General features: G+C 39.5%; 1 protein-coding gene and 1 pseudogene across 1 annotated transcript; one reads left to right on the plus strand and one right to left on the minus strand.

Moving 5' to 3' along the window:
• Nucleotides 1–29463: 29463 nt before the first annotated feature.
• Nucleotides 29464–42570, plus strand: LOC113150426 (annotated as a pseudogene).
• An 8201-nt stretch (nucleotides 42571–50771) lies between these two features.
• On the minus strand, nucleotides 50772–53709 carry LOC113150427 (Golgi-associated plant pathogenesis-related protein 1-like; the record flags this gene model as incomplete). Its single annotated transcript, XM_026342951.1, has 5 exons — nucleotides 50772–50860; nucleotides 51643–51792; nucleotides 52746–52829; nucleotides 53058–53264; nucleotides 53634–53709. Coding segments are annotated over 5 exons (522 nt in total), but the record flags the coding sequence as incomplete, so codon positions are not given.
• Nucleotides 53710–61122: the final 7413 nt, after the last annotated feature.

The raw sequence follows: 61122 nt of genomic DNA on the forward strand, positions 1-61122 counted from the left end.
TTTTCGGCACTGGCACGATGGTCGTTGACTTGAGGCTGGTAGGAACAACGGCGCTGCTCAGGGAGATGTTGAAGATGTCAGTGAAGACATCCACCAGCTGTTCTGCACATTCCCTGGGCACCCTGCTCAAATTATTTTACATCTTTTCTAGCAAAGTGAATAACATTTCCAAGCAAGTCATATTGTGCCATGAGAAGTACACATATTTAGAATAGCTAAATTATGTTTATGCAGGGATGTCTAAATTTCTTAGAGAGAAAAATACATTCATTTTATTCTTTTTTAACTAAAATGTATGTAGTGTATACAGTATAAACTATACTACATTTAACATTATATAAATATACCTCCTCTAGAAGAGGTAGTCTTCTAGGTGGAGGTAGGTGGAAATAAACAGTAATTAACTGCTAAATGTTTGGCCAGTATTTTACTGTTACAGTACACAATACAGTATACAGCTTTTAGCTGTCTTTACAAAAACCGTACCAAACTGTAAGTTTTAGCTACATTAAAGCACTGATAATTTTACAGTAAAATAATGGCAACTGTGCTGCCAGTTCTTCAGTTCAGTACTGTTTTTAACAGGAATGGTGTCTGCCTCCAGAACCTGAACTGGGAGCTGGTTCCACAGGAGAGGAGCTTGATAGCTAAAGACTCTGCCTCCCATTCTACATTTGGAAACTCTAGGAACCACAAGTAAACCTGCAGTCTGAGAACGTAGAGTTCTGCTTGGAAGATATGGAACTATGAGGTGTTTATGATAAGATGGAGCCTGATTATGAAGGCATTTATAAGTGAGGAGAAGAATTTTAAATTCAATTCTGAATTTTACAGGGAGCCAATGGAGGGAAGCTAACGTAGGAGAAATATGATCTCTCTTGCTAATTCCAGTCAGAACTCCAGATTTCCAGAATTTTGGATGAACTGGAGGCTTTTTAATGAGTTATTGGGACATCCTATTAATAGTGAATTATAATAGTCAAGTCTGGAAGTAACAAATGCATGGACTAGTTTTTCAGCATACAATAACTCCTCTTTTAATGTGAATCCCAACTATGAACTGGACTCACTGTTCCCATAATTTTATATGTCATGCATATACAAGAAAATGCATGTCATCTTTACCTCACTGAAATCTGTTAGCTTTACAAAGAGTAGTGTCATTGAAAAAATGACAGTTAACTAACAGTTAACTGTACAGTTAATTAACTGTAATGACAGTAACCCATTGCTCGAACTGTTGATTAGTCTTATTTCCTTGGAAAGAAAGTCCAATAGTCATAGAGGGTGTCACAACTGTCTGCAGAGTGAACTGCAAGTTAGTGAGAGTGTAACAAACATAACCCTGCTTTCAAGTTGGAGTACTGTTTGTCCAGTCTGAGATATGGGCATGGGGAGACTGCTATCTGGGACATATCAAGATAGAGTTAAAATGAAATCAAAGCGGTACCAACTAGAGATAGTCAGGCTCATCTCTACGCGGTGAGAGACAGCAGGCTGGATTTCTGTGCTAGTCATAGCTTGACCATAACAAATATCACGTTCAAGCATAGATTGGTAGATCGATAATCAACTGATTATATAATTTGCTTGCTCAAATGGGATTGTTGGGTTTGCTCTATAATTTTTTGTATAAATATTTTCTGTAAGGTCTTAAACCTTACACTGTAAAGTGCCTTCAGATACCTTCTGTTGTAAATTGGCGCTATACAAATAAACTGAATTGAAATTGAATCATTTGACCTCCAACCGTACGTCTTGGACACTCTGGTGAATAGAGGGACTGAGCTTTCAACTGGTCACCACCTGGTGGTGAGCCGGAGCTGGTGGTGGGGGAGAAAGCTGGACAGACTTGGCAGACCCAAACATATTATTAGGGGTAGAGGGATCTTCAACTCCCACCTCCGTGAGAGCTGCAACCAGATCCTGAGGGATGTTGGGGACATTGTCTGAATGGAAAATGTTCTCCGCCTGCATTGTTGATGCGGCTGCTTGGAGTTGTAGACGAAAGGTCTCTGGTGCCTGTTGTGGTGGACAGGAAGTAAGGGAAGGAGTCTTACTGGAACTGGTTGGCCTGTCGGACTCCTGAGGCAGCTGATGGGTATTGGCCGGCCAAATCCGAGTGAGAGTGAGATATTTGGTAAGCTCTTCGGTGGCAAGGCACCAGGGGAGAGAGGGGGAAGAGATTTGCCCTGAGTACTTTCAGTCTCTGGATACTGTGGGGTTGTCATTGCTGATACACCTTTGCAGCATTGTGTAGCGATCGGAGATTATATATATATATATATATATATATATATATATATATATATATATATATATATATATTTATATATATATATATATATATATATATATATATATATTTATATGTCCTTCAACTCCTCAGAACAAAAGTTCAAGACTGGACCTAATGATAGATTTACATTCAGTTAGATGAGTGGAAACATCCATTTCAACTACCATTCCAAGTTGACAAAGCAGAAATATCCAATCAGCAGTTGATTATATCTCTCCTTTAAAGCTTGATGATTAGCACCTGTATCACACTATATAACACAAGTATTTTTAGAGACTCATTCCTGTCACCAGCCAATTTTAATATTTCTGTTTACTCTGACTTTGCTTACTGAAGTTTACCTCAAATAGTAAGATTCATACTTAAGGAATGATAATAATAATAAACAGACTGGGTGTGTCTATGTATGTCTCTAATTACTTAGTGCACCTGAGGGTGAAGCAATCAAAACCACTTGGTTGATAATGAAATGATGCATAGTTCTGATCTAAGAGTTGCTTGTTATCTAGCTGTTTATGCCTGGCTGACGTTTGCCTTGCTGGCTAGTATTAGTAAGGTAAATGGGGGAAAGGAAATAGTGAGAAATTCGGGAGGAAAAGTGGGGAAGGAGAAAAAGTGGGAAGAACCAATGAGTGACAGACATGGAAGAAGAAAAAGTAAATAAAAAGTAGATAAAATAGCAAACATCTGTCAGCATAGGGTTAAATGGCTTCAGGTAATGGTGTATTCATGTAGGGCTTAAGTACTCCTTCTTTGCACTGTGCAAACACAGTGGAAAGAAAATCATTCATTTTCAGACTGAACACAGGAATACATTTGATTCTGAACATAACTTGTGTTGTGATAAATTTAAATCTACTAAATTCTGTAAAGTCCCCAGTGTGTTATGCAATTTTGAATAGCATAGATACTTGCTTTTCGGTATGACAGGCACATTTTGGATTCAGGGACTTTTTTTAACCTCCAAAGCCTCTGTAGGAGCAGTTATCCCCCTTTGTATGCAAAGAAGAATCAGTTTGCAATTACATTGCAGGCTGTTTCATTTAATTGGAGATATTGCCAGTTTCGGCCATGTGCCATACCATTAGTGGCTCACATGTATATATATATATATATTTGCACCTCAATTTTCAGCAGTCGGTCCTGCCCGAGTTCACCCTTGTTGCACAGTATATCAGAGAGATTTTATAATGGGTAAAGCAGTAACAATTATGCACTAGTTTTTCTTAAACATTTCAGCTTGTGTTTCAGCATAGCCTATTGATTTGGGAATTTCAGAACACTGCCTTCTGTGATAATAATTAGTTTTGTGGTGAAAAATTTGGTAAATTGACCTGGGTAATATGATCGCATCAGTTTCCAACCAATTTAGACACAGATGGTTATGTTCTAAAGTACAAATACACACAGCCACACCTCAAACATACACATCTGAAGCTAAATTCAGCTAGCCTTACCATTTACCATCCAGATCACTGAGAAAATGAAAGAGTAATAATGTCTTTCTTTGGTTGTGATGGCCACTCTCGCTGCCACACAGCTGACTTTATATTCTTTAAATTATGTTGGCGGTAACCACCTCATTAAGTTTATACGTTAAGGAAGTAGAGAAAGAAAACAGCCGTAGTTCTAAGTTCTAATATACTCAGTTTATTTTGAATGGTTGCCAGTACATTAGTTTCTATCTGTATCTTTTGTACAGTCATACTTATGTTTGTTTAATAATTCTTGTTATATATCTTTGAGTTACCAAGGCTAAGGCTGCCACTGCTAGTTGCTGTTGCTGCTGGACAGTCATCTTCTTAACTCTTGAACCATTATTACTATTAGTTATTACTTGTCACTTTAAAAAGTTTTTTAAAACTATGAAACTGTGCAAGGAACTGTTCAATACAACTGCATACTACAAGTGGTTTGATTCCCGGCTGCCATGTCACATGCCAAAGTGTCCTTGGGCTGATACTGAAACCCAAGTTGCCCCTGGTGAGTCAGATCAGCTGCATAGCAGCTCTGCCATCAGTGTGTGAGTGCGTGTGTGTGCGAATGAATGAATGAGATGCAGTGTAAAGCACTATGAGTACCAGTTAGGTAGAAAAGTGCTATTAAAATGCAGACCATTTAGCTGGACCATGGTGCAACTGTGTGTATGTCTTATTCTATTCTATTGATTTTAATTTTTAATTTTTTACTTGTTGCAACAGGCCAATCTGTTCATACTCATACAGGCCAAAGGGAGCTGCTCGCTAAATCAGAAGTCCACACAGAAGGCAGATAAGGTTCAGTTTATAGGCTTTTAGGGACAGGGTGGTACCTCTCTTGGCTAGGGTGTGTTTCTGATGTTTTGTGCACCTCTGTAGTAGGCTTGTCATTTCCCTCTGATGATGGGGTCACTACACCTCCCTCTAATGACAAAGCAGGATGTCATTTATCAGTAGCACTTTCAAGTGTAATTCCTGCTTGCTTTACAGCACCCTCCACAACATCTAGCATCACACTCTTCAGAACCAGCTGCTGTTCTCCTCGTATATGTGCTGTATCCACCTCAGACAGTTGGGCCAGCGCTTGGCACTAAGGGACCTCTACTGGGTATGGGCTGGGATTGAAGATTTTGACAAGTACTCACTGTCAGAGAGTTGCTCAGTAACTACATAGCAGAATTGATTAGCAGCCCCTCTCTGTCCACAGAAAAGAGGATGAGAACCTGTGGGTACCGTGTGTGCAGCTGACATATGATGCTGAGCAAATGGTCGCACACAGCAGTAGTGGCTGAGCGAAGGATGTAAACAGTCAACACCAACACGTGAAAACTCACACGAGCTGTAATCAGGCTGAGCGCTAACTGCTAGTAGTTCGATTTCCCTGTTACAGAGTTGTTCTTTAACAGTGATGTGCAAGTTCACACTTTTCACATTTCAAGTGTCTTCTTCTTCTTCTCTTTCGGCTTTTCCCATCAGGGGTCGCCACAGCGAATCATCCTTTTCCACCTTACTCTATCATGAACATCTTCTACCCTAACACTAGCTAACCTCATGTCCTCTGTTATAACATCCATATATCTCCTCTTTGGTCGTCCTCTTGTCCTCCTGCCTGGCAGCTCCATCTCCAACATCCTTCTACCAATATACTCACTATCCCTCCTCTGAACATGTCCAAACCACCTCAGTCTGGCCTCTCTGACTTTGTTGCTAACACATGCAACGTGAGCCGTCCCTCTGATGTGCTCGTTCATATTCTGTCTAACCTGGTCACTCCTAAGGAGAACCTCAACATCTTCATCTCTGCTACCTCCATCTCAGCCTCTTGTCTCTTTCTCACTGCTACCGTCTCTAACCCATAGAGCAGAGCTGGTCTCACCACTGTCTTGTAGACCTTTCCTTTGAGTCTTGCTGACACTCTTCTGTCACACAACACTCCTGACACTTTCCTCCACCCGCTCCAACCTGCCTGCACTCGCCTCTTCACCTCTTTTCCACACTCCCCATCACACTGAACTGTTGAACCCAAGTACTTAAACTCCTGTACCTTCTTCACCTCCGCCCCCTGTAACCTAACGCTTCTACCTTGATCCCTCTCGTTCAGACACATGTATTCTGTCTTACTACGACTTACTTTCATGCCTCTTCTTTCCAGAGCAAACCTCCACCTTTCCAGCTGTTCCTCCACCTGCTCTCTACTCTCACTGCAAATCACAATATCATCCGCAAACATCATTGTCCAGGGAGATTCCTGTCTGACCTCATCTGTCAGCCTGTCCATCAGCATAGCAAACAAGAAGGGACTCAAAGCTGATCCTTGGTGTAGTCCCACCCACACCTTGAACTCCTCTGTCTGACCTACAGCACATCTCACCACCGTCATACTTCTCTCATACATGTCCTGAACTACTCTGACGTACTTCTCTGCCACTCCCGACGACCTCATACAGTACCACAGCTCCTCCCTCGGCACCCTGTCATACGTCTTCTCTAAATCTACAAAGACACAATGCAGCTCCTTCTGACCATCTCTGTACTTTTCCATCAACATTCTCAAAGCAAAAATGGCATCAGTGGTGCTCTTACGGGGCATGAAACCATACTGCTGCTCACAAATCTCCACCTTCTTCCTAAGCCTGGCTTCCACTACTCTTTCCCACAGCTTCATTGTGTGGCTCATCAACTTAATTCCTCTATAGTTGCTGCAGTTCTGCGTGTCACCCTTGTTCTTAAAGATCGGAACCAGAACACTTCTCCTCCATTCCTCAGGCATCTTCTCACTCTCTAGAATCCTATTGAACAAACTGGTTAGAAACTCCACTGCTGTCTCTCCTAAGCACTTCCACACCTCCACAGGTACGTCATCAGGACCAACAGCCTTTCCACTCTTCATCCTTTTCAGAGCCTTCCTAACCTCATCCTTTCCAATCTCTGCTATTTCCTGCTCCACAACATCCACATCTCCCTGCCTTCTTTCCCTGTCATTTTCCTCGTTCATCAGCTCCTCAAAATACTCCTTCCATCTTTTCTGCACACTCTCCTGGGTTGTTAGCACCTTTCCATCTCTGTCCTTAATCACCCTTACCTGTTGCACATCCTTCCCATCTCTATCTCTCTGTCTGGCTAGCCTGTACAAGTCCTTCTCTCCTTCCTTTGTGTCTAACCTGTCATACAGCTCATCGTAAGCTTTCTGTTTGGCCTTTGCCACCTCCCTCTTCACTCTACGCTGCGCTTCCTTGTACTCCTGTCTACTTTCCTCAGTCCTTTCTACATCCCACTTTCTTCTAGCCAACCTCTTCCTCTGGACACATTCCTGTACTTCCTCATTCCACCACCAAGTGTCTTTACCTTCTTTCCTCTTTCCAGATGACACACCTAGCACCTTCCTACCTGTTTCCCTGATAACCTCTGCTGTAGTTTCCCAGTCATCTGGAAGCTCATCCTGACCACCCAGAACCTGTCTCAACTTCTGCCTGAATTCCTCACAAGTTTCTTCATTCTTTACCTTCCACCACTTGGTCTTCTTCTCTGTCTTCCCTCTCTTCTTCTTCCTAACCTCCAGAGTCATCTTACACACCACCATGCGGTGCTGTCTGGCTACACTCTCTCCTACCACCACTTTGCAGTCACTAACCTCTCTCAAATGACCTCGTCTACATAGGATGTAGTCCACCTGCGTACTCCTTCCTCCACTTCTGTATGTCACTCTATGTTCCTCTCGCTTCTGGAAGTAGGTGTTGACTACAGCCATTTCCATCCTCTTAGTAAAGTCCACCACCATCTGTCCTTCCAGATTCCTTTCCTTCACACCAAACCTGCCCATGACCTCCTCATCACCTCTGTTGCCCTCACCAACATGCCCATTGAAGTCTGCTCCAACAACAACTCTCTCTCCTCTGGGGATACTCTCTATGACCTCATCAAACTCACTCCAGAATCTCTCCTTCTCTTCTAACTCACAGCCAACCTGTGGAGCATACCCACTGACTACATTCATCATCACCCCTTCAATTTCTAGCTATATGCTCATCACCCTGTCTGAGACTCTTTTCACCTCTAGAACACTGTTTACAAACTCCCCCTTCAGGATCACTCCTACCCCGTTTCTCTTCCTATCCACACCATGGTAGAACAGTTTGTATCCTCCTCCGATACTACGTGCCTTGCTGCCCTTCCACCTTGTCTCCTGCACACACAGAACATCTACCTTCCTTCTCTCCATCATGTCTGCCAGCTCTCTGCCTTTCCCTGTCATTGTGCCAACGTTAAGAGTCCCTATTCTCAAACCTATGCTCCTGCCTTTTCCCTTCTCTCTCTGACCACGAACCCTTCTGCCTCCCCTCTTTCTTCGACCAACAGTAGTCAAATTTCCACCGGCACCCTGTAGGTTAACAGCACCGGTGGCGGTCGTTGTGAACCCGGGCCTCGACCGATCCGGTATGAAAGTGTCATTGATGATTCGCATGGTTATTTTGGCAATTTTTACGCCGGATGCCCTTCCTGACGCAACCCTCTCTATTTATCCGGGCTTGGGACCGGCACAGAAGTAACTGGCTTGCAACCCCTGTGGCTAGATTTTTTCACATTTCAAGTGTACCTTTAACAATCAGATTCAAAAGTCAAGATTCAGTCATTTTTGGGGCTTTAATAATTAACAGTGGGTAAAAATTTTTTTCAAAACTAATATCCAGCTATGGGCATGTAAAAATGACAAAGATTACAATGAAAACAAAATAAAATAAAAAAAAGTAAATTTTTTTGTCTTAACTAGTGCAATTTTGTCACACATGATTAACATTCTGTAACTGAGAACTCTAACTGCTAACTGACAGCATCTGAATTTTCAGATTGATGATTAGCCTCCATAAAAAAGGATGAGTTTGGTCAACTGTCTGCAAGTAATGTTGTTACATTATGCCTTTTCACAGTCCTCCTCTTGCAGAGGGACAATTTTTTACTAGTACATGTATATGGTTCATTTCAAGACATGTCAAACATGGCTTTCAAATTGCGGAAAAAGATCTTTCTTAACACAATCTGCAAGATCCTCAGTTACAATAGTTTGGGTGATTTCAGTGTTTTGATCCTCCTTTGAATGCACAGACACCATATATGGTTGGCTTCTTTTTTGTTGTACTGTACCTTTAACCCACAGAGCATATGTTCTGCCTGCTTCAAGATGGTCTCAGAACAGACTTTGGTTTTAGGCTTTGTAACCTTGTCTCTGCTGTTGCATCAAAGGCAGCATCTACTACATGCACAAACTGCACAGTTGCAGCACAGCCCTTGAACTCTTCCAAATATAAGCCTTGCTCATAGAACTCCATGACATCTGCAACACTGCTTTTGAAGACATGTGCTTCCAGGTGGACTTTCATATTCTACACTGTAGATGAGCCATCTTCAACTTAATGCCAAGTTGCAGACCTTCTCACTTGTGAAGTTTATTGAGAGCCTCAAAATACTTGCTGAATTTTCCACAAAAGTATTGTGAAGTTTTAGCATGCAACATACATCAAGCATCACATATACTTTCTGTGTGGGGTCATCAGGATGCAACAAGTATGACTTTATGTCAGTGATATTTAGGTCAGCACCATGTTCTTTTATCATGGCCAGATTGCTGTTCGGTGCATCACTTCCCAACCTCATTAATCCTACTAACATTCATTACATCTCTGATGACATTGGCCTCCTCTAATCCATTCATTGGAAGTTTACAGGAATTATTGATGGCTACAACCCTGAGAACCAAGGCCTGGGTGGCCAGTGTGTTGTCAATACCACCGGTGCCTATATGCACACAAACACTGAATTGGTTTCCTGCAAACTCTGTCATCTTAAGAATGAACATTTTATGCATCATATGAGCACACATGTTTCTTTTCATTGCTTTTTAGTATAGTGGAAGAGGTTATTCCAGGATCTGCTAAGATGCTGCTGCACCAAACGCCAATAGTGTGACTGTGCCTTTATGAAAAGCTTGACATATTTTATTGCCATGTCAGATGATCATATTGGAATCAGTGAAGATGTCAATGCTGTAATTGGCAGGAGATGTCAAACCAGCCTCCCTTTTTTCAGCTGGTGAATCTTTGTCCCCTGACACTACACTTCACTACTCATTTATAACCACAAGATAAATGTAGAGTAATTTACCTCTCTGTCATTACTCACCAAAATTATAACCTACATGTCAAAGAGGACATCACTAGATGACTTGGAAAGGAGAAAATTGTGGGCAGTCACTATTTTCTAAATAGTGACTGCCCATAGACATAAACACAACCAATACATTTTAATGTTGCAGTGTGTCCGTATTTGTAAATAGGCAGACAATAGTGAAATATAGCCATAATAATTTTATTAGTGTCATGATCCTGGGTCTGGTACCTCCTCCTCAGTTCCTTAAGTTAATTGTTCCCAGCTTCAGGCAGTCACCATGATCACTCTCACCTGTTTCATTGTTCCTGGTTCTCATTAAAACCCTCCCTTGTCTCCTTCATCTTTGCCAGATTGTCTGACTCCATTCATACTCTACAGTTTTCTGTTACATTAGCTTTTATCATTGCCTTGCCGTGTTTGAATCAATTATTTGCCTTAAACTTCCTGCTCGTATTATTGACCCCTTCTCACCCTGACTCTACCTTGATCTTGGATTATCTCGGACACCCCACACTGCCGGTTGTCGAATTCAAACTGGACCTTGACTTCCCCCTTTTCCCGAAACTTGGAATAGTGTATGTGAGATAGTTTATGCTTGCAGTTTCTGCAGTGTTTTTGTCATAGTTTGTTATAATTTTTTCCCCTTATGCAAACATCTTTAGCAGAGGACTCTTTTTGTTCTTAATCTATTTTATACTTTTTGTCGCCTTTTCCCGTCACATGGGAGACGCCCACTCCTCTTCCTGCCTAGAGGGTATTTTTGCCGTTCTCCCGAACCAAGTAAGTCAAGAACATCCAGGCAATCCATATCTGCTCCTGGTCCTATCACTCACCAGTTTTCTCTTTCATAGATCCTCTTTGCTTACATGCCCAGACTCGGCTGCAGCATCCATTTTTTATTTATTTATTTACTGTACAATTTTTACTTTTGTCGCTGGTGTTAAGCATTTTAACTGGGTCCTACACGTATCGATGATTGTTGTTGATGTAAGTTTACATCATATAAAATAATTCAAATTTGACCACTTTTACATGGTGGTAAACGGGGACTCTGTGTTTCATTAAAGTGAATGTTATGTAGTGCTAACTAGCCCCTTTTTTTTAAATACTTATAATTTTATGTTTGAAGTTTACATAATAGCATATAAGTATAGTATAGATTATCTTTCCAGTCACATATCATTTAACATATAATTTAAAATGCATTAAATAATTTTAACAATTAGTGATTGTGCTGTAAAAGCCTATTTTCAGTATATGCTCTATTACTTGATGTAGGTCATATGGAATTCACTTATTTTATTTACTTTTCAATAACAGTTAAAACACAAAGTTTACAATTATATAATCACCCTCACTATAGAGGAATGAGAGAAATCAGAAGTAAAAGTAGTTAGAGCACCATATGATTTAGAAAAAAGTATTAAATTTAATGTTATCAAGCAACATCATTTACAAAATAAATAAAAATTTGATCTCTTGGCACCAATAGCACCAATATACTTTATCTAGCTCCTCCTCCCAGCCAAATGGTTTTGGACCAACGACACCATTCCCACTAAACTCTCCAGAGGGTCAGACTGCACTGCCGAACGTCTGTCTCTCGTCTTCTTTCCTGGGTTGTGTGACCTAAAGAAAAATAAATGTTAGTTTACTGACTATGTATTACGGGCCTGAATGTCTTTTTAATTCATTCTTCTGTGGCTGGGATGGGAACCAGCATGTAGAGTACAGAAAGTGGTTGCCAAGCTGATGTCTTCAGCTTAGCAACTGCTGCCAAGCTGCTGCCCTCTGTCTCTTCTGGCCAGAGCTTGGGCTTCCATCTTGGAGGCAAAGTCATCCAACTCCTTGATGACATTTGACATCAGCATCGACGTACTAATTAGTCAAACAGTGACTGATGGTGTGATCTGATGCTGATGTACCTTAAACTTGGGTTTCACTTTTAATGTCTTTGATTTGATTTGACATTGATTGTTTTATCTGTTCATTTAATTTGTCATTAACTGTCCTCTTGTGGCCACGTCCAGGTTGGCTACAGTCCTGTGGACCTTAAAAAGTAATATGTGCAACAAGTCACTGGAACGTCAAGCTGCTTGCAATTGGTCTACAGCCTTTACCTTTTAACACGTTTGTCACAGACACCTGTGATGCTAAACAGGACACTTTAGTTTAACATGTCCCTATGGTCAAATTATTTAACATCTTTTCTAGGGGTGGCATCATTTTTGTCCAATTTAGAAGACAGAAGACAATTTGAAACCAACTATTCATTTTTCATTCACCCAAAAGTATTGGAAAATCTGATTGACAGCATTGTTGCTGTTGTATGAATCTGGCCTTAGATCAAAAAAAGATTAAACCTACAGGCAGTAAAATAATTGGGCTTCAGGGCCATGCAGATGACAGAGTGAGAGGGGGATTTCTTGGAACCAGACATGAAGCAGACTGGTACAAAGCCTGAGGAAGACAATTTTCATGGGTTATCCTTAGAAAAGGAGAGCAAGTTGTCTGCCATCAGCTGTCCAACAAAAGATGCAGAAGTCCTGAATGGTCTTGTGGTTACCTGTTACGAACTAATGAACGAGACAATAGAAATCCCACTGCACTGACGCAGGTAAAATACATACCACACACTAATTATGAAAACAAAGTACCATACCATTTAAAGTACCAGTTCGCAGGAAGTCCTGAGAATCAACAACATAATCATTTATAAATGAAAACAGAGCTATTCCACAACTTTCTTTGTTCCTAAATGATAAAATGTTAAAAGTTAATGTAAAAAAAAAAAAAAGTCTTGCATGAATGGATTACCCCGAAACGGTTCTTCCCAGAGCCCTTAAATGTTTTTCTCCTTGACGTAGATATTTTGCTTGCCTTGTACCTCACTTTGTCTGCCAAAAGACTTGCTTTCTTGGAATAAAAGGTTTTTTGGTGTAGTGGATTGATGGCTGTTTTCAACCACTGGGGGACATGTTCAGGAAGGGGTTTGGAATTCTTCAGGGAAAGCTCACTTGGACCCCTGAAGGTCATGTAGCATTTAAGAGCATTAACCATTGCTGCAGCAGGCTGTAGCTTTAACTCTCACAGACTATGAGAAACCTACTATGTTGTCTTTCTGACTGAATAAGATTGTCCTCTAGGTTTCTCCTATATTTTGCCGCTTCATCTTACCCTCTACCTTTACAAGTCTTCCAGAGCCGGCTGCCTAGAAGCATCCCCACAGCATGATTCTGCCACCACCGTGTTTCACAGTGGGGATGGTGTGTTTGTGGAGATGTGCAGTGTTTGCTGTGTGCCAAACATAGCGTCTTGTTTCATCCTAGCCTTCTGCCTTTTTGTTGTTTGAGGAGATTTACAATACTTGAGAAAACATCAATCAGCATCACCCTTCTCTCCTCATCTATACTTATACAGTGGCAAGAAAAAGTATGTACACTTTTTGGAAGTTGTAGTTTTCTGCATTAATTTGTCATCTTCATCTAAGTCAAGTGTAATAACAAATGTGATGTGCCTAAAATAACAACACAAACATTTCTGATTTTTCATCCTTTATTGAGAATAACCACAAACCAAAAACCTGTATTGTGCTATGACCTCAATAAAGCTAACTGAAGTCAGGTCCTAGCATACCTGGAAAAATTAGGCTAGGAGGACTTGCATGAGGACCCCTACTGGAGGTAGGCCACAGCTGGGATTCAAATTCCAGATTCCTGTATAGAAAGCAGAAATCTTACCACTGCACTATCCAGACACTCCAGTACAGTTCCCAATACCCATAGAAAAGAAAAACTCCCAATCCATAGTTAAGTGTTTGGTCAGTGCAGCTCTGATGTCATCTGAAAGAACAGTTATTCTCTTTCTTTTCCTCCGATACTATGCATATTTTCAGGACTTCACTACACAGATCAACAAACAAGATAACAAAACTTGATCAGGGACTGGTTTGTCTATATTTCACTCTAACGTTTAAATACCTTAGATCAAATAAAGTGATAAAGATGCCACTGTGGTTGACAGTGAACTCTACTGATACACTGAGCTTCTCTCCTCTCTCCTTTCTCCTATATCAATGCATGTCCACCATTGAACATCATTAACTTTGTGTCTTCTCTCTCTTGTAGTTGTAAATGGTAAATGTTCTGCACTGATATAGCTCTTTTCTACCTAGCTGGTACTCAACGCGCTTTACACTGCGTCTCATTCACCCATTCACACACACATTCATTCACTGATGGCAGAGCTGTTATGCAGCTGACCTGACTGACCGGGAGCAACTTGGGGTTCAGTATCTTGCCCAAGGACACTTTGGCATGTGACGTGGCAGCCGGGAATCAAACCACCAATCCTGTGATTGGCAGACAACTGCTCTACCTATTGAGCCACAGCCACCCATCAACAAACAAGAAAACAAAACTTGATCAGGGACTGGTTTGTCTATATTTCACTCTAACGTCTAAATACCTTAGATCAAATGAAGTGATATAGATGCCACTGTGGTTGGCGCACATCTTGTGAGTGGTGACATTGTATAACCTAATGTGATATTACCAACCAGCATGTACTCCCTGCCACACGTGAGTTTGCAGCACTTGTAATTTGTTTTCTAGAAACTTTGCTCAGGTTCCTGAGAAAAATTCCTGAGCATTGAGCTTTACCTCATTCTTCCTTGTGTCTTTGGGCTGATGTGTGTTTGACACTCACTTCTATGGAGAGTAACCACGGTACCATGCCCTCTCTGTTTATAGGCAATTTGTCCAACTGTGGACTGTTGAGAAACTCTTTGATTTTACTCTATAATACAGCTACAAGGAAATGAACAAGTACTGATCATGGGCCCTTTGAGATCTCTTTTTTGCAAGGGATGGCTCAGCTGATGCTACATGTACATGGCATACTGACACTGTTTGGGTGTTTTTATAAGTCAATGTAGCTCTAAGCCATATTTTCTTTTCATTGATTGGACTCCAGGTTTTCCAGGTTGTCGTTGAATGTCATCAAAGGCCTGGTGTTTCAATCACTTTTTCCGCCATCACATTTTACTTTGTGTGATCGATATGATCACGAAAGATTATAAAAAGGTACAAAAGATTATGACTGTTTTATTAGCTGAGAAATTTTGTCTCATTTATGATTTTGGTGAAGATCAGCTCACATTTCATGACCAATTTATACAAAAAAACAGGAAACTGCATATAGTTCACTTACATTTTCTTGCCAATGTAGGGATTTTCCTGTGTGTGGTGGAGTTTTGACTGGCCGTTATGGAGGCATGTTTACTGAGAAACAGTCCACTGAACAGAAGTGTGTCTTAGTGTGTCTTGTGTCCAATAAAAAGTTCTAAGAGCACAACCTAAAAGCTACAAGGTCATTTAATTGTTGCTCCATAATCCAGAGTTCAAATATCAAATGGCAATAAAAGTAGGACACTTTGTTCCTTCAAAATAAGGTTGAATTGGTGATACCGACTGAAGTGTGGGAAGGTGTGACACTCCCATTAGGCCTCTGCCTGACTGTTTGTGGTGCTCTAGGAAAGTACACATCTCATGTGTGATGCTGAAAAACTAGTCCATGCTTTAGTTACTTCCAGACTGGACTATTGTAATTCATTATTAATAGGATGTACTAATAACTCATTAAAAAGCCTCCAGTTAATCCAAAATGCTGCAGCCAGAGGTCTGACTGGAATTAGCAAGAGGGATCATATTTCTCCAACGTTAGCTTCTTTCCATTGGCTCCCTGTAAAATCCACAATTTAATTTAAAATTCTTCTCCTCACTTATAAATCCCTTAATAATCATACTCCATCTTATCTCAAAGAACTCATAGTTCCATATTTTCCAAGTAGAACTCTACATTCTCAGACTGCAGGTTCACTTGTGGTTCCTAAAGTTTCCAAATGTAGAATGGGAGGCAGAGCCTTTAGCTATCAAGCTCCTCTCCTGTGGAACCAGCTCCCAGTTCAGGTTCGGGAGGCAGACACCCTCTCTACTTTTAAGACTAGACTTAAAACTTTCCTTTTTTATAAAGCTTATACTTAGAGATGGATCAGGTCATTCTGAACCATCTTTAGTTATGTTGCTATAGGTTAGTCTGCTGGGGGAACTCTACTGATACACTGAGCTTCTCTCCTCTCTCCTTTCTCCTATATCAATGCAAGTCCACCACTGAACATCATTAACTTTGTGTCTTCTCTCTCTTGTAGTTGTGTTTCCTCCTCTCTGTCTCCCTCTCTCTGTACTATTCTGCAGGTATCGTCTAACTGGAGCTGTACATCTCCAGAATCCAGTTGACCTGCTCAATGTTCTTGCTGCTTGTTGTTGTTTTTTTTGCCTGCTGTTCTTTTCTCTCTTCTCTTTCCACTCACCCCAACCGGTCGAGGCAGATGGCCGCCCACTATGACCCTGGTTCTGCTGGAGGTTTCTTCCTCTAAAGGGAGTTTTTCCTCTCTACTGTTGCCTAAAGCTTTCTCAAATGGGATTGTTGGGTTTTCTATATACTTTTTTTTGTATAATTATTCTCTGTAAGGTCCTAAACCTTACACTGTAAAGTGTCTTAAGATGACTTCTGTTGTGAATTGGTGCTATACAAATAAAACTGAATTGAATGTGTTTTATAACAGGTTCAAAAAATGTTTACTAATTTTTTAACAGACAAAATTCACGCTTTAGCATTTCTGCTTTCTACTGTATATGGATCTACCATTTTGACTGAATGTCTGTTATTGATATTACATGAAACATTAAAGTGACCGATACTATGCATATTTTCAGGACTTCACTACACAGATCAACAAACAAGAAAACAAAACTTGATCAGGGACTGGTTTGTCTATATTTCACTCTAACGTCTAAATACCTTAGATCAAATGAAGTGATATAGATGCCACTGTGGTTGACGCACATCTTGTGAGTGGTGACATTGTATAACCTAATGTGATGTTACCAACCAGCATGTACTCCCTGCCACACGTGAGTTTGCAGCACTTGTAATTTGTTTTCTAGAAACTTTGCTCAGGTTCCTGAGAAAAATTCCTGAGCATTGAGCTTTACCTCATTCTTCCTTTGTATCTTTGGGCTGATGTGTGTTTGACACTCACTTCTATGGAGAGTAACCACGGTACCATGCCCTCTCTGTTTATAGGCAATTTGTCCAACTGTGGACTGTTGAGAAACTCTTTGATTTTACTCTATAATACAGCTACAAGGAAATGAACAAGTACTGATCATGGGCCCTTTGAGATCTCTTTTTTGCAAGGGATGGCTCAGCTGATGCTGCATGTACATGGCATACTGACACTGTTTGGGTGTTTTTATAAGTCAATGTAGCTCTAAGCCATATTTTCTTTTCATTGATTGGACTCCAGGTTTTCCAGGTTGTCGTTGAGTGTAATCAAAGGCCTGGTGTTTCAATCACTTTTTCCGCCATCACATTTTACTTTGTGTGATCGATATGATCACGAAAGATTATAAAAAGGTACAAAAGATTATGACTGTTTTATTAGCTGAGAAATTTTGTCTCATTTATGATTTTGGTGAAGATCAGCTCACATTTCATGACCAATTTAAACAAAAAAACAGGAAACTGCATATAGTTCACTTACATTTTCTTGCCAATGTAGGGATTTTCCTGTGTGTGGTGGAGTTTTGACTGGCCGTTATGGAGGCATGTTTACTGAGAAACAGTCCACTGAACAGAAGTGTGTCTTAGTGTGTCTTGTGTCCAATAAAAAGTTCTAAGAGTGTGGGAAGGTGTGACACTCCCATTAGGCCTCTGCCTGACTGTTTGTGGTGCTCTAGGAAAGTACACATCTCATGTGTGATGCTGAAAAACTAGTCCATGCTTTAGTTACTTCCAGACTGGACTATTGTAATTCATTATTAATAGGATGTACTAATAACTCATTAAAAAGCCTCCAGTTAATCCAAAATGCTGCAGCCAGAGGTCTGACTGGAATTAGCAAGAGGGATCATATTTCTCCAACGTTAGCTTCTTTCCATTGGCTCCCTGTAAAATCCACAATTTAATTTAAAATTCTTCTCCTCACTTATAAATCCCTTAATAATCATACTCCATCTTATCTCAAAGAACTCATAGTTCCATATTTTCCAAGTAGAACTCTACATTCTCAGACTGCAGGTTCACTTGTGGTTCCTAAAGTTTCCAAATGTAGAATGGGAGGCAGAGCCTTTAGCTATCAAGCTCCTCTCCTGTGGAACCAGCTCCCAGTTCAGGTTCGGGAGGCAGACACCCTCTCTACTTTTAAGACTAGACTTAAAACTTTCCTTTTTTATAAAGCTTATACTTAGAGATGGATCAGGTCATTCTGAACCATCTTTAGTTATGTTGCTATAGGTTAGTCTGCTGGGGGAACTCTACTGATACACTGAGCTCCTCTCCTCTCTCCTTTCTCCTGTATCAATGCAAGTCCACCACTGAACATCATTAACTTTGTGTCTTCTCTCTCTTGTAGTTGTGTTTCCTCCTCTCTGTCTCCCTCTCTCTGTACTATTCTGCAGGTATCGTCTAACTGGAGCTGTACATCTCCAGAATCCAGTTGACCTGCTCAATGTTCTTGCTGCTTGTTGTTGTTTTTTTTGCCTGCTGTTCTTTTCTCTCTTCTCTTTCCACTCACCCCAACCGGTCGAGGCAGATGGCCGCCCACTATGACCCTGGTTCTGCTGGAGGTTTCTTCCTCTAAAGGGAGTTTTTCCTCTCTACTGTTGCCTAAAGCTTTCTCAAATGGGATTGTTGGGTTTTCTATATACTTTTTTTTGTATAATTATTCTCTGTAAGGTCCTAAACCTTACACTGTAAAGTGTCTTAAGATGACTTCTGTTGTGAATTGGTGCTATACAAATAAAACTGAATTGAATGTGTTTTATAACAGGTTCAAAAAATGTTTACTAATTTTTTAACAGACAAAATTCACGCTTTAGCATTTCTGCTTTCTACTGTATATGGATCTACCATTTTGACTGAATGTCTGTTATTGATATTACATGAAACATTAAAGTGACCGATACTATGCATATTTTCAGGACTTCACTACACAGATCAACAAACAAGAAAACAAAACTTGATCAGGGACTGGTTTGTCTATATTTCACTCTAACGTCTAAATACCTTAGATCAAATGAAGTGATATAGATGCCACTGTGGTTGACGCACATCTTGTGAGTGGTGACATTGTATAACCTAATGTGATGTTACCAACCAGCATGTACTCCCTGCCACACGTGAGTTTGCAGCACTTGTAATTTGTTTTCTAGAAACTTTGCTCAGGTTCCTGAGAAAAATTCCTGAGCATTGAGCTTTACCTCATTCTTCCTTTGTATCTTTGGGCTGATGTGTGTTTGACACTCACTTCTATGGAGAGTAACCACGGTACCATGCCCTCTCTGTTTATAGGCAATTTGTCCAACTGTGGACTGTTGAGAAACTCTTTGATTTTACTCTATAATACAGCTACAAGGAAATGAACAAGTACTGATCATGGGCCCTTTGAGATCTCTTTTTTGCAAGGGATGGCTCAGCTGATGCTGCATGTACATGGCATACTGACACTGTTTGGGTGTTTTTATAAGTCAATGTAGCTCTAAGCCATATTTTCTTTTCATTGATTGGACTCCAGGTTTTCCAGGTTGTCGTTGAGTGTAATCAAAGGCCTGGTGTTTCAATCACTTTTTCCGCCATCACATTTTACTTTGTGTGATCGATATGATCACGAAAGATTATAAAAAGGTACAAAAGATTATGACTGTTTTATTAGCTGAGAAATTTTGTCTCATTTATGATTTTGGTGAAGATCAGCTCACATTTCATGACCAATTTAAACAAAAAAACAGGAAACTGCATATAGTTCACTTACATTTTCTTGCCAATGTAGGGATTTTCCTGTGTGTGGTGGAGTTTTGACTGGCCGTTATGGAGGCATGTTTACTGAGAAACAGTCCACTGAACAGAAGTGTGTCTTAGTGTGTCTTGTGTCCAATAAAAAGTTCTAAGAGTGTGGGAAGGTGTGACACTCCCATTAGGCCTCTGCCTGACTGTTTGTGGTGCTCTAGGAAAGTACACATCTCATGTGTGATGCTGAAAAACTAGTCCATGCTTTAGTTACTTCCAGACTGGACTATTGTAATTCATTATTAATAGGATGTACTAATAACTCATTAAAAAGCCTCCAGTTAATCCAAAATGTTGCAGCCAGAGGTCTGACTGGAATTAGCAAGAGGGATCATATTTCTCCAACGTTAGCTTCTTTCCATTGGCTCCCTGTAAAATCCACAATTTAATTTATAATTCTTCTCCGCACTTATAAATGCCTTAATAATCATACTCCATCTTATCTCAAAGAACTCATAGTTCCATATTTTCCAAGTAGAACTCTACGTTCTCAGACTGCAGGTTCACTTGTGGTTCCTAAAGTTTCCAAATGTAGAATGGGAGGCAGAGCCTTTAGCTATCAAGCTCCTCTCCTGTGGAACCAGCTCCCAGTTCAGGTTCGGGAGGCAGACACCCTCTCTACTTTTAAGACTAGACTTAAAACTTTCCTTTTTTATAAAGCTTATACTTAGAGATGGATCAGGTCATTCTGAACCATCTTTAGTTATGTTGCTATAGGTTAGTCTGCTGGGGGAACTCTACTGATACACTGAGCTTCTCTCCTCTCTCCTTTCTCCTATATCAATGCAAGTCCACCACTGAACATCATTAACTTTGTGTCTTCTCTCTCTTGTAGTTGTGTTTCCTCCTCTCTGTCTCCCTCTCTCTGTACTATTCTGCAGGTATCGTCTAACTGGAGCTGTACATCTCCAGAATCCAGTTGACCTGCTCAATGTTCTTGCTGCTTGTTGTTGTTTTTTTTGCCTGCTGTTCTTTTCTCTCTTCTCTTTCCACTCACCCCAACCGGTCGAGGCAGATGGCCGCCCACTATGACCCTGGTTCTGCTGGAGGTTTCTTCCTCTAAAGGGAGTTTTTCCTCTCTACTGTTGCCTAAAGCTTTCTCAAATGGGATTGTTGGGTTTTCTATATACTTTTTTTTGTATAATTATTCTCTGTAAGGTCCTAAACCTTACACTGTAAAGTGTCTTAAGATGACTTCTGTTGTGAATTGGTGCTATACAAATAAAACTGAATTGAATGTGTTTTATAACAGGTTCAAAAAATGTTTACTAATTTTTTAACAGACAAAATTCACGCTTTAGCATTTCTGCTTTCTACTGTATATGGATCTACCATTTTGACTGAATGTCTGTTATTGATATTACATGAAACATTAAAGTGACCGATACTATGCATATTTTCAGGACTTCACTACACAGATCAACAAACAAGAAAACAAAACTTGATCAGGGACTGGTTTGTCTATATTTCACTCTAACGTCTAAATACCTTAGATCAAATGAAGTGATATAGATGCCACTGTGGTTGACGCACATCTTATGAGTGGTGACATTGTATAACCTAATGTGATATTACCAACCAGCATGTACTCCCTGCCACACGTGAGTTTGCAGCACTTGTGTAATTTGTTTTCTAGAAACTTTGCTCAGGTTCCTGAGAAAAATTCCTGAGCATTGAGCTTTACCTCATTCTTCCTTGTGTCTTTGGGCTGATGTGTGTTTGACACTCACTTCTATGGAGAGTAACCACTGTACCATGCCCTCTCTGTTTATAGGCAATTTGTCCAACTGTGGACTGTTGAGAAACTCTTTGATTTTACTCTATAATACAGCTACAAGGAAATGAATAAGTCCTGATCATGGGCCCTTTGAGATCTCTTTTTTGCAAGGGATGGCTCAGCTGATGCTGCATGTACATGGCATACTGACACTGTTTGGGTGATTTTATAAGTCAATGTAGCTCTAAGCCATATTTTCTTTTCATTGATTGGACTCCAGGTTTTCCAGGTTGTCGTTGAGTGTAATCAAAGGCCTGGTGTTTCAATCACTTTTTCCGCCATCACATTTTACTTTGTGTGATCGGAATGATCACGAAAGATTATAAAAAGATATGAAAGATTATGACTGTTTTATTAGCTGAGAAATCGTCTTGTCTAATTTATGATTTTGGTGAAGATCAGATCACATTTCATTACAAATGTATACAAAAAACAGGAAACTGCATATATATCACTTACATTTTCTTGCCATTGTAGGGATTTTCCTGTGTGTGGTGGAGTTTCGACTGGCCGTTATGGAGGCATGTTTACTGAGAACAGGTCCACTGAACAGAAGTGTGTCTAAGCCGATGCAGTGATTTCCAGAGAAAAGTTCTAAGAGCACAACCTAAAAGCTACAAGGTCGTTTCATTGTTGCTCCATAATCCAGAGTTCAAATATCAAATGGCAATAAAAAAAGGACACTTTGTTCCTTCAAAATAAGTTTGAATTCGTAAAACTGACCAAAGCAAACAAAGGAGATTTCTGAAGAAGAAGAGTTGTTGATGCTCTCCAGGCTGGAAAGAAGTACAAAAGAGTTTGGTCTCCAACAAAAAACAAAGATCTATATAACTAGCAAGGAAAAGAATGACAAGGAGGTCGCAAGAAACCCCAGAAAATCTGTTGTGTTTTTAGACTAATCACAGTGATGAATCTGGAACGAGATGTCGCTGACAACAAAATAAATCACTGCCTTCACTGGATTTTGGTGGATGCAAAAATCTGTTCTAAAAAGTTTTATTTGTTCTCTGACCAAATAAAACTAATGTCTGGTCAGACTTTTGAATATTTGTTTGGGGAGCTGGGATAGTCTTGAAATCAGATCACAATCACAAGTTTATATTAATAGGATTACACTCAATTTAAGAGACAGTCTTTATGAAACCTTCCCTTGTACTCCTGCACTTGCTGTGGTGTTTTTCTCTTCAGCACAGCATTAGTGCAGCGTTGCTCAGCTGCAGAGAAAACTGGAGCAGCTGGAAGAGCCTGAGTGTAACAGAAATATTCCATCACCACCATCGCCATCTGGTGACCAGCTTTGTGCATCACAGCCCGGTGATTTCTTTGCATTATTTTGCAGCTGATGGATGAACTCTTAAAGCATCAGGAAGGCCACTGTTACTGTAATCACACTTTAGAACATGGTTCATTCCAAACCTGTTGTCAGATATTTAGTTTTTTTCAGTTATGTGCAACAGTCAGTATAGTAAAAGTAATTTATTAATTATTCATTCTCATTGGTTTTACTGTGTACTAATGTTAATCCCAGTAATCCCAAACATTGCTTCTGTGAAGACAACAATAATAGGTTAGTAATGATTATTACTAAACATTGTTAGAGATGCTATTTACAGTATGTTATGGTGTCACTGTGACATCATGGAGAGTATGCATAACTTTATATAGCCGGAAGTACCAGGATTGAACCACCAATCCTGGGCTTAATGGACAAGTGCCCCACCAAAAACTTTATTTGCAAAAAAAAAAAAGAACATAAATTAACATTATAAATTGCACCTTCAGTTATTCTTTTTGAGAAGTAATGCTGATACTTAAACACTGAGAGAGAAACAATTCTATAACATTTGACTGAGTATTTGTGACGCTTTATTTAATTTTTTTGTTTCATATTGAACTGTTTTAGTGGTTAATAGCTTGATTTGTGATCAGAGTCGTTCTTAGTAGTATAAATGACATGCATTATCAGTACTTGATTTAATCCCTATTAAACACAAGGGGACTCAACAGACGGAAAAAATGTCAAGCTGATTACTGCAGTACATAACAAAGACGAGCACATAAATATAGTGAAATTTCTACAACAGAACAGGAAAACATGTCTGTCTGGCTTGTCCTCCCCTGCTGTGAATTCCTCACAGGAATGTCAGCTAAGCTGATAGACAGACACAGTCTTAAAAGCTAAATGGAATGTAATATTTTACTATTATATTTGCCTTCTAAAGAGAAGAAGTTTGCTTTTATCCCTCCTGCTTTGTTCAAATCCCCTTCATTACTTGAGCATTTGTGGGAGCATACTTCAGACCAGGTTTGGGTAATGAAGGGTTAATGGGGGAGGTTTTGAAAGGTTGTGGGACCCACAGGGGGTCACTGATGGACCTGCTGTCTCTGCCTTCTTATTAGCCTTCATCAAGATTACCGTAGACAGGAGGCCAAAAGACAACCGCTTGAGGTGTGACAATCGCTTTAAACTATACAGAGAAAATATATTAAGATGACATAAGCAGTTTTTTCTGATGCACGCACATTCTTATTCTGAGCTCGGACATTTAACCATACACCTGTCTGGTTTATTAGAAGTGAAATATATTATACAGTATGGTTTACATTCATGGACAACAACAAAAAGGGCCACAAAACAACAAAGACCCCCACACAAAAAAGCTCCCAGTTGGCGTGGTAAATCACTTTGTGCTAATCAGGTATTAGAAACAACCGGAGCAATTAGTGAAATCACAACAGAGATTAGTTTTGGTGAGCCACTGTCAGGCAGCAAAAAGATTCTACCTCAGTGAGAAACCTCAGGGATTTGGTTATGCACTGTATTTGGTGCTGCTGCACTTTGAGGTGCTTGACCAAACTAAACAAACTTCTTTCATACAATAAAGTTTGTTTGAAATCTCAACAAACAAAAAACATAAATAAAAACATTCCCATAGCATGGTGCTGCCACCACCATGGTTCACTGTAGGAATGGTATTGGCCAGGTGCCAAGTGGTGCCTGGTTTCCTCCAGACATTACGCGCAGCATTCATGCCAAGGAGTTTAGTCTTTGTTTAACCAGGCCAGAGAATCTTGTTTTTCATTGTCTGACAGTTATTCGGGTGCATTTTGGCCAACTCCAGGAGGGCTGTCATTTGCCTTTTACTGATGTGTGGCTTCCATCAGGCCACTCTATCATAGAGGCCTTATTAGTGGAGTGCTGCAGAGACAGTTGTTCTTCTGGAAGGTTCTACTCTCTTTTTAAGAATGACCATCTAGTCCTTGGTCACCTCCCTGACTAAGGGCCTTCTCTCTTGATCTCTTAGTTTGGCTGTGTGGCCGCTCTAGGAAGAGTCCAGGTGATTCCAAACTACTTCTATTCACAAATGATGGAGGCCACTGTGTTCTTTGGGACCTTCAATGCTGCAGAAATCTTTATACATCATTCCATACATCTGTGCCTTTATACAATCCTGTCTCGACCACCATGTAGTTTTAAAGTTGTGGCCAATTGGTGTATATGACAGCAAATTAAATTAGCTATCAGTGACTGATAGCAACTGATAATTTAAAAATTATTATTCCATTAATTCTAATAAATCTACAAATAAACAAATATTAACTATAATTTAAGAGGTGTCACGGGAATTGTGAGATTGAATTTGCAACATGGTAACTTGTTCATATCAAAAAAAAAAAAAAAGAAAGAAACACTTACATTTAGTAAGAGTAAGAGCAACTGTGAACATAAATGTCTGTAATGGTGGATTGGTTGTCTAATGGAGTTTGAACATCTCCACATCTGCGCTCTAGCAGCATTGTTTGTTGCTAGAGTGATGGGGTGAACACTCTTCTGTTTATCCTCCAGGTTGAGGATAAATCTCCCCTGAATAGATTTGTTATATGTGAAGAATAGGAGGGTGTGAAAAGATGTAAAAGTCACACCCCGAACCTGGTGGATGTTTGAATTGGGCCTGATTTTTCTGGGGAAGGAAGAAATGGCAGCATGATAAATAGAAGAAAGGTTGTGTATATAATGATTTTAGTTTGTCAGGATTTGAAACTTTAGACATGATTATGATAGCTTAAATCAGAACGCATACAGACGCGTGTGCAGACGCATACACATGAAATGAAATTTGACAGTGTCATCTGAAAATCTAAGCGTGAGATGAGTGAGCATATTTTGAGACTGCAGTGCAAAGACAAAGGATTGCACTGAAGTAAGTAAGTCTGAAAGCACAAACACAGTTTTGAACAAAAGCAGATCAAATCAAAGCAAAAGCAGGAACGTTTTGACTGTGAGGGAGGTAAAATCTGAAAACATGAAATCATCAAATTTTAAACTCAGATTAAAGGACTATGCTTCTTGATTGTGAAAGTAATGAATCGCTAATTCAAATTTTTTTAAAACAGAGCCCCCAAAACTTCATGGTAAGTGCAGTTCAGTCTCCTAACACAGACTTTCTCACTCTATAACTGTAACACTCTATAATTTTCTCATTTTATCATATTTATTATTACTATGGCTGTTACTATTGGTTGTAGTAACCTGCTGCACAAATGACAGATCAGTCACAATATCAACACCACTTTGTCGTCGTAATGTTGTTGTTGGACGGGTCAGCAATAGGCAGAGTGACTGGTTTGCAGCCTCACGCGCAACAAGCTGTGATAGCTATGGGTCATGTCATGGCCAGCAATTGCTTGTGGATGTATTGTGTATTGTAAGCTACTGTGTTTACTAACAGATTACTGTGCTTCTAGCAGATCCTTTCGACCACTATTCCATATAGTACCATGGGTAATTAGCAAATACTGACTCAGGGGGACAGATTGCATTGTGTGTTAATCTGGACAGTATTTGTTTAAAGAGAAGATGACCTCCTGTCACAGTTTGTCTGTGCCATGGTTGAACATGTATTTATCTGCTCTTAAAAGAAAACACTAAGGTTTACTCTTCAATTGGTCACAGAGCAAGACAGATTCAACAGGAACCCAGATACATAACAGGGAAAAGCTGAGAAAAGTTACATTTATTCAAACACAGAGGAAAAACTGAGGGAAATATTGTGGTCTCTATTTTCACATTGTTTATGCTGTGTGTTCAACACATGATTTAAGAAATCACAACTTCACAACTTGAAAAGCCAATTTGCCACAATTGTTAGTACATCTGTCAGTGGCAGATACATCAGAGTGTGTAAATAATGTAGAAATAATGTAATAACAAGCTTCTAGTACTACAGATTTGCCAAAAGCCAAATACTGGCAACTACCTGGTATCTCGATGTGCCTGGTATGGTCTGTCATGGTGCTACTTAGTTGCTGTACTGTCTGTATGTTCTGTTGCTGTGAATTGAGCAGTGAGTCAGATACCAGGAATAATGTCTGTAGGCTAACAAACATGAGTCTACTGTGACTCTGGTACAAGGATGACCCAGGCAAGCACCCAGTCATTCTTGTCAATATTCTTTGGTGAGAGTAAAAGCTGCGTGTATGGATGCTAAATGGTAACAAAATCAGTTGAATTCAATACAGTTTTGTAAAGACAGCTTAGGCAGTTTTTACCTACATAAACTGCACAATAATGTTGATTTTTAGGGCCAGAACTTAGGAATATACCATAAGGAGAAAAACAAGAGGCAACCCCTTGTCTGACTGTGTAAAAATGTTTGTGTCCATTTTTCTGAAAGTTTTGTGTTAGTTTTATACAAGGCACTTCATGCTCTGAATCAAGCATTCAGAGCTTTATAATCTAGCACAGCTTAATTTCTGAATGAATCAAACTCTATATTTGATGATGGAAAGCAAGCTACAAAGAGGTGGTTTGGGTAGGTGGTCTGGGTGGACATTGGTGGTGATTAAGAGGTGCAACCCAAGCATATTTCAGAATTTCAATTAAACTTTACTGTACATAAAACAGATTTGCAGGCAGGCTGACAACATCTTCAGGGCTGCTGCTTATTTCTCCATTGTGTGGCAGCTTGAGAGCAGCCAGTCACTGAGGAATGTGAAGCTGTGGAGCTGCTGTGACTCACTTTGTTCCACATTTGCATCTTGTTGAATGTGCTGAAGTAAAAAGGCCTGTCTCTCCTCAATACCTCCCCACCCCCACCCGCTCCCTGACTAGGTGTTTAATTAAACTTTGTTGTTGTTGTGATCGTAGCAGGTTGGAGTTAAGCCTGAAGCTGGATTCAGTACGTTGGGTTAGAGCTGAGGGTGGGTATGTGTGTAGAAGTGGGAGTTGGGGTGAGTAAGGCATTAGTCTAGCTGCTATAGAGGCGTCTGCCAACCAGATATGTGCTGGATAATCTCCCTGCACCCCTCCCTTAGGTGGGGGTGGAAGTTAAGGGGCCAGAGGAGCTATCCATCGAGAATGGAGACATGAGTTTCAGGTATGTCGGACATTTATGGAGTTTTCCAGCTACCTGATCCATGATTTGTTGTACTCGTGTAGTTACAGTTAAGGCAAGATGATTGGGACAAAATTCTTAGAATCCTTGTACATGTGTAGAACAAATCGAGTACACCATATGTAAATGTAATGGCAAGCTTTCGTGCAACACAAACTGGAAGAAATATTTGCTCTATAATAGTTCTTGTAATAATTGTGCAATTATTGAAGATGTTAAACTGCCAACAACAACAACAATTACTAATAAATATACTATTACTACTACTACTACTTTAGCAGTATGTATATATATATATATATATATATATATATATATATATATATATATATATATATATATATATATATATATATATATATATATATATAAAATCAGAAAAATTATATAATCAGAAAAATTAATTTGACAATATGTAATTTCAAGCACCACCATAACATAATGTGTGTGTGAATGGGTGAATGAGACACAGTGTAAAGTGCTTTGAGTACCACCTAGGTAGAAAAGCGCTATATAAATGCAGACCATTTACCATTTACCAACTTTAAACCACTCAGGGACTGGTTTCTACAAAACCAGAAAATGTAAAAACATAGGAGGGAGTGCACTTTTAACATACTTGGTGTGTGTCTACATGCACCCTGGAGTCATTGTACCAAAATCCACAAAAAGTGGATTTAGCATAATGTGGGCAATTTGAACAAAAGGTTAAGGTTGAATGGGCAATAACTCAACCAATTTATCATTATTAAATGAAATTGAGTAGCTTTTAAAAAGCAGTATAATATTAATCAGAAATATGACTAGTGAAAATTGTATATAGGACAGAGTGAATGTATTGTAAAATTAAATTTACATTTCTCATCATTTAATGTAAATGTATCTAAGACATCAGACAAATTACTGAAAGACAGACAAACAAATACGATATGCACTCAAATACAAAATGTAATTCACACCTAGGCTAATTTGATTTTAAATTTGAAGATTTCTATCTATTTATCAAGTATTATACATGTATTCAGCACATTTTAGAGTAGTACATGTTTAGATGTAAAAAATGTTTGTACACTAAGAATTCTTGAAAATGTAAATACAGGAATAATCACAGTCAACAGTGAGTTTGGTTTTGGACCAGTTTAGAGTGAAACAAAACCACAGTCAATGAACCAGTGGGTGAATGAATCTCATCCAGAACTCCACCCCGTGTTTTCCTCCCCTCACCCCCCTCACTGCTGGAGTGATTACTTTGCTTTACTCCAGCCCGGCTTGGTCCCCACAGAGACTCACTCACACTCCAAATCACACAATGACACACACTCATATCCAGAGTTCTCGTAGTCCGGCATGGAGGTGCTTGTGCTCAATCTCAGTAGCTAACTTGGAGCAGGCTGGATGGAGTGCTGCAGTGTGTTGGATGGAGAAGTGACAGACTGCTTCACTATGGACTTTGGAAGAGTTTGTTCCAAATATCAGAGGACAGTGCTGATCACCGTATTGATGTTCAAACTGGGTAAGTCGTCAACAGATACGATGTTAAAATCAAACATTCACATAAACATTCTGAAATTTTATACTGATTCACCGGGGAAGCACAACAATTTACTATTTCATCCACAACTGCTTGTGAGCAAAGTTGAATAATCCTGGATATGTTTGTGTTTAGAGCCACTGCACATCCATTCCATAATGATAGTGACAGCACATGATGGTTTGGTTTCACAAATTTAACTTATGAAGTCAAATAGACTTAATCACTAACAATTTCCTGTAGAATTATTAAATTTGATATTTAATATAAGGCAAATGAAAAACACCAGAATATACTCCAGTTAACTGTTAGAGTAACCCAGTAGTTCACAGCATGTCAGAAATGTGTCTAGTTACACATATAGAGAATAATGCTCAATCAATACTAAAATGACGTACACATTCATAAATTAACAATACAATATATACATTTCCCTTACATTTTCAAAGGAACGTTTTGAAGATTGTGAGAAATTACAGAAACCTAAGAATTTAAGTATTACTTTTTGTTCTGTTTACATGCATGTTTCCACAGCCTGAATCCAGTGATGTGATATATGTGTAGATAAATCTAATAGTTCATCAGAGAAAAGTCAAATCTGCCTACCTTAACTGACCTAATCAACTAACTTAGTAAGCTCTAAGCAGCTGGTTTCCTTCACTTGTGATAAATCTGCCAGTCCTGGGATATGTTTAAATTGAGGATGGTCAACCCCCCCTTATGAAACCCAGTTGACCCATTTTTCCCGCAACCTTTATTTTTGTGAAGCATCTGAAGCTCATTTAAATGGTGGTGGACAAGCAGCGGAGATTGGCTGCGGGTTGCATTGTGAAACATCACCACGAGCTTAGCGTCTGGCTGCACGGTTCCGCAGCTTTTTTGTCTCAGCTTTGAATGGGAGGGAGTGATGTGTATTAAGGAGCATGGCAAGAGACCTGGCACTCTGAGCTCTTAAGGATTTAAACAAAAAGACAGCAGGCAGAACTCAAGATTGCCCCTTTAAAGTGCACACATAAACATCTGCAGCATTTCCCAAACAGGGTTCGACATATGCAGGAGCTTTGGCTTTAATGAAATCAAGTCTGAACAGTAGTTTTAGGAAAGAGGAAAAACACTAGTGGATCCTGCTTCTCCTACATATCTATTAAAGGTTGTCATCTCAAGATCATACAGAGGAGACAAGTACATTTATGTTAAGGCTCTTAGTGTAGGAATTGGAAACTCATTATTCAAAAATCATAAAAACATGGGTTTAGATGGTCTACACTAAGTAAGTATCAAGTATTACACCGTTTTAGGAGACAATATCAGATGAAGGACTCCTTATATAGCTTTTTAGAAATGACACAGTGTTTCCAAAAACACAGGTTCGGAATTATCGTAACTGTAATGATCGGCCTGTCATTCATCTCTAAAAATAAAGTAAAATATCACACACACACACACACACACACACACACACACACACACACACACACACACACACACATTACACACACATTCTTACTTTACTTGTGAGGACACTCACTCCCTAAACAAGACCCAATTCAAACCCTAACCCTAAAAAATGTTCTCATAAGAGTAGTATTTAAACAAAATACCATTTGCTCATTTTTATGCCCATATATTGTCTAAAATGTGATAGTAGTCAAGATGTACATCTCAGACTCAGTGTGAAACTGTGACTGATTCAGGGAACATACATGTATTTTTGTAAATATATAGTAAAGCAGCCAACTGTGGAGCCTTTGTAATACAAAGCTGATTTCAGGCAGCGCTGCCAGGCTCTTGTGGTGATTCAATAAAATTCCTCTGAACTTAGTGTGCGCAATAGCCAGGGGCTTCCCCATCTCTGTGATTCACAGCACTGCTGCTTGCTCTACTCTGCAGCATGACTCTCTGCTGACTTTGTGTTGTTGTTGCCATGACTTGGGGTACACTTTCAACAACACTTTCTCTTGCCCCCACCCTTGCCTTTTGTACCTGCAAAGAGTGAAACAAAATCCAATCTCTTTTAAAAACTGAGCCATAGTAGAGTGATACTATCTGCTGTACAAGTGCAACATACTTTTTTCACATTGCACCTGTCCTAAGATAACCATCAATGTATATATTTTGACTTATAGAAGGTTATTGGAAACATGCTAAAGGTTAAAGTGTTTTACAGGTTTCCAGATATTTAACATATAAGTCTGGGATTATGTAATATTTTTATTACTGTTAATTGATGTAACCAATATCCTAGTCCATCTATCAATACTTAAATGCATTTGGCATTTTAGAGATCCTCCCGGCATCCTTTTGCTTGCTAACAGTCAGGGCAGAGTTAACTAAGTGTTATTGTTAGGCTGAGATGCTGGTACCAGTCAGTGCCATGGATCAACCCTGTCTGGCTATAACTGTGATCTATGACGTGCCCCAAAATGGGGGATGGGGGGAGTGGGAGTGTGTGTGTAGGAGCAGCTGTTATCAGAACTCAGGAATGTGTCAGGGGTTGATTGGGTTTGGTTGAAGGGGTGAAGAGTGAAGAGACCCTTACTGTCTCTGTCAGCCCACTTCTACAGGCTTCATTAGTGGAGGGTAACGTGCATAATTCTCACTGAGTTCAGCCTTACAGGTCAGTCCTGAGTAGGATTGGGGTTCTTTTTTACAAGAGAGCCAAACAGAGGAGAACAATTAGATTAGATTAGATTAGAGATAAATTACAAAAAAGATCTTAGTAAGATCTTAGTGTTGCAGTAAAATACAATAGTTGGAGGTAAGACAATGAGATGTCAAAAGATGATGCAACATGCAGAAAATACCTCCTTTAGCATCAAACCTGGGTCAGTTAATACACTTTGAAGCTTTTGGTTTACAACTAATGATTTAATATGAATCTGTGTATAATCCTATTTGACTCTTCACCTGTATATACAGTATATATAAATGGATTACCAGTATTTGCCTTTAAATGACTTCTGCTTTCTGATCACATAGACTTTATAAAGCATATATAATCACAACTCATGTTGCTCCACCTTGTTTTATTTTTGGCGGTGACAGCGTCAGTCTAACTGCCTGCTGGTCACTTGGATGTAGGCTATATTATTTTAAAATCTGTTGCCCTGTTCATGACTTTTCAACAGCATCAGGTTTATGACCAAATACTGCACCTCTAAATTAGTTGATTTTCACAATTAATTTTGTAGTAATTTGAATTAATACAGCTGAGTGGCATCAGAGTGAATTATATATATTTGTAGGCACACCCTGAAGTTATAGAAAAATTTTGTATCATAGAATGCCTGTTTTTCTAGGCTATAAATTAAATACATGAGGGTCACATGACTTAAAATTCATATTCAGGCATTTAACCTAAAAAAAAGCCATTGGCATCGAGATGAGATAACTGGCAGACTCTTGCTATAGTATATAAGTATAATTTATTTTGTATTACGGAATTATATTCATCTAAATAAGTCAAAAGATTGCAGTGGCATACTTCAGTGTCAGTTTCAAGGAGGAACTCTATGCTGGCACTTACCAGCAGTTAACATTATTCAAATTAAAGCACAGGATGCACAAACAACACAGTACTTCTCAGGATTTATCAGGTATAGAGCGGGTGGGAAGAGAAGTGAGAGCCTGATGTGAGGAGGCAGACTTCGTGTGAGAGCAGATAAAGGAAGTGATAGCTGATGCATATGAGAGGAACTAGGGGTGTTAAAGGGGATACAGATGGCAATGGGGAACGTAGGTGTTGCAGGAAAGTTATGAAGTCATCGTTGTTGAAGTGTTGTTGTTGATGACCTACTTGCAGAGGAGAAGATAGTCCACCATTTTGTTGGATAGGTTTGTCCAAAGCATCCAACTGTACTGTAATTGCTTATAGCTGAGCCAGCTGTTGGCCAGGTGTTAGGAAACAAGATCCTGTATATTGCAAGTCTGATGTAAGGGTTCATACAGAGAAATTTCTAACTCAGATATCTTTAAAAAGAATAAATAGAAAAAGTCACCTTGTAGCTTATGTCAAAGCTATATTACAGTATTTAACTTTTGAGGCCCAGACTGTTGCATCATCTCTCATTTTTATGAAATAAACATATGCTATTGCTTTTCTCTCCCAGTTCAGGCCTTCTATGCACAGTGGCAGCAGACCAGTGTCTCATCTCCCTGTCACAATGGTGCCACATGTATGGACCACATGGGTGACTATGTGTGCCTTTGTCCCAAAGGACCAGTGTGGTATATGGGTAAAAACTGTGAAGAGCTGTATGATGCCTGCATCACGGCATCTTGCACCAACTGTACCAGCAAACTTGGGACTGATGAGTTCACCTGCCACTGCCCAGATGGCTTCACAGGCCTCAACTGTACCCAGGATGTAGATGAATGTCAAAGTAACCCATGCAACAATAACAAGTCCCTTTGTGTCAATGGCTATTCTTGCCACTGTGCCATTGGATTAGGAGGGGAAGACTGCCAAGATAATGTGACCACTTGTTCAAAGGAAAGATGCCACAATGGTGGCACCTGCATGGACATCCCTGACACTGGGCACTGGTGCCAGTGTGCAGATGGTTACGAGGGAAGGAACTGTGAGGAGGATATTGATGAATGTCATTCTGGGCCCTGTCAGAATGGAGCCATCTGTAAAGATGGTGTTAATGGCTACCAGTGTTTCTGTGTACCTGGATTTCAAGGCTACCACTGTGACCTGGACATCAATGAGTGTGCCTCCCAACCGTGTCAAAATAATGGCACCTGTCTTGATGAAGTGGATCACTACAGGTGTGACTGTGTTTTAGGCTTTAAAGGTAAGAGTGGAGAATATTTCATGTCTGTTTATCAGATTCTTAGCTAACAAGTAAACAAGTAATGCAAATTTAGCCAAGCATCTAATGTTCCAGTATTTTAGTTTGGGCTGAAAAAGCATCACAAACACAGCACTAACCTCTTAAAATAATGGCTGGATCACCAAATGCATCACGGCTGTATCTGTTGTTATCAGTTTTCTTTCCAAAAAAAAAAAACATTTGCCAATACTGCTGTGGAGTATCATTGTGCACTTTGGCAAACTTCAGGCATGCAGGTCATTTTGACTGGCCACCCACTTCTTGCTAGAGTAGCCACAGTTCTAAAGTGTCTCCATTTGTAAATTGTTTGCCTAACTGTACACTGGTGAATTACTAAAGTCTTTGACATCACTTTGTAACCCTTTACAGCTTTTTGGAAATCAATAATTCTGTATTGTAGAGACTCCTTGTAAGCCCGATGTAAGTGTTTATACAAATTCCTTTTGGCGAGGTATGGCTCACATAAGCATATTTTTCTTGAGCGGAGCAAACTCAAAAGGTTAGAGTGTTTTTTTTCTTTTTCAACTTACACTGTGAGATTTTTATAGTTATTCTCAATAAAGACATAAAAGATCAGGATTTTTTTGTTTTTACTTTAGGCATATTGTATTTGTTAATACTCTTGACTAAGATTAGTTGACTTAGATCAGATCACATTTTATGACAAATTAATCCAGAAAACCATTAAATTCCAAAAGGTTCACATACATGACATTCTTTATGTATTCAATCATTTTATATGTTATCATTTCATACATATTGCCATTTCTATTTGCCTTGGTTTTAGCAAGCCAATAATCTGTACCTGTTGTTTATCTGTTTATTTTATATTTTTATAATTTTATTTATTATTTTATTTGCATAATATATCTGAAAAGAAAAAAATCTGAGCTCTGGTGGTTTCTGGTTTCATTTATAATTATGGTTACACACACACTGACTGACTGTCATAAACTATATTATATTGTTCCTAATTGCTATGTCTGTCTATGACTGTTTACTTCCGTCTCATGTTGAGCTCAGGAAGGCCGACGTGTCATCTAGCACTGTGTTGTGTCAACCTGAGACATTAAAGTTGACCAGGGATAAAAATTAATCCACTTACTGTCAGTCACTGTGATGAGTCATTAGATGTCTGGAGGTGCTGGGAATACCTGGTACAGTAGTAAAACTGATTGGAACAGCAGAGAGTGAAGAATACAAAGGCACTCAGCAGGACAGCTGATGATAGATTTTGTTATTATGTGACTTTACTGAATTAATGTCATATTATTTGTTGTGTCAGTTGTGTTGAGATTTCTTTTAACCATTATTATTTATCATCATATTTCCATTCTATCAAATCAAATCATATACAGCATAAACGTTTTAAAATATGTTTCTGCATATTTTTCTTGTCATTATTTTTATTTTAATAATCTTTTTAACCAGTTCTACTTTTTCAAATGTAAACTGCACCAAATTTTGCTCAAAAATGAAAAAGTGATTTAGTATCTGTTACCACTGGGTGTCTTTTGTCTTACGGTTGTTGATATTAGGTAAATTATTACTCTACTTGTGCTATTGTGACTTTTTTTCAAGTCAAGTCAAGTCAAGTCAGGAAGCTTTATTGTCATTCCAACCACATATAGCTGAAGCAGTACATAGTGAAATGAGACAACGTTTCTCCAGAACCATGGTGCTACATAAAACGGCAAAAAGACAAACATGGAGCAGAGGACTGCTAAGTTGTCCTAGCAAAACACATAAAGTGCATCCTGTGCAACCTAGTGCAAACAGTGCAAGAACACAAAGCAAAAGTGCAGACAGACGTCAGAAGACAGTGCAAAAACAGAACACAAAACACAAAACAGCAGCAACCAGTAGCGGAAATGAAAGATGGAAACATGACAAATCTAGAGAGTGTGTGTGTGTGCTCGGTTCAGTTTGTTGTGTGTGTTGAGGAGCCTGATGGCTTGGGGGAAGAAACTGTTCAAAAGTCTGGTTTTCACCTGAACCTTAGTTTATTAAAATAACATAAGTGAGTTACACTGCTGCAATGGGCAAAAATGGAGTTCTATAAGTTGGAATCACGATACCTTGGAAACTATAGGAAATTCAACATGTCATTGTTCTGTAATTACCGCATTGTTCTTTTATAACTACTTTTCAGAATAGTGGCCACAGTTCAGCAAAAGTTTCAAATGATGAAATGTCATACCGAATTTAACATTTTTTTTTATTTGATGGCTTGTTGGTAGTCACGTTATAAGGGTTTTTGTGTGTTTGCTTTTTCCCAGCTATAAATGTAATTGTGAGGGGACAGGATTTGTGGGTGACCACTGTGAAGAGGATATCCCCGAATGTGCTTCTGACCCCTGCCAGCATGGAGCCACCTGCTTGGAGGGAATCAACCAGTACAGATGCCTTTGCTGGCCAGGTACACTTTAGTTCAACACCAGACCTCACCTATAGTACATCACTTAGTGTTACAGTAGTTCCACATAAACAGACCCACTGTCAAAATTTTCTAAAAAGCTGCTAAAATGTGAACTGTTTACGGTTGATATCTAGATAATTTTCACAATAGATTAAGTCACAGTGGATGAAAGGCTTTGATTGACCACTAAACTCAAATCAGAAAATCAAATGCATGTTAGATGTTTAAATTATAAGAGCTAGAAGACCCTGCATACATACTGTAAACACTATTGTCTGAAAGATGAAGCTTTCCCGCACACCTGAGGGAGCCAGTACTCTTAACTTTTCCAGTCTAGAAGGAAAAATGTATGGACTAATGGCATCTTAATCTAGTTGTAGGTTCAAAATAATAGCATAAAGGTTACTGAAGAGAGTATGGCGCAGTATAAGGACTCTGCACTGCACTGTACACTGTACAGCATATTTAGGACAAACAGCCATTTCAGCTACAGGTGCAAACATCAACATGTATTCGTGTCCAGGTTACGAGGGAGAAAACTGCCAGGTGGATATCAATGAGTGCGAACAGCATCCCTGTGAGAATAGTGGTGAGTGCTTCCAGCGCTCAGATATTTCACCTATGAAGAAGCAGCTGGTTTCATCTGCCGCTGTCTGCCAGGGTTCACGGGTAAGCTTGTTCAGTAAAACCTCCCTTTAGTTTTATGTTATATTGCCTCTTTCCTTTCTAAGGTGATGAGCACATAAATCTGATGACTGTGTTCCTCTTGCAGGTGATGTCTGCTCAATCAATGTGGATGAGTGTCAGTCTGCTCCGTGTCAACATGGAGGAAGCTGCCAGGATCTGGTCAACTCATATCAGTGTGTCTGCCCAGATGGCTTCATAGGTAGTAGAACTCTCTTATCTGCATGCAGCCTCTTATCTGCTAACAAAATCTAGCATCTACAGTATACCAAAGACTACACATGTTAATACATCTGTATTGATGATGATTGAACAGTGAGCTGGTATGGCAATGTGACCACAGTTAGTGTTGATTGATCTAGCTTCCAGGTATGAGTTTTAAACAACATGTGGTATTAGAATTGTATAGTAACTTTACTAATATTTCTAATAAGACTAGAGAGTGGTATTGATGAGAAAGGAGGCACACTCAGTTGTACTCGACTGACTAAAAACTAATAAGAAAAAATTTATAATTTAATTAAATAAAATAAATAAAACAAGTAAAGTTTTTTTTTTTCTAATGCTGTTTTTCTCTATTTTCTCTGAGGTGAATACATTAACTTGAGCTTCCAAAGCTAATGTACATTGATGTACATATTTCCTCAATTGTTTTTACATTTTATAGAATAAAATAAATAATAAAGTAAACTATTACTAACCCAAACTGAACTGAATGTCCAGCATAGACATATAATCTTCATACCAGGTCTTAGAATACTCTTGGTCAAACAATGAAGGGTTAATCTTTCTCCTGCTGATCACATCCAGCCAAGATATTAATTCCTCATTAGAGAAGATTTGTCACTGCATCACTTAATACAAGAGGAACTGCATGAAAAGGTGACTTTGAAATGTAAAATCTAGACATAGAAGGGAGGAAATCAGCCCAAACCCTCAACAACAGTGTTATGGCAACACAAGTGGAGGCCACAAGGAAGGGAAGGCAGAGTATATGGTATAGAGAAGAATAGCAGAAAACACCAAAGCCACTAAATGATGCCATATGTCAGATGTCCCTTCCGGGCATTAAATGGGGAGGGGGAATTATAATAAAGCTGCTTAGAAGCCTAATTAAAATCTGGTGAGAAAACAATACAGAACTCCATGAGCATAAAATGACCTTTTTTCCACATACTCCTGCACAACATATCAGTATAACTCAATGGCAGGTGCAGACAGTGGAAAACTCCACAAGACACAAAAATATGATCTAGTGAATTTTGGATTGCACCAGTACAACAGGGGAACTTCTCATGTGTGTGAGGTGGTCGACACACAGTTGTTAATCCAGTAGAGATTAATCCAGCTGGTGCCCTCTTCATTGCACTTAGGCCACAGGTTAACAGTATAGTGTTAAGCGCCAGTTGTTGTCTTAAATAATATGTAGGTTAGATTTATGGTTATCTGTGTAGTCATTTGATGTACACGCCTATATATGAATGCTGTCTTTCACAGTGTAACTTCCTCAGGTTTGCTAAAAACATTGTCAACAACATAGGAGCTTTTAAAGCTTATTGTAGCAGCAGATTTAGTCCGGTTTCATTATATTTATAATATTTGAAAGACGTGAGTAGTGAGCTTTACTTTAACAAGAACATATAGTTCGGACAATAAACTTCATTTGAATTCTTCCAAATTTTACTCTGATGTCAGAATTTAGACAGTCTTTGACACTAGTCATTTTAAATTGTGAGAATGTTGGAAGCAATATGCGATTTTCCAGCTTTCAAACTAATAATGATTGACTAACTTCAACTATATGACTTTATAAGTCAAGGTAAAACATGGTCATCAGAATTTTATACTTTTCAGCTCATAATGTTAAGAATTAACCAAGAGCTCAATTTTTTTTGTCTTTAGCTTCTTTCATATAGTAACATATAGAGCATAAGTAAATATAGTCTTTGTGTATGGGTCTAAAGTCTTGAACCTGCAGCATTGTGCATATCTCTTGCCACTAGTGGGCATCCACAGGCCAGAATACAGAGAAGGGAGGGGAGTGCAGCACTGCATTCCTCCTGTCAAACACTGACAGGAGCCAGCTGGAGGCTAGAAGCTTACTGCTCTGCTTGAGCTGGACTGCAGACAGGGAGGGATTCAGGGAAGGATGGAGGAGGGAGAAAGGAGAGGGAGGAAAAGATAAGGTGGGCAGGGCTGTTTTATAATTACTCCTGCCTGACTGCCTGAGTGGTTGCACTTTGTAAACTAATCATACACAGACACTGGCTTAATTGTTTTAAGGAAGACAGACCTAACTTACTAACTACCTTGTTTTGGTTGAAGCCTATTTCCACCAGTCATTTCCTCATGTGCAAATATCATGTCTTAACCAAATCAACCTGTTAATATGCATGCATGGATGCTTAGCTCTATCTAATTCATCTAATTCAGTAATTTACTGTGGTTTGACCTTCCAAGGGCAGATAAATAAGACTATTAGCTTAAGTGTAACTTCTACTGTGCTGTGAAGGATGTGTTTATGCAGAGAAGTGAAAAGTTGAATCAGTGTTGTAACACTAAATGTGACTGTCTCTACATGCAGGTGTACACTGTGAGGTGGACATCGATGAATGTGACAGCAATCCCTGTCGGAATGGTGCCACATGTGAAGATGCTGGCAACTCCTATAGGTGTCACTGCCCTGTGCCAGAACCTGGACAGGAACCCTGGGGTGGACCAAACTGTGATGTCCGCCTGGTCGGCTGCCAGCAGCACAAGTGTCAGCATAAAGCAGGTTGTGTCCCCATGCTGACTAAAGATGGAGAACATGGCTACACTTGCCTGTGCCCCCCTGGTTGGACTGGAGAGCGCTGCAACACCTCCACTACATTCTCTTTTAACTCAGAGGGCTATGTCCATATGCATCTGCCTGTTTCTAAAAATAGGACGAGACAAGAGACTGATGCGTACTACCACAGGCTCCACATGCAACTACAATTTGGGAGCACTCTACCCGACATGGTTTTGTTCTACAGGGGCAACATGGAGCACTGTGTCTCCCTGGAACCTGTCAATGGCTCCCTACAGGGCAGAGTAAAGTCAGGGAAGGTAGTGTAGGCCATTTTCCCTGTCGCAGTCAATGATGGTGGATGGCACCAGGTGACTGTGACTATGGATAAGAGGTTGGTTCTAACTGTAACAGGACTCGGCTGTGAGGAAGGGTGCCAAGTGAAGAATGAAGGGCACAACCATCTGCTTTTCCTCCATCTGAGCTCTTTTCAACAGCTGTATGTAGGAGGGGCAGCGCAGCAATATTTAGGCCACATGTCCAGCAGAAGGGGGTTCATTGGCTGTATGGAAGACCTCCTTGTTGACAACAAGCTGCTTCTGCCTCAGGATCTCACCAGTTCCAGGCCCCCAGTTCCAGGGCCTTGAACTGGGGTGCACCAAAAGACTGGTGTCAGGACCCATGCATGCAACATGGGCAGTGTGTGGACATGTAGATACAAGCTAGTTGTCAGTGTCCCCGACCCTACTATGGAGAAAACTGTGAGAAAGGTGAGAATAATAAATAGTAAACCTTATAATTTTGCAGGAATAAACTTTACCGCAAAACTTCAACTCACAGATCATTGGACCTGTGATGGACTGGGTGGAAATTGGTTTCCAAGTAACTGTGTAAGTGTGACAGCGATTATTACTTTACAACTTAAACCAAGTGTTTAATGTACTGCAGACAAAGCTGGATGAATCAAAGCCTGAATTATTATGAAAAATCACCTTGCTTGGTAAAAAAAATGTTACATCAATCGAGGTTCGTGGCCCCACAGACTGACACCAGACTGACACCAGAGTGTGTGTGGTGCAAATGTGTCTGACAAGCATACAGTATAGTGCAATGTTTTAATGTCTACTCGAACCAATCAGAATGGCAGACATTGGCTTAACTGTTTTAAGGAAGACAGACCTAACCTTTTTGTGGCTAATGTGTCACCAAACAAATTCACCTGTCACCATTCATCTGTCAGACACAGAGAAACTTTATAATACATTTGAACCTGTTCACCTAATAAATGAAGTCCAATAACAAAGTTATATTTCTTCTACAACCCACAGAGTACCCATCCTGGACCTTTGGTCATGAGAACACCACCAGCCACTTCACCTTTAACATTACAGAAACCCATGGAGAAAACTTCACTGTTTCATTTTTTATGCATTCCCTCAAACCCAATGGTCTGCTCCTGCAGCTCTGTTGAGAAGGAAAACCCTACTTTACAGTCTACCTGAAGGAAGGCACAATTGCTATTTACAGCCCTCACACCACACTGCTGACAGAGGCTAAGTTTGTCAGTGATGGAAACAATAATTTAGTGACTATAAAGGTACAATATGGCCATGTGGTCTTCCCTAAAGCAGGGAATCTTCGTGCCTTAGGTAATGTGAGTGTAGAGGCAGGGGATGTGGCATATGTTGGAGGGCTCCCTGCAGGTAAGAGCATGATTGCCTGGGGTGGAAAGGCTGCCTGCAGGACATTCGGCTGGACCACAAGCATCTGACCACTGAGGCTCTTCTAGTAGGATTTGAAGTTTACAAGGCAAGCACAGAAGAGATTGTGCAGCCAGGATGCCAAAGTGATAACACATGCAAGGTAAAAGACAAAAATATTATCTGTTGTGTGATCAGGCCACATTTCAAGTAAAACATCATTGGTATTGACAGTATGTTGCTGTCAATACCACCTAACATTTTTATATTGTCATAGCCACTATGACTACATTATGGAATAAAGCAGACTGTATAACTTTGGCATAATGTCAAATGTGAAAAAAAAAAGGTAGTCTGTCTTCCTAAGCCCCTGTCACATCAGGTCAGAGATTAGTAACCATCTAAACCATCCATCTGTGTTTGCCTTTGCACAAGATGAGCCTTGTTTCAATGGTGGGAGGTGTCAGATCACCTGGAATGACTTCAGATGTGACTGTTCCATATACTACTCAGGTCAGCTCTGTGAGACACGTCTATGGTGCATTGACGACCCTTGATTTGACGGAGTGCACTGTATCGACCTATTGGATGGTTATGAATGTGAGTAATTGTTTGGAAGTGATTATCAGTCTCTCAAGGAATACCAAGCCAGGTCAGGTGAAGTTTATTTGTTCAACTTAATTAGCTTAATTTGACTTACAGTCCTGAAAGGTTTGTAAGAACCATTTAAATGGGGTGGACAACCTGCCAACCTTAGACCCTCACTGACATCAAGGGAAAAATAGTACAGTCTCAGTTATAGTACAAGAAGGTGAAGGTAGTTTATGACCTCACGAGTTCAATAGGGCATAAATAATAAAAAACAAACATTGGAGTACAAATTCTGTTGCTGTTAGACGAGATCAGTGACGTAACACGTCTAAAAAGAAGAATTTATCACCACAATAACTAGTACAGACAATGTCTTACAAGCAACTAAGCAACTTAGAACAAATTAGAACTTTTATATCTAAAGCTGATAAAAAAGTAACAAACAAGGGTATCGAATATTAAGATGTTAGTGTATTTTACAGATACATTAGCATTTAAATTAACATCACATACTAATAAACTTGTTTTCTTTTGCTTCTCCTTCCTTCTATCCATCTTATATTTGATCATATTCCTCTGACCATGTTTTATTTGTAAAATGTAAAGAATATTTTGTTTGCATGAAATCAGTTATACAAAATTGCAATAGCCTTCTTTAAGGAAATACAAAGGATCCATGATACAACTGTTGGGAAATGCAGTAGATGGGCTCTTTGCAGAAATTGCAATTGATCTTTCTGGATCTAGCATCAAGTTCTACAACAGTCTTTATGTCTGATTGTTGCTTTTTCTTCTTTTTCTTCCTTCTTTCTTACTACTGTATTGTGTATTTGTATGCCTTTCTTACTGTATGTTGCATTAGTACCATGTGAAGCACCTAGTAATACCGACTTTCTGTAAGTGTATGGACAGTATACACTGTCCTTTTCTGTTAATAAATACAACATTAGCTTTGCTGAGTAGATACTCCATTGTTAAGACTACCTGCACCTTTGTTTCTCATTCTACCAGAGTCTGCATTCACAGCAAAATGTTTAAGCAGGTGCTGATACAAAAGACAAAACCACATCACAGAGAAATGAGACCTCTGTTTTGTTCATTCACAAATCATTCTCTTTGTTGTTTTATTCACTATCAAATAAATAAAACAATAGAAGGAAGAATGGAATTGATGTGGTAGCTTTGAATCCTTGTATGTAATGTTTGATGATAAACAGCCATGCCTATGCCTACATACCTCCTAACTGTAGCAGCCAAACATAGAATATTTTTACCTGTGCATTTGCTGCAGCTGAAGAAGAAAGAGGAGAATAATCTACTAATTGACCATCTGAAAGAATTTAACACTTAACAGAATATACGAAAATTCATTTATATTATAATTAGCAATTTATAATTAATAACAATGTATAGATATGCTGTAGCAAACTTGTTCATGTAATGTTGCAAGAAAAAGTTTCTCTTCTTTTCGGGGGACTGTACTTTAAAAGCATTAGATTTCTGATATTGGTGCAAATAAAAACCAACATACACAATTAGCTCAGTAAAGTGACATTTGTTGTGATATGCTGGCACCTAGTGGTATCTGTGGACTCTTTGTACTGGAGATGCAACAACAGCTCAAGCAAAGATTTTAAACAAAAATATCACAATTCTGCTATAATTCTGCATTTCTGTATTTCATAGGACAATACAGCAGGTCAGCAAATATAGAACGTTGCCTTTTTCTTGCCGCAGCCTAGCAGCACAGGAGCAGGCTCTGAATACAAGATCGATACAGGCTGGGATCTACCATACCAGGCCGGACCCCAGGTGCAGGCTGTGCAAAGATGCCCCTGAAACAATCCAGCACATTACAGAGAGATGCAAGATGCTAGCAGGCAGGGCATACATGGAACGCCATACCGAAGGGGCCGGCTTAGTGTACAGGAACATTTTTGCCGACTACAGGCTGGAAGTCCCAAAGTCAAAATGGGACACACCTCCAAAGGTGGTTGAGAATGACTGAGTGTCAAAAATTGAGGGAAGGGGACGAGGCAGGTTTGAACTGAAACAGGATTTATTAGGTAAGACTACAAAACAGGGGACTGAGGGGGGTGTCAGCAGACAATACAAAATGGAGTCAGGAACCAAGAATACAAAGTGACAACATAAAACTACCAAAATGGCGGAAAACAAAGTAACAAATCAGGAACCAAAGTACAAAACAAAACCACTGCTCAAAGGCAGGAAAACACTCACGGAAAAACAGGTAACAATGTCCAAAGTTCAGAGGGGGGAACAAAGTCCAGAGAGTCCAGGGGGGAAGCAGACAGGGCTGAGGAGGACGAGCAGGCAGGTTTAGTAACAAGCAGGGAACAAAGGCTGGAAACAGGTTGGGGAATGAAGACGAACTGACAGGGGAAAAAGGACTGAGGAGGGTTTTGTAGAGAGAGAGGGACACAGGTGAGTCCAATGTAGTGGTGGACAAACAGGAGAACAAGGCTGTAGTGATATGTAGCAATTCCAAATTATAGCAACATCGGGACGAAGGAGGACGAGAAGATCGAGAAGTACCAAGGGCTGAAAGAAGAGCTGGAAAAGATGTGGAAGGTGAAGGCAAAAGTGGTACCCGTGGTGATAGGAACACTGGGGGCTGTAACTCCCAAATGGAGAGTGGCTCCAGCAGATCCCAGGAAGAACATGTGAGATCTCTGTCCAGAAGAGTGCAGTCCTAGGAACAGCTAAGATACTGCGCAGGACCCTCACAGATGGCAGATACTGTTTCTGAATAGTTATTTTGAGTTATATATTGACAACACCTGATTGACCTAGCATGACCTGATGGCCAGACAGACCAAACAGTATATGGATGCTGAACTTGGACCTAGATAGCACCTGCTGCTACTTTTCAAAACAGTGCTACATAAAGTTGGATTTTGTGATTTACACATTCTTGTGATGAAAATAATTAAGCAACATTAAAAGATGTTATATTGTGTGTAAGATAGTTAACACTATCACTAAGGATAAATTTCACTGATGAGTTCTGTTGTTCACAATGACAGGTGAACTGTTAACTGACACTAAGGGCTGCTACTGGTGTTACACTCCTCACCACTAGGTGTCCCTGTGAGACTGTACTTTAGTGGGTTAGTGAGAAAGAAGTGGCATCTGCAGAGTTTGGACCTGTGCTGTGAGGGGTGTCACTACTGATTTTGTGCCATTAGATTAAGTAGAAGATATATCTGTATCTTTTTCACTAAAAAACAACTAGTCTTATGTTGTTTTTGATTATTAATCTGCACATGTTTCCTGTATCACTAATGAAATAAACAGAAAATCTACTCATTATTACACCTTTGTGTGATGGCTGCATGTACACCAGAGTGTGGAAATTCCTGAAAACAACATTTGTTAACAGGGTAGATAAGAGGTCATGTCAAACAGCACATTCATCATATGTCATATTGAAATTTGATGTAATAAATGAACTTTCAGTACATCATTGCAGTAATACATGTGCTCAAACACACAGTGTAATAGTTTTCTGTATACTGTCTAGTCGAATTAATTTATCAAGTGCACTTCTTTATGCTCATAAGTCAATTCTGGTGGAAAAACTTTAAATGTTTAAAATTAAATCATAACTAAACCCAATTAGAAATAATGGGACTTTACACTGAACTTTAAAACATATTTATATATTTCAACACTGCAATTATTTAAGGATTAATGTTAATTTGAGAGCATGGCAAATACATAATGTTAGTATATCTTTAACATATATGTTCCTCGAGCTAAACAAAAAGTTAGGAAAACCCAGAAAGTCTGTTTTAATAATTTAATTAACATAGAGACCTCAAATTCTGAGCACACTGATTGTGCAGCCAGCACCTCTGATCTGAAGTTAGGATTGTTAAATATTAGATCTCTTACATCTAAAGCTCTTACTGTTAATGAAACTATCACAGATCAGGAGTTTGATATACTCTGTTTAACATAAAAACTTGGATTAAACAGGATGAGTATGTAGCTTTAAACGAAGCAACACCTCCTGGATTCAGCTACATTCACCTGCCTCGTCAGACTGGTAGAGGAGGAGGTGTCGCAGTTATTTACAATGATAATCTGACTATTGTACAAAAACATGTACACTAATTTAAAGCTTTTGAATGTCTTTATAGTAACATAACAAGTATAGATACAAATATAAAGTCTGCTCAGCCGATCCCACTAATTATCATTTACAGACCCCCAGGGCCCTACTCTGAATTTCTTGGTGAATTTGCAGATTTCCTCTCTAACCTAGTTGTTTCTGTAAACAAAGCGTTAATTGCTGAAGATTTTAATATTCACTTTGAGAATCCAGAAGACCCTCTGAGAACAGCATTTATGTCCATATTGGACTCGCTAGGAGTAGATCAGTGTGTAGTAGGACCCACTCATAAAGCGGGTCACACTTTACATTTAATAATATCCTTCGGTTTAAGTATAAGAAATGTATTTACGCTTCCACTGTCTGAAGTTATCTCAGACCACTATCTTGTTTCAACTACAGTGTGTCATATTAATAATGTATACACGCTATCGCATTAAACGTACATTTACATCAACTACCGCACAGAGATTTATTAGTAATCTCCCAGAGTTATCAACTTTGATTGGATCACCGTCTGACCCTACAGAACTAGACCAGGCGACTGAATATCTCGAGTCGTCATTCCGTTATACCTTAGATAATGTAGCTCCAGTTAAAAGAAAAGTCATTAGAGATAAGAAACTCGCTCCCTGGTATAACGATGACACGCGCACCTTAAAAAAGACTGCTCGAAAGTTGGCCAAACTAAATTGTTAGTATTTCAGATAGCATGGAAGGAGAGCATCCTGAACTATAAAAAAGCTCTTAGTGCAGCTAGATCAACGTATCTCTCCACTCTTATAGAAAACAACAAAAATAACCCTAGATTTTTATTTAATACAGTAGCCAAATTAACTAGAAAGAAAACTACTGAAGATATCTCCGCAACAACGTTGTGCAGTAGTGAGGACTTCATGAACTTTTTCAATAACAAAATTGTAAATATAAGGCAGAAAATTCAAGCTTTAAAACCAGACAATTTAGTTGACGCAAGTGACGAGCTAATCACAGCAGATCAGTACCTAGATTAATTTACTCCTCTTGAAGAGAATGAACTAATTTCACTCATCTCTTCTGCAAAATCTTCAACCTGTACATTAGACCCTATACCGACACACTTTCTAAAACAGACTGACAATCATAAATTCCTCACTCAGCTGTGGGTATGTCCCAAAGTGTTTTAAATTAGCAGTTATCAAGAAACCTGATCTCGACCCTTGTCAGCTGTCCAATTACAGGCCGATATCAAACCTCCCCTTTATGTCTAAGATTCTCGAAAAGATAGTAGCTGGGCAGCTATCCTCGTATCTTTATAGAAATAACATACACAAACTCTATCAGTCAGGATTTAGGCCTCATCACAGCACAGAGACGGCACTTGTTAAAGTAGTAAATGACCTCCTATTGGCCTCTGATCAGGGTAGTGTCACTATGCACTGAGGTGCTACTCGACCTCAGTGCAGCTTTTGACTCTATTGACCACAGTATTCTCCTTCACAGACTAGAAAATGAGATCAAACAGCTTAATAAAGTTGAGCAATGTGTAAAGGATATACGAGACTGGATGCTAATTAACTTCCTTCTGCTAAATCCTGATAAGACAGAAGTACTAGTTATAGGATCATCTGCAGCTAGAAGCAAGATTTTAGATCGCGTAACTCTAGATGGCCTTTCTGTTACATCTAGTGCAACAGTTAAAGACCTTGGTGTGATTCTAGATTCCAGTTTTTCATTTGAAGCTCATGTAGATAATATCACCAGGACAGCTTTCTTTCACCTCAGAAATATTGCCAAAATAAGGAATATTTTGTCACTAAATGATGCAGAAAAATTAGTCCATGCTTTCATCACCTCTAGGTTGGACTACTTTAATGCCTTACTGTCTGGCTGTTCAACCAGGTGCATAAACATGCTTCAGTTCGTTCAGAATGCAGCAGCGAGAGTCCTCACTAGAACCAGAAGATATGAGCACATCACGCCTATCTTATCTACACTTCATTGGCTCCCTGTGAAATTTCGCATTGATTTTAAAATACTACTTTTGACATTTAAAGCATTAAATGGTCTTGCCCTGCAGTATCTAAGTGAACTGCTAGTGTCTTATGATCCACCACGCCTACTTCGATCAAAGGATGCTGGCTGCCTGTCAGTACCTTGTATCATAAAAACTACAGCTGGGGATTTTCTTGCAAAGCCCCAAAGTTATGGAATAGCCTTCCAAATAACGTTCGGGACTCAGACACAGTCTCAGTGTTTAAGTCTAGGCTGAAAACCTATTTATTTAGTCAAGCATTTTGTAAATAGATTTGGGAAGGACTCATGGACGTTGAGCATTATGGTGAACTGGTATGTTTAGATGCTGTCTTCCCAACTCTCACTGATCACTTAGGTTTGTTGATGGTGAAGTGTTCGGTTGCTCTACATCCTAGGGAGCCCTCATGTCTGTGTTTCCTTCCGGCCCACCCTTTTAGTTAGGCTGTCATAATTAGTCCCTGCTGCACTATTCCAAATATTAACTCACCTCAAACTTTATCTGACTGTGAATACAACTAACTGCCATCTCTCCTCTTCTCTTTCTCTACCTCTCTATTTCCCTCTTCCTGTCTCTCTGTCGAGCTACATGTCATTCCACCCTCTGCCCTCTGGACCTGTCTGACTCGTCCTGATGCCCAACTTCTGGCTGGAGATCTCGTCGCCTGGATCCACCGTTTGCCCAATGGGATGCGTTTGGAGACTGGATTTGGTCACAAGCTACCATGAAGTCGGTCTTGGCCTTGGCGGACGTCGGAAGCTGTTTCTTGGAGGTCTCGACTCAACGCTCGATAGTCTGCCTGCAATTAACTAACTGGACTCCACATTAACTTAAAGACATTAACTGTTATACTGGACTGCCTGCTGCCTACACAGCATGTAATCACCCATATGAGGATGGGTTCCCTGTTGAGTCTGGTTCCTCTCAAGGTTTCTTCCTGTTGCCTTCTCAGGGAGTTTTTCCTTGCCACCGTCGCCCTCGGCTTGCTTATGATTATGATTCATAGACATTCACTGTTCATGTACTGTTCTTTGGTTGTGTAAAGCTGCTTTGTGACAATGTCAATTGTAAAAAGCGCTCTACAAATAAAATTTAATTGAATTGAATTGAATATGAATACATAAGTAGTAGTAAGTTTTTGTTAGGATATTTTCACCAGGGCACTGTATGTTTCTATAAAAAGTTAATGCATACCATGAATACATTAACAAGTTGTAAAGGTTAAATCATCTTTCAGGAGACTACATGACCCACACTGTGGGTGTATATTCTATGTGTCCATCCTTCATGGAAATTTATGACAGGGTTACATTTTGAGCAAGATGTTGCTTGGCTGTATGGTGGTGATGCATTCAGACATACTTTGTCTAACTGAAGACAGAATATTAGTGAACTCCGTTTGTGTTTCACTAAGGCTTCATTCTGAGGTAACTACTGAGTAGAACTGCATGAATGAATGATGTTTAGTAAAACAACCACACTTGAAGAACTTGTGTGAATCAAACTAAAGTAAACATTTGATTGTATTTTATAGTGTTGTCTGAATGTAGTCATAACAGCATATATAACATGTCGCATGAAATATCCCCCTGATGTACAGACTTTATATTTGATCTCAATACATTCCACAGGATTCTGAATGAAGATTATATTATTATAGTATTAGACACAGCATACCTTTTTTAAACATGGCAATAACCGGAAAATCTTAAAAAGATTTAAACTGTAAGCATTATCTAACTAGATGGTATCTATTTGATTCAATCATGTGGTAAATATGACACATAAGCTAAAAAACGATCTGGGGAGGATGGAAAATTTTTATTTCAAAATGAATATATCGGCTTACTACCTACACAATGGATTACATTTAAGGAAAATGAGAAACAAGAGTGTTACAATCACTTATTTATCTTACAGCCAGCATGTTGCAATTTGTTAAGTAGTGATGCACACCTTTATTACAAAAAATCTGTTCAATTACACTGTAAGTTGCAGGCTGTAATAAAAAGTGTTGGCAACATGATTTGAGAATATTTGTGAGCAGTGGTCTGTTGGGGGTTTCAGGGATGGTCCAGATCTTCTACAACAGTGTGCCAGTTTTTGTTGGGCTCACTGTAGTCCCATCATGTGAGTGTTGCACAAACAACTTACACTGGAAAGTGACAGAAAATATTGGTCAGGCAAGAGTCAAACCGATAAAGCTAATGTATGAGAAACATCATTGACACAGAAAACCTTTGAAAATTCTCATGACTGAAAAGTGGCTGCATCTGCATGAGCTTTATATTGTGTAGTGAACAAAAGATCATTATCATCATTATCTAAAAGCATTGGCATCAGGTTAAATAAAAAGGTGAAAGCTGTACAGAAAATCTGTGTTGTTAGCTTGATTGTGTTAAGTCATACAAGAAAAATATGCATTACATAGTTGAAATATACCCAGTTACAGTTCGTGCGTGCAATAAAAAACCTGTATCACCAACAAGATCAATGTATCAAAAGTATCAGATATTTTACAATCTGTGTGACTCAGTTGAATGCCAGTTGTCCATGAACCTGGAAAGGATTGGACACTGAAACCTAAATGCTTGGCACCTTAAATGCAGCTGCCTGTCTACAATAATTTTCCCAGTGGAATCAGTTGCTCTTAATAAATGTTAATACTTATTATGAGTATAAGTTGGACATAGACCTAAAATGGACAAAACCATTTCCTGACACTGATTCCCATGAGGACAATGCTGTGTACTCCAGCTGCATTATAGGTGGTCCTACTTGGGCTCACTGTCCAAATCACGTAAACATGTGTCTAGACCCCTGACCCTGTGCTTCATGGATGACTCCACCAAGTGACCCACAGCCTCCACTTTGAGCTAAATGCATTTAATTTCCAGGTCAGACGGTAAAATATCCAAAACTGTGATAAAACTTTACCTAGTGGGAGGACGTTTTTCTCAAAGTATCCCGGCAGGTCCATGTTGCCAGCTGGCCGGTACTGGCCAACCACAACGGCCCTTTTGCCATCAGTGGCCAAACCCACCCCCAGTTCTGTGCTATCTTTCCACACCACCTGAGTAAAATGACCTGCAGGAGAAAACACAGCAGTATAGTAAGGTAATGTGTTGTTTATATTTGTCTGTATTTTTCAGTATGTTGTGTTAAATGCACAATATTGTACACCTACATTTATAATGCAATTAAACTATAGTTATACAAACTATAACATAAAGTTGACTTTTCTCCATTGGTTCCCTCTAAAATCTAGAACATGATTTAAAATCCTTCTTCTCACATATGAAGCACTTAATGATTAGGCTCCATCATATCTTAAAGACCACATAGTACCGTATTTCCCAGCAGAACACTTTGCTTCCTGAAATTGGACTGGGAGCTGGTTCCACAGGAGAGGGGCTTGATAACTAAAGGCTCTGCCTCCAATTCTACATTTGGAAACTTTAGGAACCACAAGTAAACCTGCAGTCTGAGAGCAGACACCCTTCTCTTCTAGCATAAGACGAGGCTTTAAACTTTCTTTTTAGATAAAGGCTATAGTCAGAGCTGGTTCAGGTGACTGAACTCCACTCCTCTCCTCTCCTCTCCTCTTCCTTTACATGCCACCATTCCATGTCATAACCTTTGTGTCTTCTTTTTACTGTAGTTTTGTTTTCTCCTCTCTGTCTCCCTCTTTTTTTTCTGCTGCTTATTTTTGCTCTTCTTTTCTCTAATGTAGGATACCCCTATTCCACTCGCCCAAAATGGTTGAGGCAGATGGCCACCCATCCTGAGTCTGGTTTTGTTGGAGGTTTTCCTCTCCTGTCAATTTAGTGCTGTTTATTAGTGTGATTAGTTGGGTTTTCTCTGTCATTCTATAAGGGATTAACCTTACAGTAAAATGTCTTGAATTTATTTTGTTTGGATTTTACATTATATAAATAAAACTGAATTGAGTTTCAAGCATTAAAAATTTAAGGGATGCAGATAAATAACCATGTATGAAACATTTCTCTGTGGAACTCATCAGGTGGATTGCATTTTACCAGTATTGCCCTCGGACCCAGCAGAGTTCCAGTTGTAATCCTTGATCTCTTTGTACCAAGAATCTACAGCTTCTTTTCCTGATTCTAGAAAGAAAATATATGAAATGAACAATATGAATAAACCCCAGAACATATTGAATGAAAAACTGCTAATTTGTCAAACTGTTATTTATGACTAGTGTTATTTCTTTGTTTGATACTTCAGATAATCAAAAGATTTTGCTTTAATTAAAGCAAGCAGAAATTAAATAGAACAAGTTGACAAGATATTGGAAATGAACGAGGGTGGTTACTCTACAGTATATTACCCACCTGTCAGTTTAAGAGAACCTGAGCTGAACTTGGTAAAGACATTCTTTCCATCCTCTGTGTCACTGTGCTTCGGGATTTCTTCTGCCAGACGGTGATTGACACATGCCTGAGCTGCAGCAGTCAACTCACTGTTAAGCGTCGGTGGTGTGCCGTGCTTAGCTCCATAGTCATTGTGGGCTTTTAAAAACTCCTGCTGAAATCTTACATCTATAGATAAAAATACAACATCAAATGGTGAGCTGCTGAGCAGAAACATCTCTTGTGCAATTACAAAGGCTGGCATGTTCAAACACTGTAGATACAAAATGATTCATGCCTTGCAGTAATATAAATCTGCACAAAGATTATTTAACACCTTCATGTGCAACAAATAAAAAAAAAAAAACGGTTATGGAGCTGACATGAAATAAGAACAGACAAATAAACTGAAAATACAGGAAATGATGACAGGAAAGCTATACTCTGGTGCTCATCCAGATTGTGACACTGATAAGTGTTTCATACAGTCAAAGGTTTTTCTTCCGTAACAACAGACAACAAAAATATCTTCATCTAACTGCAATTGCCAGTACTCACACAAGACAGGCTGAGTGTTTTCCTGAGGTCTGGAGGAATGTCCTGTAAAGATGCAGTTTCCTTTGGTGTCTTGAAGTCAGTATTTTTATACACGAGCCTGGCCTCTCCCTCCTTCTCTATATGTAGGAGGAGACAGAAAGCCATCCCTCACCTGTGGTTATGTTACTGCACCGCTTATTTGCCTCTACATGCACATGTGCACATTTCCAAGATTTGCAGTAAACATACAATAAGCCTGCAACAGTTTTACAGTGAGATAGAGATGAAGTACATTGTGTGTTGTTTTTTTTTTGTTTACAGTTCATGTCTCAGTTCATTAAAGCGACCAGTTAAATGGTAAATGGTCTGCACTTATATAGCTTTTTTCTACCTAGGTGGTACTCAAAGCGCTTTACACTGCGTCTCATTCACCCATTCAATCACACAAGCACACACACATTCACACACCAATGGCAGAGCTGCTATGCAGCTGACCTGACTCCCGGGGGGCAGCTTGGGGTTCAGTATCTTGCCCAAGGACACTTTGGCAAGTGTAGTGGCAGTGCTTTTTACAATTGACACTGTCACAAAGCAGCTTTACACAAGCAAAGAAACTATGGAAGTTTACACAAACAATGAATGTGTATGAATCAATAATCAGATTGTCCCTGATGAGCAAGCCGAGGACAACAGTGGCAAGGAAAAATTCCCTGAGAAAGCAGCATGATTACATGTTGTGTGTTAGGCAGCAAGCAGTCACTGACGTGACTTCACATCTGTGCAATGGAACAATTTTTTCTGTACCTCTATACCTCATACCATTGGATACAAAATCCAGCCTTAAGTGTAAAATTAACTTCTGCATTTCTGATATTGTATCGTATAGTCCGCTCTGCTGCTCTCATTGGTAATGTTAGTTGAGGTGGTAGTCCTTACATCCTTCAGTAAAGTAAACATCAAATCTATGCATAAGAAAAAACAAAGTGTAATGCCATAAACAAACCATAACACACGACACTTATGAAGGTGGAGAGTGTTGATAACTTTACTAGGGATTTGGTTATGGAAGTACAAACTGAACACAGTCCACCGGGAAGGCGTCCCTGTAGGTGTTGGTGGTAAGTCAAAGTTGCCATTGGTACCGCTTGGTTGTGTGCTCGCCAATAACTGCTGAAGAGTTCATGTTTGCGACAATGGCTCTGTTCAAAAATCTTTTGTGCAGTTGTAACATGCCTGTGTTGTGGCCAAAGGAAAATAATGCATAGAGAGCAGTGGATTTTGGAATGGTTGCTTTTTTGGTGAGCTTTTAAATATACCCATTTCCTTTGAGGGAAAAAAAAAAAACTAAAAACTTTTACTTGTACTCAGCTGCCTCAGGCTTAGGAATTATCCAACCTGTAAATGTTACAAGCCCAGCAGCACTAATTTTTACCTATACTGTTGACTTATAAGTGTTCCTCATGCCATTTAGTCCTATGTCATTTCTACTCAATAACAAAAGTGTGTACTTGCACAAATGACAGTCAGAGCTGGATAAGTTATTTTAATTCAACAATAGCCTAGTTTTTTCGAGTATTCCAGATAATGTATGTGTCAAGAACCTGTCTTGACAAGTCTCAGAGTGTTTATGTTAAGTGTCATTGGTAATTATGCTATGTACAAGTTCCTTTGTTGTTACATGTCTGTCAAAACAGCTTTAAACTCAGATCATTTGCATTTTACAAATCTTTACCATCTAATCCAGGACTGGGTGTTACAAAACGGACGGACGGGGACCAAGCAGGTAACAAAAAGAGGGTTTATTATCAAAGGGCAGGGGATACGGGGAACTAACACAAAGACCAACAAAGTAACAACTTAAAGAGACCCAAAAACACGGTGGTTCAGTACAAACAAAACCCTAGACAAACATGCAAAGTGACAACCGAAAACACTGTGGAAACACAGGCAAAGACAAACTAGAAACTAACAAACTATTCCGAAACAAGAACAAGGCACCAATGCTAATGACCCAAAAAAACTCACAAAAGAAATACAAAGTAGCAAACAAAAACACTGCGGAACGCAGGCTAAACAGGAACAGACATACTAAGCAAACAAGACAAAGTAACAACGAAAATACTCTGCAAAAGGCAGGCAACTACAAAGGGGGTGGCTGTGGCTCAATAGGTAGAGCAGTTGACTGCCAATCATAGGATTGGTGGTTCGATTCCCGGCTGCCACGTCACATGCCAAAGTGTCCTTGGGCAAGATACTGAACCCCTAGTTGCCCCCGGTGAGTCAGGTCAGCTGCATAGCAGCTCTGCCATCGGTGTGTGAATGTGTGTGTGAATGGGTGAATGAGATGCAGTGTAAAGCGCTTTGAGTGCCTGCTAGGTAGAAAAGCGCTATATAAGTGCAGACCATTTACCATTTACAAACAAACCTCACAGACGAAACCAAAGTCCAATAAACAGAAGTGAAGACCGGGGTGATCTAAAATGGCAGCGGAGTGTCAAACTGGCAAATAGACAAACTGACGTGGATCCAGTAGAAGTGAGCAGCATGAATGAACATCAAAAGTGACAAACCAGCCCCGGACTGAGGGGTGCTTATAAAACAGAGGGATGACCAGGTGAAATGAGTCAGTAATTAGTCCAGTGTGTGGAGAGTGGAGGAAGGGGAAGTCCATGTATGGGTGTGGCAGGAGGGTGAGACAGATCAACACAAAACCAAACCAAAAGACAGGGCCAGAGGGAGGAACTGTAACACTGGGTCTTCCAGTCAGGAAGTCCAGGATCCAGAAGCAGAGGGAGGCGTTCAGACCCAGTCGGCTCAGCTTTCCAATCAGCTGCTGGGGAATGATGGTGTTGAATGCTGAGCTGAAGTCTACTGTATGAACAGCATTCGAACACACGTGTCCTTGTTGTCCAGATAGGTGAGGGCCAAGTGGAGAGTGGTGGTACTGGCATCATCCGTGAAACGATTTGGACAATATGCAAACGGCAGAGGGTCCAGTGAGGGTGGAAGCTGGGACTTGATGTGCCTCATGACCAGCCTCTCGAAGTACTTCATGATGGTGGGTGTGAGTGCAACAGGGCGGTAGCCATTGAGGCAGGAGACAGTAGACATCCCTGGCACGATGGCCGTTGACTTGAGGCTGGTAGGAACAACGGCGCTGCTCAGGAAGATGTTGAAGATGTCAATGAAGACATCCACCAGCTGTTCTGCACATTCCCTGAGGACCCTGCTCAAATTATTTAACATATTTTCTAGCAAAGTGAACAACATTTCCAAGCAAGTCATATTGTGCCATGAGTGCCTGTACATGAGTACAGATATTTAGAATAGCTAAATTATGCAGACAAAAGGACTTTCATTCATTTTATTTATTTTTAACTAAAAAAAATGTAGTGTATACAGTATAAACTGTAATAAATTTAACACTGTATAAATATACCTCCTCTAGAAGAAGTGCAAATAAACAGTAATTAATTGCCAAATGTTTGGCCAGTATTTTACTGTTACAGTACACAATGCAGTATACAGCTTTTAGCTGTCCTTACAAAAACTGTACCAAACTGTAAATTTTAGCTACATTAAAGCACTGTTAATTTTACAGTAAGATAATGGCAACTGTGCTGCCAGTTCTTCACTGTTTTTAACAGGAAGAAGTTTAGGTTACAGGTTGATGTGACTGACGTGACCAGGTGTGTCCTATTACACTGATTACTCAAACAATAAATCACACCAAATGTCATGTCATGTTCATTTTCAGATTTGGGTTTTGCCTGTTTTGACTGCATTTATAGTTGAAGTATAAGAACTATAAGAAGTATAACCAACTTGAAAAACAGAGAGCTTTCTACAGGTGAAGTACAAGCAAATAAATCGATTAGAGTCATTGCACAAACTTTCCTCAGCAGGATAATGACCTTTAGTTCATCAAGGATAAGAAATAGAAGGTTTTAGACTGGCCATATTAGTCTCCAGACTTACTCTATAGAGCATTTCACCTGCTAAAGATGAGACTGAATTCAATTCAATTCAATTCAATTTTATTTGTATAGCGTCAATTCACAACAGAAGTTATCTGAAGGCACTTTACAATGTAGGGTTTAAGACCTTACAGAGAATAATTATACAAAAACAGAAAACCCAACAATCCCATTTTAACAAGCTTTAGGCAACAGTGGAGAGGAAAAACTCCCTTTAGAGGAAGAAACCTCCAGCAGAACCAGGCAATGGGCAATATAGTGGACGGCCATCTGCCTCGACCGTTTGGGGTGAGTGGAAAGAGAAGAGAGGAAAGAATAGCAGGCAACAAAGACAACAACAAGCAGCAAGAACATTGGACAGGTCAACTGGATTCTGGAGATAACAGCTCCAGGCCGAGGATACCTGCAGAAAAGTACAGAGAGAGGGAGACAGAGAGGAGAAAACACAACTACAGGTGAGAGAAGACACAAAGTTAACGACATACAATGGTGGCATTTGAATTGATATAGGAGAAAGGAGAGAGGAGAGGAGCTCATTTTATCAGTAGAGTTCCCCCAGAAGACTAACCTAAAGCAGCAGAATAGCGATGTTTCGGTCGTGAACGATTCGTTCAATATGAACTAATATTTTCTATGACTTGGGAGTGATGAGTCCTCTCAGTGAGTGATCCGTTCATTGCTGTACCTTCTCTCAGCACATGGCAGCAGCTGCATAAGCTCAGTCAGCAGGACAGGAAACAGAAATGATTCATTCACGACTCACTCAACTGTGCGTCCGTACTCAGGTCTTCGTTCTTTTGTCATGTGATAGCCAGGCCGCTCTGGCTCTGTGTCAGCAGGCACTACAGTTCTTTCACGAGTTGTTCATACGGACCATTTCGTTCTTTCGTTCATTTGTCACGTGACAGCTGTAGCTCGGCTACGGAGCTTTGGACTGAGAAACAAGGAAATGAGTTATGTCTGATATCTGACGGTCATTTATTTGTCACCTGACGGCCGACATACATTATTTATTCATGAGATCATAATTAATTAGTGGTCTTTGATTCTTGTAGATGTGTGTAGTGAGAAAATTATAAACATGTTAATTGTGTTATTCTCTTCCATAAAATAATAAAATGTAACATTATTAATAACAACAACTATAACATCAATAATAATAATAATAATAATAATAATAATAATAATAATAATAATAATAATAATGTCACATTTGGGACACAATAAATGCACCATGTAAATATTTTTGGGAACTTGTTACGTGTTGCTTTAAAAGTCTATCTCAAAATCCAAATAATCCAAATAAGTTTAACTTTCATTCGTCCTCTACCAGCCGTCACAGGAAAGGCTGCGGCAGCAGTTCAATTCAATTCAATTCAATTCAATTTTATTTGTACAGTGCCAATTTACAACAGAAGTTATCTCAAGGCACTTTACAGTGTAAGGTTTAAGACCTTACAGGAAATATTTATACAAAAAATTATAGAGAAAACCCAACAATCCCATTTGAGCAAGCTTTAGGCAACAGTGGACAGGAAAAACTCCCTTTAGAGGAAGAAACTTCCAGCAGAACCAGGCTCATAGTGGGCGGCCATCTGCCTCGACCGGTTGGGCTGAGTGGAAAGAGAAGAGAGAAAAGAACAGCAGGCAATAAAGACAATAACAAGCATCAAGAACATTGGACAGGTCAACTGGATTCTGGAGATAACAGCTCCAGGCCGAGGATACCTGCAGAAAAGTACAGAGAGAGGGAGACAGAGAGTCACCTGATCCATCTCTAACTATAAGCTTTATAAAAAAGGAAAGTTTTAAGTCTAGTCTTAAATGTAGAGACGGTGTCTGCCTCCAGAACCTGAACTGGGAGCTGGTTCCACAGGAGAGGGGCTTGGTAGCTAAAAGCTCTGCCTCCCATTCTACATTTGGAAACTCTAGGAACCACAAGTAAACCTGCAGTCTGAGAACATAGAGTTCTGCTTGGAAGATATGGAACTATGAGGTGTTTAAGATAAGATGGAGCCTGATTATTAAGGGATTTATAAGTGAGGAGAAGAATTTTAAATTAAATTCTGGATTTAACAGGGAGCCAATGGAGAGAAGCTAACGTTGGAGAAATGTGATCTCTCTTGCTAATTCCAGTCAGAACTCTGGCTGCAGCATTTTGGATTAACTGGAGGCTCTTTAATGAGTTATTGGGACATCCTATTAATAATGAATTATAATAGTTCAGTCTGGAAGTAACAAATGCATGGACTAGTTTTTCAGCATCACTTTGGGACAGGATTTTAGCAATGTTTCTTAGGTGAAAAAAGGCAGTTCTAGAGATTTCTTTGATGTATGAAGTGAAGGAGATATCCTGATCAAAGATAACTCCGAGATTTCTTACAGTATTACTTGAGGCCAGAACTAAGTCATCAATGGTGAGAATGTGTTTAGACATAGTGTCTCTGAGATTTTTAGGCCCAAACAGTATAACCTGTGTCTTGTCTGGATTTAGGAGAAGGAAATTGGAGGACATCCAGGTCTTTATGTCTTTAGTGTCGAATGCAGCACTAAGATCTAACATGACGAGTATAGAGAGTAGTCCATTGTCTGATGCCAATAGAAGATCATTAGTAACCTTTACCAGTGCCGTTTCTGTACTATGATGTACTCTAAATCCTGACTGGAAATCTTCATACAAGTTATTGCTACGCAGGTGGTCAGACAATTGCTTAGAAACTATCTTTTCAAGGATTTTAGAGATAAAGGGCAGATTGGATATTGGTCTATAATTCGCTAAGACCCCTGAGTCCAGAGTAGGCTTTTTGAGCAGGGGCTTGACTACAGCAACCTTAAAAGCCTGTGGTACGTAGCCTATTTGTAAAGATAGATTGATCTGATCTAATATGGACGTGCTGATCAAAGGTAAGACATCCTTGAGGAGTCTAGTCGGGATGGGATCTAAGAGACATGTTGATGGTTTAGAGGAATTAATTACTGAAATTAATTCAGAATGATGTACGGGGAGGAAGCAGTCTAAGTACGAGCGTGGATCTAGAGTTGTTGTACAGTCCATGCTATATGCAGGGAGGATCTGATCAATTTTTTTCTCTAATAGTTATGATTTTATATGTAAAGAAATTAATGAAGTCATTGCTGCTGAGAGTTGAGTTACTAGGCTCAACTGAGCTATGACTCTTTGTCAGCCTGGCTACAGTGCTGAAAAGAAATCTGGGGTTGTTCTTATTTGCCTCTATTAATGAGGAGTAATATGAAGTTCTAGCTTTACGCAGGGCTTTTTTATATATTATTAAACTATCTTTCCAGGCTAGGCAATATTCATCTAAATTGGTGGAACGCCACCTCCTTTCCAACTTACGTGATTTCTGCTTTAAGCTACGGATTTGTGAATTGTACCATGGAGCTAACTTCCTCTGACTCACTAGTTCACTCATTCTTGTTCATCGTTCACAGCTCAGGCTGTAGCAGCAGTTCACTCGTTTGCGGATCGGTCTCTTGTTCATTTGTCCTGTGACACAAAGTCACTGCTGCGC

Source organism: Anabas testudineus, chromosome 9 (assembly GCF_900324465.2).
Source record: "Anabas testudineus chromosome 9, fAnaTes1.2, whole genome shotgun sequence".
Classification (NCBI taxonomy): Eukaryota; Metazoa; Chordata; class Actinopteri; order Anabantiformes; family Anabantidae; genus Anabas; species Anabas testudineus.